Below are 56,603 nucleotides of genomic sequence, written 5' to 3'. Positions count from 1 at the left end.
AAATTCGTTGATTGGAATATTCCAAAAATCCTTAAAACTATATATTACGTGAGATTTACTTTTATATTAGTAATTAATATAATATAATAGAAATATAACCAATAATTTAAATTATTTTTCTTTAACTAGTTATGAAAAGTAAATACATTTATATATAATTATATAGGTAATTACTTCCATTTATTCAACGTGAGAAATGTTTAGTTTTAAGCTTCCATTGATTTTAGTATGGTAGAAATATATAGAATATGTAGTCAGGTAAGTATTATAATTATATTTATACCTAGTAGGTAATACTTCTTATGAAAGTCAACTTCCAGTATTTCGTACAGTATTGATCGTGTGTTTAGTAGACAATAAGTTTTAATGTAAAGGAAATGTCGTCAGGAGCCTCTTGTCCTAAAATATCGATTTCTTAATTGAAAATATGTTTTCTTTAAAGATCAATTAATCAAAAATTTTAAGCTCTATCTCTTGACAAATAATTATTAGCAACACAATGAAGGTTATAGGAAAGAAATTTATATCTTTAGTTAAAAATTTACTAAATAAATTAAAAACAATTATTTTCTGCTATGATATACACTTTTCTAACAGGTCATGAGGTTTAACTGTTCTAAGGAGAGATCCGCGAAAGTGAGCTGTTTTAAACTGAAGTTGGTTCGCGGTTGGTGAGTTTTTTTCTAATAAGATTTTATTTTATTCTTATTGTACTAATGTAGTAGTTAGATCCAAAATTGTTACCAGACATTTTTGGATCAGTTAAATTATTTTAAGTAGTTGTAAAATATTCACATACAGTCAAAAACAATTATGTAAAATTGCAAAATAAAAAATACGCGGAAAATTGCTAACCTCGCGAATTTTATATTTTTAAAGTAAAACTTCTTAACACACGCTTGACTAGGGCAGTAAGCTGATAAATGCGTGACGAGAGCATTACAAAAAGTGTGATCAAAAATGATATACTTCCATATAAACGTTCAACACCTATTTTACTCCATTAAGAGTCTAGCGCCTAAAGCGCTGAAACAAAACGCTGTAACTAACAAGCTATTTATTTTTTATCTATAGTTTAAACAAAGTTTTTCGTTTTTAACTTAAAAAATGGGGGAATTTTGTATACATTTTTAAACTCTATACAAACCATATACACACCTTTAGACGTATGAAGTATGTAAGTAATATATTATAGAATACCCCAAAATTCTTTCTTAGTAACAGTAAGTGTCTACCTCAGTGTCTACTAACTATAAACTACCTTCCTGCTAAACTTCGTCTGTATACGTCAAGTGGATTTCGATATTTCGCGATGAGTGATGCCGCGTTGGCGTAACGGTCACAGCACTGGTTTGTGGGTGTTGCGCTGGCGGTTGCGATTTCGATCCCCGCACAGGATAAACATTTGTATTGGCCATACAGATGTTTGCCGTGGTCTGGGTGTTTGTGAAGTCCTTGTGGGTCTTCCCATCGTGCCTCGGAGAGCACGTAAGGCCGTCGATCCCAATTGTTATCATGTATACCTGATAGCGAATGTTATTCATATTAGAGAATATATCCGCCCACCAGCATTGGAACAGCGTGGTGGATTAGGCTCTGATCCTTCTCTTACATGAGGAAAGAGGCCTAGAGAGTGTTCTTTCGCTTTCATTTGCAATCCTTATCATTATTCCTCTTGCGTACACAATAATGATAGGCTGGTTAAGGTGGAATAAATAATAGTAATTTTAACTGCCTTAGTTATCCACTGCGTCGAAGGGTCCTAGCTCCAATCGGAAGTTCCACATACCCGCTACTAGCGGCTTTATAGCGGGGTGTATAAATGCGATTCCCATAGTTAACAAAAAAATAAATAAACAAAAGAATCTAACCCAACATACTAATTATCTTTTTACACAAAACTAAATCACAAGAAACAAATACGTTTGTTTCTAATTATTGATTCTCCCATTGAAATAAAAATCGTACAGAAATAAATCAGATTTTAATGTCCGGGTCGATTTGATTATTTCTATAGTTGTTATCATACGCAGTGGCGTAGCGTGGTTGTCGGCCGCCCGGGGCGGAAGAAAATTTTGCCGCCTTCTTATTTAGATATTTTATTAGATTTTTTACTCACCGGAGAGATATAAAAAACCTCCAGATCTTTTTCTCTATGGTTTTGCGATAAAAAATTCTTGTTGTCTGATACTTAGAATAATGACCCGATTTTGTTTTCTTTGACAATATGACATAAATACATCCATTTAATTCGAAAGAATTAATTAAATAATGAATTAACTATTTACAGCATCAATTCTAATTTAAAACAATAAAAGTCTAAACAAATATTAAAATAAATTAACCTAACTGCGATACTCGAATTATGTAGAAATAATGACAATTAACCTAAAACTAAAAACCTTAATACATATATATAATAACTAAAATATATTATCAAAAGGAGTCCCTCTAGGCAAGGTTCCGAAGATACTGGCAGCGTTCCCTCTTTGAATAGCTAGACTAATTCTTTGTCCGAGGTAGCTGCTAGCTCTTCGGTCTTTTGTGATGTAGAATAATCTTTTTGCTATTTACTTACAAAGCCTTATAGCGCTAGGACCCCACGGACCAAGGGTTTCGACACCGAATGGGAAAAAATAAAGGGATTCCGCGACATCACACAAAATAACTAATTAAAAATTCCGTGCTTCTTTCAATCGGTTCGAATTTTAAGTTGCAATAAAAATAATATAATATGGTTCAAATATTACAAAATATTTTTATTATTTAAATATTGTTAAATTTTGCCCCCTCTATAAAGTGCCGCCCGGGGCGGGCCGTCCCCACTACGCTACGCCATTGATCATACGGCCCCCTTACAATGGACATTTTTTCAATTAATCGATTCATAGCATTTGGTATATATGTCGGAAACGGAAGTACCTAAGTGGGCAACGTCTTATAGCGCTAATAATGAAACGTGCAGTGGATGTCATTGCCGCCATCTTGCGGCCGAACCAGTTACCCGTCTATATAAGCAGCGGTCGCTTTGGCTCGACACGTCTTAGAAAAAAGACAACTTTGCACAAAATCTGCGTTCCTCCTGTTATGACCTATGCGAGTCCCGTCTTTGTCCACTGTCCCCCGCTTAAACCTACCTCCAGCAAACATTGCAGAATTACAACATATTTTTTATGATTTGTAAACCAAAATATGGCTAGTAAAATAAGTGTTTTCTTTTTTTCTTTACGTATGAAACTCAGACCTCCATAAAGATTTCAGATTCGATTCAGTCACCAAGCATCTCATAAACACTTTCTACAAAGTTTTTCGAGAAAATCTCTCTGCAGCCATACCTGAACCCTCTTGTAGCAGAGGCCTGCATCTACGTACCTATGAAGAGGAAATATACAGACAAGACTTAGACGTCCTATGCACTTCTTGACAGACCCCGGCGATAGGATCGACAAATCTATCATCGACAACGCCCCCTAAGTAGAGAACACAATACACATACACACGGTCCGGACGGCCTAAACACGTCTAGGCGTGTCTTCCGTCAGTAACTCGTCGCAGCGCTCCGTAAAGAGCCTCCTCCGTTCTAATGACGTTCTAAGCCGAAGTACGATCTCGCTAGGAGACACTCTTAGGACAAACGTCCTCTCTGAATCCTCTCAGGGCTCCCCTTTTTCCATCGCAGCCGGAGTCTAGCACTGGGCCCCTCTCACTGGTAACGCTGTATAGTTCAATAGGTCCAACATTCAAATACATTTCAAAAAAAAAAAAATGTTGCTCGGCACGCATTATAGTCGGTTGTCTTGGTGAACAGATTACTGTCCCAGTGAACCAGCACCGCTAGCCGTACTAGCCACCTTGGCCAGATAGTTCAATTACTATACTGAAGTTAACTTACGATTGTAATTAATTTTGATTGTTTTCATTTGTAATAAAATTTACTTAATTAATTATTAATAGTGTCGAAATTATTCGTGTTTATTCTCCGATGTCGGAGCCTAACCCATCATATACTTCCATATGCTTACGTAGGTTGTATATCATGCCAAAAAGTAACAATTGTAAAACACACAAAAATATATAAACTTTAAAGATTTACAGGAGATAACAGCTAAATAACTCTCAAGTAGTAAGTAGCAAGAAGGTAAGAAAACTTTTCGTTAATATTTTCCACGACGCATTGGCGCAGCGGTCACAAGCACTGGCTGTTGCGGGTTCGATCTCGCTCACGACAGACATTTGTATTGGCCATATAGATATGTTTGTCGAGATGTAGAGATGTTTGTCGTGGTCTGAGCCTTTGTTTTGCTTGTGTATTGTGTGTGTTTCCGGACCCTCGACACAGGAGAAAATCCTACTGAGGGTCGTTGAGTGCAAAACGTTTATTTATTATTATTTATTTATTAATTTCATTTGGACTACGATTGAGCTTAAATGCGCAACATTTTAAGTTGTCACAACATGCACAAAAAGAGATGTAACACTATTATTGTTATTATATATTATACAGTTATATTTTATTTTATACAACGGCGGTTTTATACAAGCGGTTACCGTGGCCTATTGACGCCTGCAACACCAGAAGCTTTACCAATCCTACCACTGACCACCCCTAGGAGCTCTGGTCACCTTACTGACTACAGAAACACGACACGACTTGAAGCAGTGTTATTTAGCTGGGATATTCTGTAACGTTTAAGTACTTCCGCAGATATGCTGCTCCAGATTTTGTGCAGGATATTTCGTGCTGGTCCCTTCGTCAATGATTTTTAAGTCTGTCAATTGTTTTTCACTACAATCCTTTGTCTCTTGAACGTCGATCAAAATATACATACCATTAACATTATCAAGCAGCCTTTAATTTTTTAAATATTTAAAAATCCTTACATTTTATTTGATTGCACTTTATTTGATTGCACAAATTACGATAAAATTTAATGTTTGCATCACACCACCATTCTAGATTATGAAAAAAGTTTCGTATGAAATTGTCACTAATTTAATTTTACACTAATTTAATATTAGACAATAGTTCTGAAAAAAAGGGAATCCTCTTCACTCAATACTGGTGTGGGAAATAGGCAAAATTTATTAAGACTTTCTTTGGATGAAAATAATATACAACGTTTTATTACAATAGCGTACTTCTTTAGGGCATATAGCAATGTATGTAGGAACACAAACACGCACACATTAGCCTATCGCAGTCCACTGCTGGACATAGGCCTCCACAAATTCAGGACACACAAGCCAGCATTTGGATAGTTATACCGCCATCGGTCAGTTTTTTAAGTTCCAAGGTGGTAGTGGAACAGTATTATCCCTTAGTCGCCTCTTACGACACCTATGGTAAGAGTGGGGGTAGCTATATTCGTTGCTGCCGTAATCACACAGCAGCAGTCGGCGGCAGCAGCGTCTTCGGTGCGACAATGCCAATCCTGCGGTCACAAAACCGCCTGCCCAGCGTGGTGACTATGGGCAACACACATGAGTTCACGCCATTTTTGGCGTTTTTTTGGGTTGTCGTTTGGTTATCCGTTCGTGACAAAAACAAAGCTCAAGGGCAGACGCTGCGTGTTGCGGGCGTGGACCTCAGCGTCAACTGTTTCTTTCGAGCTCGAGCACGGTCAGCTCTATGTTGCTTTCTCCCATGTAAGTCAGTCAACCAACCTATTTGTCCATGTTCCGAATCAGTTTACGTTGAATGTCGTCTATAAAGAAGCATTAGAAGGTATTGCGATCTATAAGAGTTTGATTGAAGGAATAATAAATACCACACGGATGAGGTCGCGGGCATTAGCTAGTATTCATAATATAAATCCCTAATGCATTTTACCAAGTGTCAATTGCGAAGATTTGTCATGAAAATCTTTCTCTGGCTCCCGGGCCATTAGGCATGTCTTGTAGCAGCCGTGTTTTTAATTCAGCGAGTACAAACATTTTTTAATTTTATAAATAATAATTAGTTAGTTTATATTTATTTTTATCAAGGCTTTATGACAACGCTTCAGCCTGTAATATCCCACTACTGGGCATAGGCCTCTTTCCCCATGTAGGAGAAGGATTAGAGCTTAATCCACCACGCTGCTCCAATGCGGGTTGGCGGATATATTCCCTACTATGAGTAACGATCGCTATCAGGTGTACATGATAACAACCGGGACCGACGGCTCTCCGAGGCACGGTGGGGAGACCCCACAAGGACTGCACAAACACCCAGACCACGGCAAACACCTGTATGGCCAATACAAATGTTTGTCATGTGCGGGGATCGAACCCGCAACTGCCAGCGCAACAGGTACAATCCATGTTGTTTATGACAAGTAAGTTGCATATTTATGTTTTAATATCGATTCTAATATCACAGTCAAAAGGAAGGACGTTACTTTGAAAACTATATGTATGTAAAGGTAATTAGTAGTATTTTATCAGAATGGAGAACATTTATAGTAAAATATTACCATATTTTAGGTATAATAAACGCATTGGTTCAATGACGCAATTATTTTATTTGAAATAAAACATCCGTATAATATTACAAATGACTATAATTTTGTCACAATTTTTCCATACAATGTTAATAACTTTTTACCTTACACCTATTTTTATAATACATTACTTATTATTAATGTTGTATTTTATTATTTAAAATTTCCTGTTTACTCTCTAATTACATTCTACGGAGTCAGTTTTCATTGAGACAATATTATATTTTAAATAAAACCTCACGAGTGAACGTACGATCTTAAATGAAATTTTGAAAAACCTCGAGTACTTCATTATATTACACTAAAATGTAATTCGATTAGATCTTACGATATACTAAAATAATTCTTGCTTAGTTAACTACGAGAAGTTCGTTAAAAACTGTACAAACATATCAACCGCGTTACCGCTAGCGTTAACATCATACAAACGGACACGCGAACCGACCTCGATCAGACGAGAACATGCGACATCGCTCAACAGTGACAACAGTGTAGCTAGTGTATAATTAATTAATTAATAATAGAGATAAAGTATATCGATAAATTGTACTTTATAACGCGCGCTACGGGACGCGGCGGGCGGACGAGCGGCGAGTAATTGACTGACGCGACCGGACGCGACCAGACGCGACCAGACGCGACCGATCGCGACCGACACGCGACCGATGCGCGACCGCGCCCGAGCCGAACAAACAAGCACCGTGGGAAACTGCGAGTCATCGAGTAGGCTAACTCCACTAATTAACTATGAATAACGAGCGAGTCGAGTTACAATAATAAATTACAATAATTAAGTATCAATAAAATTGAGCTAGATTCGATCTCCGTCACCTGTCGGAACCTGTCGGTACCTGTCGGTCACCACTAAACGTTATCGTCACGCATCCCGGACCCGAAGCGAACATCGCGAGCTACGCGAGCGTCGGACCGTTCACCGGACCGAACCGTCGATTCGACCCAGATTTATTGCTTTTCATTAGTCGTAAAACTATTGCTCCGGAGCCCACGAGGAGCGACACGCGACACTACTCACAACCAAGCGGACGAGACGGCGCGCGGCTCGGGACTCGTGTCTGCGACTCGACAATTGTACTAAGTATCAATATTAGAGATTAATTTTAAAATTTTATAATATTGCCACGAGTTGAATGAATTTTACAAAAATATACACACTGTACAGGTCGGGCACTAACGCCGCTCACTAACGCTAACTCGTTGATAAGACTTACCTAGCGACGGCCGCCGCGCACCACCGGTCGGTGTGACGTGACGCGGGGCTAGGCGTTCGCTAAACTATTTACCAAATCTAATGTGATCAAAGTGGTGTCCGCCGACCGATGAGATACGTTTAAATCGAACACGACGTCTTAAAGAAAACTGGCGGATTGTAAATTTATTGTACAAAAGCAAAAATACAGTAGTATCGCATTATAAATAATAATATAGTAATATCAAAAAGCGTAATAAAGCACTCATTATGTACAAAGGCGTGAAACGTTTGTTGATGCGAACCTTTCCGCTATTTCGTGTCGCGTTCGCGGAACCACGTTTGTAGACATTGTGATGGTGGTCGCAGTACGTGACAGCGCAAAGGCAAGGACCAACGGACTCCATCTTAACATTCACCATCTCTCTATTGCACTTCTCGTTAGTTTTTAAAATATGTTTAGATATTCAATAATAACATGAGCGACTTTATAAAATAATAAAAACAAAACGAAGTGTCGACGCGTGAGTGTTAAGGCGAAGCTAACAGGTCTAGTCAATAAACAATTCAGTACAGTTAAGTTACGCTAACACAAAACGCGAGCGAGAAAACGCGCACAAAAAATAAAATAAATATAAAATAAATATAAAATAATATTTCTTAAGCGATCAAATACCCTGTTGATTTCATTTATAAAATTATCAATTTCCTTTTCTGAATGACAAATAATATTAAACAAGAAAATAACGCATTGAAATAGTGCAACGATAAGATATAAATGCTATAATAATTTGATGGTAGCCGCGGACCCAAATAACATACAAGATTTATTATATATATTTATTTACACATACAATGAAAAAAAAAAACATTGATGCAACTAAAATGATTTAAATTCATATAATTATTAGCTATCTAAGTCGACCTAGTCTGTGTGAACTTGTTGAAGTCATCGCTGCACTATTGGAAGGCGCGCTTGAGCGAGCGACGGCGGACCGTCCAAGACCACAGCTCTCACATCACTATAGTATATATAAATTCTTTCGAGTAAACCTATCATTAACGTATATGTCTTTCTTACGTATGTTATTTCGTTTTCACCTTACATTAGTTTTTTTTTTCGTTTGTGCAAAAAAACAAATTGATAAAGAATTTTGTAAAAAATTTAAGCACCCAGGCGCGGCGTCATATATCGCACTGAACACACGGAAACCGCCTAAGCGCCGGTGGCGGGGTACTCGTAAGAATGAACTTGTGATACCGTACATACCCCACCCGAAATTCTCGACGACTACACCCGTCATCTAATACGCCAACAGAATAAAAATAAAAACTTCAACAACATACAAAAGACTTAAAACAAAACTAACCGTAAAGCGACACCCGAGTCGTACGTAACCAGTACGAACTCGTCTCGAATGGCAAACGATGTAACAATCGACCCCTCAGCACCCGACGTATTATGCATTAAAAACTTTAAATTAAAACTACAGGGCGTACCGGCCACTCGTACGACGAGGAGCCCTAATATAAGATGGCGCACGATTAATAAAAATAGATTATGATATAATGTAAAATTATGCTAGTCACTAGCGATCCGAAGCTATGTAACTGATTCGGTAACATTTATTTTAATCAAAATGCGAGCGTCGTGTCAGATAAGTACATATTTAAGTTCATTATGTGTAAAAATGCTTAAATCGATTCGTAAATAGCGTAACCGACTCCACGTAACGTGTAACTAAACCTAAATAAAAGTATACATTACATACTTTATAGGCCGCTCTTGTGACTTAGATAAAATATTTTATCGCGCGGCTCGCTCGCGCGGGACCGGGGAGGGCGCTCTACAATTTTTTTTCCTTACAATTTGACTAGCCGACACGAATTAGTAACTGACTAGAACGCGAAACGTTTCATTGGCAAGACTTTTTCACCGAGGCTCGACCTTTCGAAAATATAAAATTTGCATCGAAAACGTACAAGTTTCGCCGGCCCCGACCGGTTTCCGACCGGCCGACGGCGCATCACAGACATCACGTTCGCGCCCCCCGAGCGCGAGCCGGACGCGAGCCGAACTAGGAAAACGTCGCCGACGCGGAACGGAACGACCGCGACGTCCGGCGACCGGCCGAGTGTGATGGTCAGAAATAAATACATACAATATTTACAAATAAATCCTAAAAATTAAGCTCATCAGTTTGAAAAAGATTAAATTACATCACTAACGATCGCTCCACGACACGTCGACGACCGACTCGCCGAGATTCATCCGGGCGACGGACTAACAGAAGCCCCCGAAGCCGACGGACGGCACGGACGGCACGGGCGCCACGGGCGGCACGCCGGCCGCGTGCTCGCCGCCCTTGTGCAGCTCCAGCAGCGGCGGCGCCGACAGGTAGTGCGCCTGCAACAGAGCGGCGGTGAGAGCGGTCCGGCGGGGCGGGCGGCGCTAGGGCGGCGCGCGCACCTGCTGGTGGTGCGCCGGCGGCGGGCCCGCGTAGCCGTTGTAGTAGGGCGCGTTGTAGGGCGCGTAGGCGGGCGGCACGCCGGGCGCGTAGCCGTACTGCCAGTCGGGCAGGTAGCCGGGCGCCGGCCGCATGAGCTGCGTGCCCCAGCCGCCGCCGTAGCCCACGAACCCGCCGTACCTGCAACGAGCGTTGTGTCAGCTGGCGGCGACCGGGTCGCTCGGCGGAGCGGCGGCACTGGAGGCCGGATGCTTAATTAGATTTACTCGGGCGTAGTGGGAACACATTGGATTGTGAGGATTTGATGCTAAAAAACAATAAAAAATTCCTCCATAGAATTGTCAGATTTGGGATCAGTACGACGCGAGTTTTTCTAACAATCGATTTTTATACAAATCAAACGATTGCCATAGACGTTCGACACTATATAAAGGCTTAAATATGGTTGAAGTACTTCACAAGATACAAGGCTACCCCCATTATTTTATTCCATTTTTATTTATTTGTATTTGACAAACAAACAACATAACACAAAAAATAAGAGACAACGACAAGGTATCGCGTAAGCCAGTCAAGTTTCCACCAATAACTAATGCAAACAGGCAGCAGAAAATAAAAAGTGAGATATTAATTGCGCCGACGCGGCGCAACGGTCACAGCCATGGATTGTACCTGTTGCGCTGGCGGTTGCGGGTTCGATCCCCGCACATGACAAACATTTGTATTGGCCATACAGGTGTTTGTCGTAGTCTGGGTGTTTCTACAGTCGTGGTGGGTCTCCCCACCGTGCCTCGGAGAGCACGTTAAGCCGTCGGTCCCAGATGTTATCATGTACACCTGACAGCGATCGTTACTAATAGTAGGGAATATATCCGCCAACCCGCATTAGAGCAGCGTGGTGGATTAAACTCTGATCCATCTCTTATGCCTATGCCCCGTAGTGGGATATTACAGGCTGAAGCGAAGCGACCGAATTGACATAAAAATTTACAACAATTAAATAATAAATTAAAACCCAAGCAATTAAATATTTAAAAATTAACAACAAAAAAAAGCAAGTAGTTTTTGACGCGCTCGAATCGCTCCCAAAATGTCCGGGAGTGCAGTCGGTCGGGCTCACCCGTTGTTCCCGTAGGCGGACGCGCCGTAGGCCGGGTAGGGCGGGTAGAGCGCGGGCGCGTAGTCGGGCAGCGCGGGCACGGGCGGCGCGCCGGGCTCGGGCGCGCTGGGCCCGTCCGCGATGGACGGGATCTGGTCCACCAGCGACTCCAGCCCCGACAGCGACTTGGACGCCACGTCCTGCGCCTTGCTCTTGGGCGTGCCGGGGCCCGACTCGCCGCCGCCGCTGTACTCGCTCGGCGACCCTGCGCACGCGCCCGACGGCGAATTACTTCACGTTCTCACTTTTACACATTGGAAATAAATATATTTACATCTTATATCATACTGTTATAGTTACTTTTTTTTTTGGATAAATGTACATAAAAATAAATACAAAAATTACATCCAGACGCAGGCGGGAATCGAACCCGCAACCCGCGGAGCGGATAGCAAGGCCACTACAAACTGCGCCAACGGGCTAGTCAAATACGATGTTGTCTGATGTGTTGATAATATTGGAAAAAAATGTCTTATTCAAACACCGGTAGACTTATAAGATATTTTCGTAACAAAGTCCAAAGGACCTTTACCCGTTTTCATATATGTATGAAACATTATAAACTGAGCTTAATTTGCCTTCCTCGGTAAATGGGCTATTCAAAACAAAAACAATTTTAGAATTCGGTCCAGTACTTCCTGAGATTAGCGCGTTTAAATAAGTAAACAAACAAACTTAGCTTTCTAATATTATTAGTAAAGATTAGAATCGGAAAACACGACAGAATACAATATTCTGTCGACTGTCTCTGTCGAATTCAAATTGAAATATATGACCGGGGAATGGAATGAGAATTCATAATGTTAGATAGTTAGTATGTCTTTAGAAGAATATTTGTTATACCGTTAGTTGAATAAAATTGTTTTTTCTCTCTGAGCGATAAATAATTCGTAGTGAGGCTTAATTTAGAAATAACAAAAAAATAATGAAAGCGTAGTGCGACGTATATAGCAGTAGAGGATGTGGCGTGTTTGGTGAGGTGGAGTGGTAGAGGTGGAGTGGTAGAGGTGGAGTGGTAGAGGTGGAGTGGTAGAGGTGGAGTGGTAGAGGTGGAGTGGTAGAGGTGGAGTGGTAGAGGTGGAGTGGTAGCGGTGGAGTGGTAGCGGTGGAGTGGTAGCGGTGGAGTGGTAGCGGTGGAGTGGTAGCGGTGGAGTGGTAACGGTGAAGTAGTGGTGGTGGAGTGGCGCTGTGTACCGGCGGGCGGCGGCTGGTGGTCGCTGCGGAAGGGCGTGCGCGCGAAGCCCGCGTCGCTGTCGCCCGTCGGCGTGGACCTGCGGGCACGACACTGTATGGGTCTACTCGGTCGGTGGTGTACTTATGTAATTATAACAAGTTGTGATGCATTCTTCGGGTAACAGCCGGGCCCGAACACTACTTACAGTCAAACTTGTTTAATATACTAGTTGCATTTTTTTAATCTTCAAGATTGGTGCTATGGTTAATGCCTTATCATTTTTTAAAGTTTTCTTCCGAAGAACAGTGATGATGAAATTAAAATATTTCAAGTATATTTATCGTTTCATTCATAACAGAAAATTTTGTTATTACACATACATATTACACACTTATTATTATCAATGATTCTGTAATTTACCTTAATATTTTACAAAAGTACGTACCGGTTAAAATTGCTAGGATACATGGAGGGATGCTGATGTAGCTGGTCTAACCGGGGACTGTCTCCTACACCATTTCCTGAAATATTAATATCGTTAAATTAATTATTATTGTTTACTTCAGAAGGTGAGTGCTAATTTTAGCCAAGTTCTGCACTTAAAACAAGGTTCACCTCACCTTTGTTTTCCCTATAGCCATTTTGGATAATAAAAAAAATAACATAGGTACTACTACAGTGAAATATTATCTGAAAAATTAAAAAATATGAATATACAGCTTGTATACTTAGCGGAATTCATACAAGTATATTTTTTGTTCTTAAAAATATCAATTTTTTTTTTTATACAAGTGCGTTATATCCTAACAATAAAAAAATAATTATCCAACTTGATGAAGTCGCTCTTAAGTTACGCGCGTACATTCTGCGTATTTACTTTTATTTATATAGGTTTTTTTTTTATTATGATGAAATATTTCCGAACAAAGCAATACCACAAGCACACGTATAGAAATGTCGCGTAATAACCTTGTTCTTGAGAATAGTAGTCGGACTGTAACCGCGCTTCTCCGTCGTACATTGCTCCGCCAAAGGGGCTGGCGTTCACGCCCACGCCCACTCCCCCCCCAGACGCTACACCCACGCCTGGGGAGAGCTCGGCGCCTCCGGGGTTGCTTTGCTGCTGATGAACGAGTGCGTCACGGTTTAAACAAATCTGAAGATTTTCACAAAACAAATGAATAAAAAACGTGGTTTTTTGTTTAGTCGTTGGCGGTAATTTTATAATTAGCTCGATAAATAATAGCGTACGTATGTTTGAACATACAACAATGAAAGTATTTTTCTTTTTATACAAATAATAAATAAACGCTTCACACTCAACGGCCCCCAGTAGGATTTTCTCCTGTATCGGTGGCCTGGGAACACACACAATACACAAGCACAAACGCTGAGACCACGACAAACATATGGCCAATTTTGCCATGTTTGTCATGTTCGGGGATCGAACCCGCGACCGCTGGCGTTGTCAATTTATTAACTAACTGTTTTACACTAATGTGTAAATACTTTTTAAATACAATAGTATCGCTATCAGTCGTCTGTTGGTAAATACACAGGGAAAAATTATAAAAAAAAAGAGTAATAATTCGTACTTATCATTGAATACGATCATTATTAATTAATAATAATTGTTCCCAAAGAAGAAAAACGACTTTCGAACGATCTGTATACTCGGTGAAAAATTATGTGATAACACATACCTCTTCCTTTTTTTGAAGTTGGTTAAAAGAAGAGTATTATATTAATTAACAGTCGATTAATTTCGTTTTCGCGCGTGTTTAACTCTACGAATAGGTTAGATAACAATAACAGAAGATCAAGCCGTCGGTCGTACCTTATTATAGTCGGAGAGCGATGAGTTACTATTGCTGCCGGGGTGCATGTCGGTGCTGCCCATGGGGCTGTTGTCGTCGCGGGGCGGCTCGAAGTCCAGCGCCGCCATGCCGGGCGACACAGGGCCCGGCGACGAGATCGCGGCCCCGATGTCACTGGAGAGCTCCGCCCCGTACGCGCCGCCCCCGGCCCCGCCCCCGCTCGACCCGCTCGCGTTGCCCTGTGTACACGCTCTTGTTAATCAGACTGGATTACGTCACCCGTGCTGGGTTTACCGGAAGCAGGTTATCTTATATACGTTTTATACGAAAGTATTCTTTTTTAGATTTAGGACTGAAGATTTCAGGTTCGATCCTCGTACACGGCATAAATTTATAGTGATCAGTTTAAGACGTTTATTATATGAGTTAATTCGTGTGTTTGTAGTAACTTAAAAAGTAATTTATTAAATAGCATCTTTAACCTCAGTCCAACAGTTTTTTGGTAATTATAATTACAAGAATTAAATATAACATTATGATGTTAACTGTTCGTTATAAACAAGTTTGTTTCAAAATATTTAGCAGTTTATTTTAAATAATATATGTAGATAGCAAAAGCGTTACGTGAATGAATGTAATTGTTTATTTAATATCAAAATAGTTACTATTAAGGAAATTTTTATACAAAGTTCGTATTTTACTAGAGACTCTACGTAGCTTTGTTATTTCAAAACAGAGCCCGTAACTTTTGTACATAGTAAACAGTTTTAGCAAAAACGTTCAATCAATATGACAATATATCTCACTTGCGTGCCGAAGTGATGCGAATCCGTGTAGGCGGGCGTGAGCGGCGCCGGCGCCGGCGACGAGTGGTGGCTGTAGGGCGTGTGCGCGGGCGACGGCGTGTACGAGTGCAGCGCCGCGCCCGCCGGCGACGCGGCCGGGAAGGGCGTGCTGGCCCCGCCCACCGCGCCGCCCACCGCGTTCACGCCGCCCACCGCGCCCGCCGGCGCCGGCGAGCGCGCGAACCCGCCCAGGGGCAGCGGCTCGTGGGCGGGCTGCTGCCGGTACGCGGCCGGGCTGCTCGCGTACAGCGGCGAGCGCGCCGCGAACCCGCGCGACGCGCCCACGTTCACGTTCACGCCCGGGGAGCCGTAGCCGGCGCGCGGCGGCGACGGCGCCGAGAACGCGGCCGGGCTCGACGGGTACTGCGCCTGCAAGCAGCATTCACCCTTCGTTCTCAGACAACCACATAGAGCTCGTCTCGGCGGGGTCGGGCGGAGGCTGACCTGCGGCTGCGGCGTGGCGGCCAGGCGCGCGCCGGGCGAGTAGGGCTGCGAGCGCGGCGACGCGTAGTGGCGCGGCGACGCGTAGGCGCCGGGCGAGCCGTAGCCGCGCGCCAGCGCCAGCGCGCCCGCCTCCGCCTCGCCCTCGAACGGCCGCTCCAGGCCGCCGCCCACTGCGGCACGGTAGGCAGTCAACAAAATATATCAACAGCCACACTGCAATTTTACCCTATTTTATTTCAATTTTGTTGGGAATAAAGGCTTTTAAATAATTTCCAGAACAGACAAGTAAATTGAACACGTAAAGTGCATTTATACTAATAATGCAGGCATACAAATACACGTACGGCGACCAACTAATACCTATCAAACAAATCAGTTACTGGATAGACATAGTGACCTCATAAGGCTGGCACTTTGATAATTTCGTTTGTGTCAAACATAGGAAATCATTGATAAGACTGTATGTTTAATGAAAATGCGAAATTGTATACTTAATGAAAGTACTTGTTTATTTATTAATAAATGAAAAATTATAACGTCATTGTTATTTATGTGTTAAATCGATATGCCTCAACAATTTTTATTTTGTCCGTAAAATCGAACACCTGTCTCCGATACATATTTCACAAGTAAACTAATTCATCACGTAACGATCATGTTTTATATATAATTTTTAGTATCATGCCAAGGTAGGCAGTGCATTTCTGCCTATGAAATGCACGCTACGGCACGGGGCACGTCACTACCTCGCACGGCCCAGTGCCTATAGCCGAGCCGCGATCGACGGGAGTAGCGGGCAGTTACCGGCGCCGCTGGGCTGGTAGTAGGGCGAGCCGTCGTGCGCGTGGTGCGCGTGCTGCGCCACGTACGAGTGCAGGCCGGCGCCCAGCGGGGAGGCCAGCTGCGGGAAGTCGCCGTGCTGCTATAGGGAGTAGCGGGCAGTTACCGGCGCCGCTGGGCTGGTAGTAGGGCGAGCCGTCGTGCGCGTGGTGCGCGTGCTGCGCCACGTACGAGTGCAGGCCGGCGCCCAGCGGGGAGGCCAGCTGCGGGAAGTCGCCGTGCTGCGATAGGGAGTAGCGGGCAGTTACCGGCGCCGCTGGGCTGGTAGTAGGGCGAGCCGTCGTGCGCGTGGTGCGCGTGCTGCGCCACGTACGAGTGCAGGCCGGCGCCCAGCGGGGAGGCCAGCTGCGGGAAGTCGCCGTGCTGCGATAGGGAGTAGCGGGCAGTTACCGGCGCCGCTGGGCTGGTAGTAGGGCGAGCCGTCGTGCGCGTGGTGCGCGTGCTGCGCCACGTACGAGTGCAGGCCGGCGCCCAGCGGGGAGGCCAGCTGCGGGAAGTCGCCGTGCTGCGATAGGGAGTAGCGGGCAGTTACCGGCGCCGCTGGGCTGGTAGTAGGGCGAGCCGTCGTGCGCGTGGTGCGCGTGCTGCGCCACGTACGAGTGCAGGCCGGCGCCCAGCGGGGAGGCCAGCTGCGGGAAGTCGCCGTGCTGCGATAGGGAGTAGCGGGCAGTTACCGGCGCCGCTGGGCTGGTAGTAGGGCGAGCCGTCGTGCGCGTGGTGCGCGTGCTGCGCCACGTACGAGTGCAGGCCGGCGCCCAGCGGGGAGGCCAGCTGCGGGAAGTCGCCGTGCTGCGATAGGGAGTAGCGGGCAGTTACCGGCGCCGCTGGGCTGGTAGTAGGGCGAGCCGTCGTGCGCGTGGTGCGCGTGCTGCGCCACGTACGAGTGCAGGCCGGCGCCCAGCGGGGAGGCCAGCTGCGGGAAGTCGCCGTGCTGCGATAGGGAGTAGCGGGCAGTTACCGGCGCCGCTGGGCTGGTAGTAGGGCGAGCCGTCGTGCGCGTGGTGCGCGTGCTGCGCCACGTACGAGTGCAGGCCGGCGCCCAGCGGGGAGGCCAGCTGCGGGAAGTCGCCGTGCTGCGATAGGGAGTAGCGGGCAGTTACCGGCGCCGCTGGGCTGGTAGTAGGGCGAGCCGTCGTGCGCGTGGTGCGCGTGCTGCGCCACGTACGAGTGCAGGCCGGCGCCCAGCGGGGAGGCCAGCTGCGGGAAGTCGCCGTGCTGCGATAGGGAGTAGCGGGCAGTTACCGGCGCCGCTGGGCTGGTAGTAGGGCGAGCCGTCGTGCGCGTGGTGCGCGTGCTGCGCCACGTACGAGTGCAGGCCGGCGCCCAGCGGGGAGGCCAGCTGCGGGAAGTCGCCGTGCTGCGATAGGGAGTAGCGGGCAGTTACCGGCGCCGCTGGGCTGGTAGTAGGGCGAGCCGTCGTGCGCGTGGTGCGCGTGCTGCGCCACGTACGAGTGCAGGCCGGCGCCCAGCGGGGAGGCCAGCTGCGGGAAGTCGCCGTGCTGCGATAGGGAGTAGCGGGCAGTTACCGGCGCCGCTGGGCTGGTAGTAGGGCGAGCCGTCGTGCGCGTGGTGCGCGTGCTGCGCCACGTACGAGTGCAGGCCGGCGCCCAGCGGGGAGGCCAGCTGCGGGAAGTCGCCGTGCTGCGATAGGGAGTAGCGGGCAGTTACCGGCGCCGCTGGGCTGGTAGTAGGGCGAGCCGTCGTGCGCGTGGTGCGCGTGCTGCGCCACGTACGAGTGCAGGCCGGCGCCCAGCGGGGAGGCCAGCTGCGGGAAGTCGCCGTGCTGCGATAGGGAGTAGCGGGCAGTTACCGGCGCCGCTGGGCTGGTAGTAGGGCGAGCTGTCGTGCGCGTGGTGCGCGTGCTGCGCCACGTACGAGTGCAGGCCGGCGCCCAGCGGGGAGGCCAGCTGCGGGAAGTCGCCGTGCTGCGATAGGGAGTAGCGGGCAGTTACCGGCGCCGCTGGGCTGGTAGTAGGGCGAGCCGTCGTGCGCGTGGTGCGCGTGCTGCGCCACGTACGAGTGCAGGCCGGCGCCCAGCGGGGAGGCCAGCTGCGGGAAGTCGCCGTGCTGCGATAGGGAGTAGCGGGCAGTTACCGGCGCCGCTGGGCTGGTAGTAGGGCGAGCCGTCGTGCGCGTGGTGCGCGTGCTGCGCCACGTACGAGTGCAGGCCGGCGCCCAGCGGGGAGGCCAGCTGCGGGAAGTCGCCGTGCTGCGCCAGGTACTGCTCGTGCGGCAGCGCCAGCTGCGACATCGGCGGCGCCGGCTGCAGCAGCGCGCTCGCCTGCGGGCACGGGCTCAATCAATACACCGACGTTCTGTTAGGATGCCGACCCTGTTTGTCTTTTTAAAAAAAAACTACTTTACACCGCTAACTGCTTTATTCAAAAGATTGGACACAATGTTGGACAATTGACTTCCGAACTTTAATTGATGTCCGATCTACTCGGGGCTCTGAGTCTAACTGACCGTTTTAAAATAAAATAATATTAACGAAGAAACAATACAATTCAATTGCTGAGTAATGATAAAACTAAAGGAAAAATACTGTGTATTATATAAATGCTTATGAAGCTTTTACTACGTTGTAAAATGGGATATAACAGTTCGTTACTTGTTTTTGACTTTAGTCTGAAAGAACTCTTTCAAAGCATTCAGCCCCCCTTATGAACGCGCCGTACACACATATAGTAAAACAATTTTTATTTTAACTTTTTTATGATTCTCCAATTGATGTTTTTTGTGAATATACCTCATAGAATTTTCAACTATACCATAATAATAGTCGCACGATGTGACGGTCAAATATAGTACTCTTTATGTTTACCTGCTGTTGCTGTTGCTGCTGTTGTTGTTGCTGTTGTTGTTGTTGCTGCTGTTGTTGTTGCTGCTGTAGAAGGAACTGTTGCTCCTCGGGTCGTATTTTCTTGGGGCGACCGCGCTTCTTCTTGGGTGGGTTGTCACCGGGCGCGTCGAGGGTGGGCGGCGGCCGGGGCGGGCGGGGCGCGCGGGGCGTGGGCGGAGCGATTTCTCCGTTTTCCAGTTTCACTTTCTTAGGGCGACCGCGTTTTTTCTTGAGCGGGACTTCGGTGCCGTCCTCGAGTATAATTGTGTCGCCCGGCTCGGGCTCCATCGTCAGTCTGAAAGTGGACTCGCTTTGGTGCAATATTTTTAATCTGTCGTTTACGATATTAATTTATACTTCATTTTGGAAATATGACACGAGGTTTTGCGATACTTTAGGTTTGTGATATTTAAATATAAGTACAGTTAAAATATTATTATATAATATATGTTTATAAATTCGTTATGACTTTCAAGAATTGCACTACAGCAAAAACAAAAACATGACGGATACGAAAACGATTTCGATACGTACGATTTTATTTTTGTGTTACCCACACATTAGGAATTCTAAACATTTTTGAATATTATATCAAAAATTTCGATCTAGCCGGTACATCGTTCCAGAGCTTAATTGGCTAGAGCGCCGATACGGTCAGTCGGGGACGCAGGTTCGATCCCCGCTGGAACGGTTAATTTTTGATATGATATTCAAAAAATGTTTAGAATCTCTAATTTGTGGGTAACACAAAAATAAAAATTGTAAATGATGATTTTTTATTTATCAGTTTAAGCGAATCGTGGTGCCGTCTATAGTGAATTCTTTATAGAAACCCGTAACTATTCAAAGTTTCATATTACAATGAAAATCTTTGACAGGAGATGACACCATGCTATTTTTAATATGTACGATTTTATTTTTGTGTTATCGACACATTAGGAGTTGTAAACATTTTTGAATATCATATCAAAAATTGAACGCTCCAGCGGGGATCGATCCTGCGTCTCCGACTGACCGTGTGTTTAAACCAAAAAAATAAAATCATCATATCAAAAATTTCGATCTAGCGGGTACATCGTTCCATAGCTTAATTGGCTAGAGCGCCGACACGGTCAGTCGGAGACGCGGGTTCGCTCCCCGCTGGAACGGTCAATTTTTGATATGATATTCAAAAAAGATTTCGATACGTGTCCGTCACTAGCGCATTAAAAATGAGTGGGTAGGGAACGTCGCGGATGCCTGCTGTCAAGGGAGAGCAGGCGGCGGCGTACCTGCGGATCTCCATCTCCTCGTGCGGGCGCCGCGACGTGTTGTCGGGGAACACGAGCTCGGCCTCGTCCACGTGCGCCACCAGCCCGTTGAGGTAGTCGCGGAACTTCTTGAGCGCCGCGTAGAACGGCACCTTGTCGGCCGCGCGCGGCAGCTGCGCGCAGCGCGCCGACGACGACGGCATCACCCACATGTACTGCGGACGGGGGCGGCACAGCTATATAGGCCACTGCTGGACACCCACGGCCTCCACGCGTTTACGCCAAAAATAACGTGAACTCATGTGTATTGCCCACAGTCACCACGCTGGGCAGCGCTTTGGTGACCGCAGGACTGGCTTTGTCGCGCCAGCGGCTCGCTGGCGTCCAGTGGTTCGGGGGGTGGGGGGGGGGGTACACCGAAAATAATGTGAACTCGTGTGTGCCGCCTATAGTCACCACGCTGGGCAACGCTTTGGTGACCGCAGGAATGGCTTTGTCGCATTTAAGACGCTGCTGCCCATCTTCGGCCTGTATATTTCAAAGCCAGCAGTTCGATGGTTATCCCGCCACCGGTCGGCTTTTTAAGTTCCAAGACGGTAGCGGAACTGTATTGTTTCCGCTTTGGGGGATTGCAATTCCTAATCACTTTCACTAAAACATCAAATGCGTACTTTACCACATTCAATGAGTTTCATGTTCAAAATGATCCATCCCCAAGAACTAAAATTTCGTTACGCCAGTAATAAATAAAGAATGATTTTATAATAAAGGCGCATATTAACGTTTATATTCTAATTAATAGGTTATACTGCGACCTAAAAGTTCCAAAAATGAGTTGACATAATAATTACAATACAATGCAGGTACGATAAAAATCTAACATAAAAATTAAATCTCCTTTTCAACATAGTCTCCCAACAATCAAATAATTTTATTTTTTATTTTTATAAGCCTTATTTAACACGAAATCATAAGTTTCATATATGCAAGGAAATTACTTAATACCCCTTCAAGTACAATTATCCAATTTCATTAAATGCGCTTACTTTACACCGTGTTCTAATGTCTTTAGCTTTAGTGAATAGAACCACACTCATAAAATAGTGAATTCTTTTTTAGGATCGATACTTCGATAGACGAAAGCTCGCTAGAGAAAATTAAAGAGTTAAATTCATATAATTAATACTTAATGAAAATTCTCAGTCCGTATTCTCATAGACCTCTTAAAATAAAGAAATAAGCAAGAAAAACTATTAAAGTATACAAATACCCAATTATCGTTATTTTTCGAACACCACTCGTAAACACAATTTTTAAACAGAAAAACGCTATTTCCATAAATAAAATGGATTTAGATATTTCCAACGAAACGGAACACAATCCTTACCGTGTTCGTCCCTGCTATAGTATCGGGCTGCTTGCCGAAGCAGAAGTCTTTCTTCCCCGAGAAGACCTCGTAGATGAGCTTTCCATTAAAGACCGCCACTTTGGGCCGGAAGGTCTGCAGTTTCTCCAGCAGGATGGCCGAGCCCTCCTTGATCTCGCGCCGCGTGAGGTCGGCCGAGCCCTTCGTCGGCCGGGCGACCATATTCGTAAACCCTATGCCGAAGTTCAGCAACTGGAACGTTCAAAACATATATATTATATTCTGCTCGAAAGCTGGAGCATCCTCAGTGGAGAAGTGCTTTGACCTTACATAAGATCAGAGCTAAATAATACTGCTTTGAAGCAGTATTGTATTCCTGTGGTAAATAAGGTGAGTAGAGCTCCTCGGGGGGCGGCCGGCCGCTTGGTTACTGACCTACTCTCGTTTAAAAAATATGTCTATTTGAGTACGCCTTTAAAAGCACTTTTGAACATTTTGAATACAAAATACCAGCATTTAACTGTGAGGTTGTATCGATTCGGAACGCAGATCCTCTAACAACAAAACGACCATTGAATTTTTTGCTCGTTATTCTCAACGGAATAACAAAAAATTAATTATTTCCAAAATTACTAATTAGTCGACCGACTTTTTTCGGATTTTTTTTTTGTCAAATTATACAATTTTGTTTTACGATAACTATAATAGTGACATTAGAATTAAATTATAAGATTTAAATATGATATGACGAATTACACCTAATCAACGAATACTTTTTGAAACATAAAAATTCCTATGGTTCTGTTAAAATAATAATTCCAACCGTACCTGGGCACAGAAATGCATTTACAAACTAAACAATCAATTACGATCAAAACCAAGTAAATTTATGCAAATCTTTAGGTCCAAAATTCGATTTTCATTCACGTCAAATATTTGTATTAGTCATAAAGGAGTCAGTTGACAGCGGGTGTATTGACCTAGCCGAGGTTTTTACTCATCCACTTTTGGAAAACACAAATTTACAGCTTCGCTTATCATTACCGCCATTTAATTAATAACCTTTCGAATACGGCAAAAAGTGTTTTATTACGCAGATAACAAGTCGAACGTATTATCCGGAAATACAACCTGCCATTAAATATGCAACGGCCAAAGAGGCAAAAACCTAACAAGATGGAATTATATATCTTAAAATGAGAAAGACCGTTTGTATAAATTAGCAGCGCTGACATTAAACAAGATGCCGTACTTCGTATTACTTTTAGAACAAAATTTAATTCGCTTGTATCATTGCAGCGACCGTCTTAAAAAGTATATCGTATCACAAATAAAGTATTAGAATGAACTTTTCTTAACGATAAAATTACGTTGTACTAAATTTACATTTTACATACGGGTCAAACAATTTTCTTACTTTTATATTTGCTCTTTTCAAATTTTTATCTCAAACGTTTTTGTCATCGAAAAGCTTTGAAATGCACTTTCAGAATATTTCAGCAAAACGTTCGTCTGACGCCGGAGATAAATTACTTATCGACGGATAATTTCCATTAGACTGCTTAGCCGCTAGTGCGATATATCAGTCAGGTCGGTCTAAACAACGCGTCAAAAATATCGCACCAACTAAAATTATGGGTGAATCCGACTACATTTGATATTACGAGTTATCGAAAAATCTTTTTGTTAAAATTAAATGATGCCGATTCACACTACGTGTCAGAAAAATTGTATTTTTGTGCAAAATTTTGATGTAAATCGATGACGAAATCATGAAACGAAAATATATTTCAAGTAATTAATACTTTTGGTGATCTTTCCACCTTTCTTTCAATTAAATCGATCACGTAAATCGTATCAAAACGTTACAAGTTTTATGAAGTGAAAGGGAAGTGAAAGAAATCACTTATCCATACATTCGATATGTCTGCCAATTAAAATTAAAAATAATAACACCATTTTAATACCTACGTTGTCCACATTAAGATTTTGGTCTCTTTTATAATATTTTTCCAAATCGTAATCCCGCAAAATTTTCTATGAATAGCGAATCTTTGTCGTTTATTAGTTATAGAAAATCGATAATTTTATAAATGAAGGACAGGTTTTGCTGGACTATGAAATAGCTTCAATTAATCATTGTGCGCTAAACTTAAATTCTATTCTCTATTCTTATTATTTATAAGAGTCAATGGTGATATAACACCGCTTTAATCCCAAAAAGGGATTTCTTATATAACAAGTCTCACTACTGAGCGAATATATGTTTTGAACTTTTGAACAACCCTCAATAACTCGACGGCACGTTTCTAAATCATAAATACTATTCTAATCATTTGGCCATCTTGACTTTCGCAGAATAATTGTAAGGGAACAACATGTAAATATTCCACTGTTGTATAAAAACCTTTTTTTCTATGATGATGTGAAGGTTCATTATCAATGTTTTTGTTTGCCGCTTGTCAAAAATTGCAAATATAAAATAAACGTCAAATCTGCACTAGATGTTTATGTCTATCACTTGTTTACAGACACCTCTGAATGTGTATGTGACAAGTACAATTAAGTACATTCGTTTTAAAATAAAAAACATATTTAATCTATATGCCATTTATTGTTTACCCGAAATAAAAATATCAGAAAATCTTTGTCTCAAAATATAGTAAACGACTATCAAACGAGCATGTGTATACCTTGCATGGCGACTATCGCTTCTTAGTCACTCATAACTCTCCACACACTCATACACACATCGCCCTCCACCAATATGTTGAACTACCCGCAGAACAGTCTCGAGTCTCAGTTACGAACACAGCGCCGGTTACCTTGTAGTCCTCGTCGGCGCTCATCTGCTCCCTGGTGAGGCCGGACAGGTAGAGGCACTTCCAGAAGTGGTTCCCGGGGCCCGCGTAGTGGTGCCCCTTGTACGCCGCGAACAGGCCCGGGTTGATGCCGATCTGAAGCGGGACATTTTTACATTATTATAGTGGATTCTGCGTTAGTTACACGAAAATATTGATTTCATTACGTATGTGTTGATGTATGTGTGATACGTCATTCGATATGTAGTAGTTCTTATTATACGTATAAGATGTATCGTTCTGTATTGACGTATTTAACGTGACGTACATAAATCGAAGTGAATTTAACATAAAGAAGATCCACATATGAATCGAATCGCGATCAAAAACTTGTAAACGTTTAAATTAAAGTAGCCGAAAACATACAAAAATATACATAGAGAACTTCACCTATTTGAAATTGAGTCAGTTGTTATTTCGCTTTTACCCACGATTTTGTCCACGTTTATTTAAGAATCGTGGTATATAAGAGATCACAACCAAATAATTTCGTATCATAATAAAGTTACCTTACGCATAGCAGTTAAGTGTTAAGAAGTTTCCGTAAGTATGAAAAAATTTCAGCTATTTCCGCTCAAACGTTACAGACTGATTCAATCTAAACGTATAAACTTTTTCATTTACAATAATTTATAACCAAGCACTTTGTGAATGTTCTTGCGTAGGTTTATAATCTATACGTCCTTCAACTAACGGCCTATCAGTTCCTAAAACTTCAATTTAGACCGTTGTTATTCCTAAAATATCTCGAATGTGATTTGTTTAAACAAACTCGTTAGGTAACATTTTGCCATCAATATATTATAAAATACAGTAGGTACATCAAATATTATTTTAATTTTAAAACAACCCTATATTCACGATTGAAAAGTATACGTTACTAATATGAATAATAATAATAATAATAATTATAATAATCATTGCATAGTTTCTAACCAGTAGACAGTAGTAGGTATGCTGTACCTGGCTTTGTAAAAATTTAAATTATTTAAATAAAAATTATAAGACATTTCAGTGTCTAACTTGGTTATAGCGACTTTTAAGCTTAAATCTCCTTAACGGTTATAAAACAACAGCAGACAAGCTACTGTCCTGAATATCTCAGAAGTTCAGTTTGAAATATCTTTTTCAAAAAACGCTCGAGTCTACCACACTAAGGCTAGCTATAGCAATTAGTCCACAAGGAAAGATCGCACTCGCTATGATAACGCCAAGGTTCCCCGCGAGGTCACACGCGCCATACTGTTGCATAGATTTATTGACATACTAAAATTGCACGCGTCTCTGCTCGCAGTAATTTCGAATCATCAAATTATTATACATTTATACTATCTTGTACACGGAGAAAGAGGCCTATAGTCCTAGGCCCAGCAGTGAGATAGGCTGGATCAATCAATCAATTATGGTTACTTAATCTCTACAAAATCGTTGCGTTGTGTTTTAAAGATGTAGGACATTTCAAGAAATAGTATGATATATCTTATAATTATCATTTAAATTTCTTCTTTTTTTGCTAACAGTTAACTAAAAAATATTCTTTTAAGACAAAAATTTACTGAACAATTTTTGTGTGTTGCAATATTAAGATATAAAATATATATAAATTTTAATAATCGTACGTTCGTCGTGACGTCACCTGTTACGATATTATGCATTATAATAGTACAATATATTTTTAATTAATCACAGGCTCGTGCGCCTGCAGTGGCTGCAATACTGAGGAGTAATTGTTGTAAGCGTTACCACTAACTAGCAGTTGTGTCGTCTTTAGTACTCAAATAAACTTGAACGGTTTAAATATTCAATTTTGAAGAATTTTGATGTTTTCATCAACTATTTATATTAAAAAACATCATCAAAATAACACAATAATACTTTATTAATCTACTAATATTACGAGTACCTTAAAAAAATGAAGTCTATAATTTAACGCACTAGTCTCAGGAGTACTCGTTTGAATTGAAACATTATTTTAGAGTGGATAGCACATGTATTAAGTTAGACTAAAGGCTAATTAAGTTAAAGGCTATATGATAGCTACGACTAATGTAAGCGGAGCAATGTGAAATTTGTCTAAAACTTTGAAAAGTAATAATAATTTATATGAAACGTGTCAATTGAAAAAAAAAATCAGCTATCAAACAAGCTTATCGCTTAAACCAACTCTGACACTGATTTTTTTTGTATGATTGAAAAACCTAAGTAATGTAGACAGCTGTAATAAAATAGCGGTAATAGTTCAAAATCTGTGTAGAAACTAATTAAATACAATTGATATTTCGAATTAGTGGCTATTAAAATAAGAATAAATTATGTTATCTAGTATATGGGTATTTTCCATGAAATCCCGAAATTATTTATCAATAAATCAATGAAAAATATTGGAATTATAATTTGTACTATTTATGTTGCTAAAGCGACACCCACGGGAAGAAAGAGGGTGGCTATATTCTTTAATGCTGTAGCCACACAGCAAAAACGTTTGGTCAATAAGTATTTATTTTTCTAAATTTTTGCATTGAAATTTCGAAATCATTTTTCTATTGTTTTCAAACAACAAAGCTGTAGGGACACGTGTCGCTCGGAAGGCGATTGCCACGTCCCAGCCGCATAGTTACGAGCTGACGCGCACAGCTTCGCGAACACACAACTACCCCTCACAGAGCGGCTGAGCCTAAGACGACGGTATATGTAGGTTACAAGTGGTGTGTGTAGTGTGGAGTGTGGAGGTGCGGGTAGGACGCGATCGTACTCACAATGATGATGTCGAGGTTGTCGGCGAGGTGGTCGGGCAGCGTGCGGCGCGAGACCTCCTCCTCGCTCATGCCGTTGAACCGGTCGTGCTTCTTGCGCTCCTTCACCGGCCGCACCTCCATCACGCCCTCCACCTTGATTTCCATGCTGGAAAATACACCGCCCGCGTCACTCTCGCAGCACTAGTATCGCTCGCTACTGGGCCCCAAGCGATAGGACTTCCCTCAAGGTCATTCAATTCACATATTGCCACATGAATTGAATTACAATAAATAAATAAATATCTACACAATACACACACGGTCGTCTATTCCTAAAGTAAACAACTTAACGCTTGTTATAGGTAATAGCCGACTGGTATAGCTACATATATTTTTTATTTTCGATAAACATACTTATAAATAATACATATATAAATAAATATTTATATTACACCCAGTCTCGGGATGGGAATCGAACCCACAACCCTCGGAGCAGAAAGCAGGGTCACTACAAACCGCGCCAACGGGCTAGTCGAAGTTAAACCATATAAAGTTAAAGCAGTTTCTTCTTGATATTCAGTCTTTTTACCTCTCAGTACAAATAGGATTATGTATTGAGAGTTATGCATAAAGCCTTTTAGCAGGATAAATATAGGGAACTCGGTTTTCATAGTAGAAACTTTCTTGAGCAAATTACTCTTATCATCAGTACGCACAGGATAACATGTAAAACACTATATTTAGTCATTTAGAGAGGACCGACTTAGTTTCAATATATTAATGTTTAATAATTATTTATACTTAGTTTATTATTTATATTACTAGGTCGGCAAACAAGCGTACGGCTCACCTGATGGTAAGCGATTACCGTAGCTTATAGACGTCTGGAGCACCAGAAGAATCGTAAGCGCGTTGCCTACCCTACCCCCAATTCCCCTCAGTAGCTCTGGTCACCTTACTCACCAACATAAATACAACACTGCTTGAAAACAGTATTATTTAGCTGTGATCTTCTGTAAGGTCGAGGTACTTCCCCAGTCGGGCTGCTCCATATTTTTTTAGCACAAAATTTCCAGCTATGCCCTATTTCAGTTATTTTAGTTATTCTTATTAAATAAATGCCAAAACCGTATTATAGCAGTGAGAGCACGCACTCTTTTGAAGGAGACAGTCTGATGCATAGGGATGTAGAATAGTAGATAGTACTAAAGAGTTTACATTAGCGCTAAATTTAGCTTGATTTAACCTCAGAAAGTTGTATTTCGTATGTTATATCAAAACGTTTATCTTACATAACGTGCTAAAAATAGACGATACGTATACAGAACAGTCGGAAGACAGTTTTCTCCCGATTCCCTTCACGGGACAGTTTCGTAAGTACAAACGAATGGATTTAGAAAAGTTAGTGGATCGTTACCTTAATCCGTTTATCACTTCATTAAGGTAAGTACAAGCTCTACTAACCAATAAACATTATGAAAGATTATCTGAATCCGTCTTATCTTCTAAGCCTAAGGACGATTGTTTTCTTCTGGCTGTTATGATTAATTCATTCGCCGCTGATATCAATTTTTTTTGCTTTCTTACTAACTAACATAGACAAAAAAGTATTGAACTTGAGTTTTTTTTAAAGTTTTCAAACAATGTTTACAATTCATCTTGTCTAAGATAAAATGAATGGATAGGGAATCTGTGCATCGGGAGAAAATCCAGGTTACATTGGCGAGCTCGTATCATATGGCATTAGCAACCGATTGAAATGAACCGCATTCTAGATAGAAATAAAAGTGTTCGCCGAGCTGCGAAAATTCACAAACCGTTCGTTAGCGTTTCAATAAATTAACATAATTAATATTTGTTTAAAAATTATAATAATTCTCTTGATTGTGGCCGAAATACTCACATGAATTCTACACTCGTATACTTAGAAATCCGCGAGGAAGAACGTTTTGATATAACAATGAAATAATTACGGCATTAGATATCGTAATCTTTTTCAAAGGCTTGCGAAATTCTTAACAATATTTAAAATTTAATAAAGACATCGCACGTCTCGGGCCGTACTCCGGGCTCGTCACATTGTGGACCGAAGACGCGTACAATTTGAGTTTAGATTACGATCCAGACTCTGTTTGTCATCTCTTCTCAATTTGATTACCTCACGCTAAAACGTTCTTCGAGACCGGAACGAAAGTTATATCCAAAAATGTGTCCGACTGCACCTCGCTGAACAGCGACCATAATTCTATTAAGTCTCGAATCCCTCACAATGGTCTTGGGTTCAAAACGACTGTCGAAAGATTCGACGACATCGGAGCAGTCTCGAGTATCTCACTACCCACGAAATGAAACTTCCTAATTTCGTTTAATTTTTTTTTTTCTACCTCTGCGATGAGTGTTTCTTCTAATCTCACCGTCTACCTCGTATCTTGCCCGCCCATTAAGTTTTCGCCAATTAATTAAATCCAAAATTCACGTGAAATCGTTTAGTCACATTATACTTTTAAAATTATTTAGAAACTAATTATTTACTCGCGATATGCGTTAGTAAAGAGATCATGGGAACTACTTTACGAAGCGACGTAAAATTTTCTTATCCGATACGGTAGTGAATCCGGCGATAAAAGTTGAACAAAACAATTATACTGCTCTTATAATATGAGTAAGCCTTTAAAGATCGCAATATTCCTATCATCGCAAGTAGCTATAAACGTGTGTATTTTACTGTCCAATTTTATATCTATCGTAATAGTTTTACAAGTTTTTTTCAAAGACATAAAAATAACATTGTGTGAATGTATTTATTTTTATTTCATATAAAGATCGTTTTTTCAACACAGACAAATAGTCATCAAGTGCAGCTTTAAAAATATAGAGTTCAATTTCGAAACGTCTGTTGTTTTAGTACGGCGTACGTTCCGCGGCGGTGCGAAGCCGCCATAAATTAGTCTACCTCGGTGCTATGCGTTGTTTCGACAAGCTATTACATTTTTGACGTACTTAAAATTCATAACATAACGAGCCGAATTTAATACGTTATTAGCGTCGATCTGAATGAAGCGACGGATTATTGTAATAAAAATCATCCTTCAACAATATCAATATTTACATATCCGCGGGCGATGCGACTCCGAGAGCACAATGTAACGAGATTATTATATTGAATGTGGTAGGTATTAAGGAATTCTGTCAGATTCCAAAACACGATAATTTTTTGTTTCGAGACCTCGAATTTATGTTTGTGTCGGTGGCTCGGGAGCCATTTGCATGCTAATTGTTGGCCAAGTATATTTAAGCTACTTTAAAATATCGGTAGCAAAAAACCTAATTACCTCGATATGAAAAAAAAACTGAACGCGCGGTGCGCAGACAAAAATCAGAAAGTTTAATCACACGAGGCTTCCGATCCGAAGTTATAAATTGTGTCGGCGACGCGTTACGTTCGGATAATATTAATTGAAGCAGGTTTCGAACCAATTACATAAAATACACACGTTAATACGACGTCGGAGATAAATAATTTCAACGTAGGACGAGCGACAGGCGAGCGAAGCCGCGGCTGCGGAGGCGCAGTCGCTGGCGGTTTTCATGTATTTTATTGTAAATCTTTAGGTATTTTTTTCGAGGTGGCATAGCGGAACACTGAACATAATTGAGGCTAAAACGACTATAACGTAGAAAGCATTATAAACGTTCGGTTTGGACGATCCCACCTTGATCTGATTATTTCGCTCGGATTTTTGGCTAGCGATAGCGCGGGCTTCGGTTCCGGTACCGAAATACTTGCGACGTAAACACTGAGCGGGCTGCGCGCGCATCCTACTGCCATTGTTCACGCATTTGCGCCCGCCGGACCAGTGGAGAGCGGCGACGTCCTACGTCGCGACGCGGAGTCTCGTTCGCGAGGGCGATCACAGATGCATTTATCAAATCTAATCCCCGCGCTCCAGAGAGATCGTGACGCTGTCTGATAGTTAAGATCATTCTTCCTTTCGCAAGCAAGGCGTGCAGACGGCTCGATTTTATTTAAAATTTCGTATTGTCATTGATAGACGCTAACGACGTAATAAATTGCAATCACCAGTGCCACGAGATGACGTCGGAAACGAGGTTGCGACGGATGAGTATAAAAGAGCCGAATCGAAGTTTCGAACCAACATCATGGGTCGGCGACACGACGCGGGCCATTCTCGTGCGGGGAAATATACTGTAGTCGATTCGAGTTTAATTGGAGCGGTGGCTACTGTATCAAATCCTCAGTCCGCGACTCGTTCGCCGGGTCAGTCGAGAGTGGCCTTCCTTTTAAGCACGCTCGGTCGACTCCTTTCACTACCCTTAATTTCAATCATTGTGTCAGCTTTATCGAAACTTACACGTTAGCAATTAAGGCGCGCTGGAAATTGGAAACGACCTTCGAATCGTTCCAACCAGTCGCGGAAATCGGTCGCGTCCCATTCGTTTTACCTTCCTTCAGCGGATGAGGTCATCAAAGCTCGTAACGAGAGGCTGCATTTACATTTATGCGCAGATCGGATACGGCAAATGTACCTATGTTCATGTAATATGCCGTTATTTAGCGCTCATTAAAGTGGACGTAGTTTCTACTTTCAGAATATTTAGCGACGATAACGCTTAAAACCTCATTTTACAAACAGTGTTATTAGACACCGAGGAAGTTATCCCGAATCCTCTCCGCTCCTCTTGTCGGAGACCAGAGTTTTGTTTTTAGTTTTTCGAGTAGGAACGTCGAAGTTATCGTCCGGAATTTCGATGGTATTCGACGAGCAATTTCAAAGTTTCAAGGATATACGAAGCGAAGTCTCGATTAGGTGCACAGTAGTGGTTTTGAAAGGCGGTTCAAAGACATGAAATCGATTCTCAACGGCTCGCACGCCGCGCCGCGGTCACGTCGCGGGCACGGCTGCCTCGGCGTCACCACGAGGCGTGCGAGTACTGCCGTCTCTGCACGTCGGCATTGTCTTGAGCGATGCTCCTCGACGACTAAATCTAGCCGATAACTAATCGCCTCGCGTTACCTATCGTTCGTGTTCGCTGTGTTCACTAATTAAATCGTTAAGTTTTTGCCCGACTACAATTAAAACGATTTTATTTCACCCGCACTAGCTATGAAGTCCGCAATATAAATTTTTCTGATAGTTCATTTGATACATTCATACTAAACTGAACACGTCTCAAAACTATGGTACTTCGTAATACCCATAGAAGTACGTAAAACAAGAATAAATTATATTCGGCGTGTCTCCACTGTTTGTTTCTTCTTATATACATACATATACGTACAATCTTAATTACTGGAAATTGTTGTCGATTACCTTCCATCTTTTTCGGATATCTAATACATGGAACGTTTTTAAGTCACTGAGTATTAGCAATAATCGATTTATTAGTAGGAACTAGGAATATCTATGGATCTATTTCGCACTAAACAAACATTGCAATTCATTGTCACGCATCCTTAACGTAAGGATAAGACAATTTACATAAGTTATATAATTTTAGAATCGATGTTCATAGGAAGCCGAGATTCATGGGACGGACCATATATCACAGTTGAGTGACGCGGAGCGATCGCCCTGCAGTTTATCTTACGGCTCGCCTTGGCTCTATAAGTGTCAACGGTGGGCAGTCAAGGATCTCGACGCGTGAGTCACGGCACGAACCCGCGCGAGCAAACAGAACCGTTACCGATTCATCAAACTTTAGCTGAATTCGACTCGTATACCGCCGGTCTAACGAATTCGAAACGAACGCGGATGGCAATTAAAAGTTATCAAATTATACACAGCTCCTGGACGCGCATATAGATGACACAATTGACTGGTTTCGCATTCGGCTACACTGCCGCAAACGAGTTTTTGGAGACTATTTTAAGACTATCTCCGTGTAGCTACACATCCTGTCGCGTGTGAAGCGCGCGCGAGGGGGACGATTGTTTTTATAGATTTAGGGAACGCGTCGTCGTTAGGGGTTAGTCGTCGCGTGGTCAGCAGTGGTGGATGTGGGTCGCGGGGCTAATTCTGGCGCGGGGTCAGCGGCCGCGCGCCGCCCACGTAGCACGATCACGCGCGAGCGCTCCCGATCCACGGTGTCGCTTCATTACGACTTTTAAGGAACTATCGCCACACGAACGAAACAATCTTCGAGACTAAGTACTGAGGTACTTATTGAGGTAGAGCAGAGTTGGAAGTGTCCTGTTTAAAATCTAGAGCAGTCCGACTAAGGAAGTACCTCGACCTTACAGAAGATCACAGCTAACTAATACTGCTTTCAAGCAGTGTTGTGTTCCTATGGTAAGATGACCAGAACTCCTGGAAATAGGGGTAGCAACGCGCGCTTGCGATGCTTCTGGTGTAGCTGGCATCTGGTAATCGCTTACCATTAGGTGAGGTGTACGCTTGCTTGCCAACCTAGTTGTATTAAAGTAAAACACACACTGAATACGACTTACCCATTTTCGTCTTTAATTTTTTTCTTTCGACCCCTCTTCTTAGGCTGGTTGAGCATCATTTGCTGCGGGTGCATCTGCATGTGCGCGTGTTGGTGTTGCTCGTGGTGTTGTAGGTGCGACGCGTGGTGCTGGCCCAGCATGGCGCACATGGCCTCCTCCTCGACGAAGGAGTAGGGGTCGTCGCACTCGCGCTTGACACCGTTGTAGAGATCATCGTCGCGCTTGGGCGGCGCGTACTGGTTGTGGTGCTGCGGGTGCTGCTGGTGTTGAGGGTGTTGGGCGTGGGGGGCCAGCAGCTGGTGGTGGTGCTGGCTCATGTCGTAGGGCGCGTCCGGCTCGCGCTTGAACGCGTACGGGTCCTGCGGGTACTTGGGGAAGGGGAAGTGCTGGTAGGGCTCGGGCTCGGGTGCGGGCGGGGGCGGGGCGGGCGGCTCGAAGTGGCGGTACGGGGAGGGGAAGGCGCGCTGCAGCAGCGGCTCGTAGGCGGGCTCGGCGGGCGGCGAGCGCGCGGGCGCGGGCGAGCCCTCCGCGCTGGAGGGCTTGCGGCGCGCCGCCTCGCCGCTGTTGCTCGTCTCGTAGCCGTCGTCCTGGCTCTCCGCCGCCTTCGGCTTCTCCTCGCCCTCCTCCCTGCGCACGGGGGAGAGGTTACAGTGACGACGGTGATGCGCGATTATCTGTCGCATGTTAATGAGCCGGTTGGAAAGTCGCGCTCGTTATCTGCGAGCGACTCGATCGAATGTTTTATTTACGGTGACGTCAGCGTGCAGGTGCGTTCGACTTCGAACTTCAAATTATCGCTCGCCACGTTCGAGAATACATAATTTAAAGCCCGTTCACACTTAGTGTTTACGCTGTGTAAATACGGGTCTAATTTAAAAACCTAGATCTCGGTAAATTTTCGACAGTCGACGTCGAACAACAAACGATGCGTCGGACGGACGTCATCACGGCGGTGTGAAAGGTCGCAGGCGGTGTGAACGGGCGCCGTCTTTGAAAACGTTTAGATTTTCTTTTAACGATAACGAGGGCGACAGCACGTGAGTCTGAATGTGGTGATTAGTCACCTGCTCTCCGCAGCCTCGGCGGCCGGAACGAAACGAGCGCTGCGGATAGGAGCTCTGGCGACCTTTAGACAAAAGGCTTAGACAATGCGAAGCGCTTGCCATTTGAGGAGCGCGTATGTACAGCCAGCTCTCGAATGTGACCTTTATCGTGGATTATGTGACAACACATCCCCGCAACATATACACACATAGCACGACACAACACAACGACTACCCATGTTCTCAAAGAAGGCTCACAATTAACGTTTTTCACGTGCACTTCTGTAGCTATACACCAGTGTACCATTTCTCTTTTAGGTTTTACTCGTATGTACGTTAAAAAGTTGTTTGTAAACGAGTAGCGTGATAAACAAATGAAACATTTATTAATTAATATACAAAGTGGTGTGAAAAACGTTAACAGTAATTGATACATATGATTTTAATCGCTAATTTACAAATAAAAATATAAAAGCGCCGTATAGTTTGAGTGTAACGTTAAGATGAGAAACGATAGATAAGGGTCACGGACGCACGACAGTGTCTGCTTTTATGGAACGACTCTAATAAAGCTCAATTAAAGAAATAATTGATTAACTAATAATTTGACGCGCCGGTAAAAACATTCAAATGTATTATCTTTTGATCTGCAGCTCTGACCACACACATTTTTTTTCCTCATTCAAGTACATAGTTTCCGGATTATAAGCAAAAAATTTTCGAAAAAAAATGCCTTTTTGAGTTTTATTTAAATTGTAGGATACATCACTTACACTCACATATGTAGGTACTCAGTTTCCACATAATTAGGTAATTATACTGATAAGCAAAGTAATAATTAAAATATAATTGCCAGTGCGATGCCGCTCAATTGTATACCGCAACAAATGCAACCCTCTGTTTATTTTTGAAGCATATTACATTTTACAGAATCCATAAAATGTACGTGTAAGTACATGAGAAAAGAAAAAATATAAAATAGAATGAAAACAAGAAAATGAGTTTTAGGCTAAATGTTTGTTTTAATTATTGATTATTTTTTTTTAAATTGCCACACTACACGCTTTTTATTTGCACGAGTTATTAGCGTCGCTCTACGAAACATTATTTATTGTTATTAAACACGGCACACCGAGCCGTTTACGTGTTAGAAAAATATTCACGCTTACTTATGTTAGACGAGTAATCTGTCTGTAACGATACCATTACACGGTACAGAGACTTGGACTCTTGAGAGGATAGAGCCCACGCAGACGAAGTCGTAGAAGAACACGATTAGCAAAATATTACATAAACGACATAACGCGGCACACCTATTTATAATAATCTTCTAACCGTCTAACGCATCGATCTTAAATTCTTGTCCATAGACGTCACGGAATAGTAACTGTCTCTGCAGAGGCGGGACACGTCACACGAAGAAAAATCGCTCTGAAATCGCTCGAGCTAACTTACCAAAACGAGTTTTTAACCCATTTGTACGCCTTCGAACCGACTCCGCCGTCTCTATCGGGTGCAATTGTTGCACTTAAGCGGAACGCCGGTGATAAGAAACCTACTTGAAAAATGCAAGCCCACGATCAAACATCCACTTCTCTCTGACACGCCGCGAATAAATTACAGTTCAATATGTATTCGAACGCGAAAACTTGTTTTTTTTTTCTACATATTGTCTAGCCACTTTAGGTATCCATCTCCTATTCAAATACGGCGTGTATCCTAAACCGGTGGATCTAGAAACATTAAATTTTCCATAGGTGTTCCTAATTAGCGCCAAATGAATAACTTGACAGTTTCATCTTTATGTGTGACAGAGAGGAAACGGCATTACGCGCACGACCAGATTATTATATATTGAAACTTTTAACGCCTAACAAACGCCATCTATCGATCTACCGTGTTCGAAAGCCTGTTATCAATTAAGGCCTTACAACATCACGATAGATTTTTCAAGAGCACTACAGTATACCCACTTAATTACATATGAAACCACGCAGATCGTCAAAACAAATGGGCGGGAACTGAACACACGCTACCAAATAAACATTCCAATTTGTACTTCAAAGCATTAATTTATATAAAACTACAACAATTATAAACTGTGAATTTGTGATAGCGCCATTTGCGTGTTGTTTTTTTATTAAAATATAACGAAATACAAAAATCGTGAGGGCGATTCCGTCGTGAAGTCATAATGTAGTCTAGCTGTGCTGCAAAAGGTTATTACGGAGCTTACCGAGGCTCTAGTATAGAATAATTCTAGCAAACTATTTTGTTTAGTAGCTACCGAATATCTTTTTTTCTCAGTGAGCCGCACACAACTATAGACTTGATATGTATGACGCATGGACAACCACATGTATTTTTAAGTTCAAAATATCCTTATTCTGTTTCCCTGTGTTCATAAAAAGCTGCTGTTTGTGTTTGTGTGTGTTTATAGAAAAGCGGAAAGTATTAAAATATTTGTATGGCATTAATTATATTAAGAATATATATATATATATATATATATATATATATATATATATATATATATATATATATATATATATATATATATATATATATATATATATATCTATAATATATATAAAAGCGAAAGGTCACTCACTCATCACGAAATCTCCGAAACTATAACACCTACAAACTTGAAATTTGGCAGGTAGGCTCCTTATAGGATGTAGACATCCGCTAAGAACGGATTTTACGAAACTCAACCCCTAAGGGGGTAAAATAGGGGTTGGAAGTTTTTATGAGAGTCCCATGTTTTTGAAGTAAGAGATTTGAAATTTAAAATGTATGCTCTATAGATGGTGAGGAGGCGTTCAAATAATGTATCGTTAGAAATCAACCCCCTTTTGGGGTTAAAACGGGGCATGGTAGGTTGACTTACTCATCACGAAATCTCCGAAACTATAACACCTACAAACTTAAAATTTGGCAGGTAGGTTCCTTATAGGACGTAGACATCCGCTAAGAACGGATGTTACGAAATTCGACCCCTAAGGGGGTAAAACGGGGGTTGGTATTTTGTATGAAAGTCCTATGTTTTTGAAGTAAGATACTTGAAATTTAAAATGTATGCTCTACAGATGGTGAGAAGGTGTCAAAATAATGTATCTTTAGAAATCAACTCCCTTTTGGGGTTAAAACGGGGGATGGTAGGTTGACTCACTCATCACAAAATCTCCGAAACTATAACAGCTATAAACTTGAAATTTGGCAGGTAGGTTCCTTATAGTGCTTTGACATTCGCTAAGAACGGATTTTACGAAACTCGACCCCTAAGGGGATAAAACGGGGGTTGGAAGTTTGTATGAAAGTCCTATATTTTCGAAGTAAGAGACTTGAAATTTACAATGTATGCTCTATAGATGGTGAGGAGTTGTCCAAATAATGCATCGTGATCTATATATATAAAAGAGAAAGGTCGCTGACTCACTCATCACGAGATCTCAAAAACCGCTGGATGGTCCCATCCACCCAGGATGGACAAAGATGAAATTTGTGCAGGGGGGGGTAGATTATAGTTAGTAGACTTCCGCTACGCTGCGCAGGCGCAGACGCCGCGTTGGCGCAACGGTCACAGCTATGTATTGTGCCGGTTGCGCTGGCGGTTGCGGGTTCGATCCCCGCACATGACATACATTTGTATTAGCCATACAGGTGTTTGCCATGGTCTGGGTGTTTGTGCAGTCCTTGTGGGTCTCCCCACCGTGCCTCGGGGAGCACGTTAAGCCGTCGGTCCCGGTTGTTATCATGTACACCTGATAGCGATCGTTACTCATAGTAGGGAATATATCCGCCAACCCGCATTGGAGCAGCGTGGTGGATTAAGCTCTGATCCTTCTCCTACACGGGGAAAGAGGCCTATGCCCAACAGTGGGATATTACAGGCTGAAGCGAGACTTCCGCTAAGAACGGATTTTGTGATATTCCACCGCTAAGGGGGTTTAATTGGGGATGATAGTGAAACGTATACAGCAGCTATAAGTTCGCCTGATAGGTTATTTAAAAAAATGATTTGCGTTAAAAATCTTAATAGTACATATCTTCATAACTATGCGAACGTAGTCGCGGGTAACAGTAGTAGTAACAGGTATTATAAAACAAAGTCCCCAAAAGTGTATGTGATCGATTCCCTCAAAATCTACTGAACGGATTTTTATGCGGTTTCGCCAATGGAGAGAGGGCTTCAAGAGGAAGGTTTACGGAACGGCTAAGCCGATTTTGATGATAGTTTCACTGGAGGTTTACCGGAAAAACTTTGTGACACACTGATTTCAACGCGAGCGAAGCCGCGGGCACAGCTAGTATACAATAATTGTGTTTGCTGGCCAACGAAAAAAAAAACCTAATCGACAAGTAATACAACGTAGGTAGACGAAAAAATAGTCAAGTAAATACGAATTATAAAAGATTACTCCAAAAGTTGTAATCAAATCTCGATGAAATTTAAATGTGACCACATTGATAAACATCGGCTTTCCATTAAATTAAAATTCATCAAAATCGGTACACCAAGTAAAAAGTTATGCGGAGTTTCGAGGGTTTCCCTCGATTTCTCTGGGATCCCATCATCAGATCCTGGTTTCCTTATCATGGTACTAAACTTGGGATATCTCCTTTCCAACAAAAAAAGAATTATCAAAATCGGTTCATAAACGATGAAGTTATTCCCGAACATACATTAAATATATATATACCGTATTTCGACCGTATATAATATAAGGTAGAATTGAGTAATCTCCTCCTTTTTTGAAGTAGGTTAAAAATGTTCAGCAAATCAATAAATTAAATCATGCTGTGATATTGTATCAAACGACATTTTGTGGCCTGCGGCAGCTCAACAGCAAGCCTTCGATTTGTAAACAACAATAAAAAATGGCCAAGAACATATTAGCCAATATTCCGTAATTAGTCAGTTAACAGAAGTAACTTTAAGAATATAGTTTAGGTTGTTTGATTTTACAACTGAAACCACTTTTAAATTAATTTGTAAATCATTAAAGATAATTAAGTATGACACGATAATAATTATCGTGTCATACTTAATTTTCGACAATTATTGTCGATCAATATTCGCTACCAAAACTACCGCTTGCTAACCGAGTACATAGCTGTTATGACTCACTAAATTACACACTTATTTTATATTCACAAAAGTACGCATTATTTTTTACCTTTTAAATGATTAGTATGTCGTTGGTCTCTTTAGATAATAGTAAAAGTGTTAATTATGTGACTTAATTGACAATTTTTGATGACGCAACTATTGAACTCATTGACAGTTCCTCTCCGCTAAATCTATGTACATCTCTATTCGGTAGTAACTTAACACTGAATAGTAAAATGACGATTCACAAGGCTTTTATGTCAACTTGAATAAAGTACGATTTGAATTTATTTGAAAACTAGCTGACCCGGCAATCGTTGTCTTGCCGCTAAACGCTATTAAAAATAGGGGTTGATGGTAGAGGGTTGAAAATTTAGGGTTGTATGTATTTTTTAATGTTGTATCATAAAAAAATTGAAATTAAAAATTTTGTCTAAAAAATAAAAAATAAAAATTTAGGGGTGGACTATCCCTAACATTTAGGGGGATGAAAAATAGATGTTGGCCGATTCTCATAGATACCGGATAAGCACAAAAAATTTCATCAAAATCGGTCAAGCCGTTTCGGAGGAGTATGGCAACGAAAACTGTGACACGAGAATTTTATATATTAGATATATTTACATTTGGAGCGACGGATTCTCGCTCGAGTCATCTTGCGACGACGGACGCAACTCTGTCCACTACTTCATACCCACTATTAATATATGCGTAAAATACATAAAGGTTGATTTAATGGTTTAATATATACATATATAACATACCTATTACACGTGCGGTTGTATGACGACATTGAACCGAGCTGCGATGACGATAACGCCTATATATTAGTTAGGTATGTATGTGTGATAATTTAGAAATAGCATCACTATGGCGTTATTATCATGCTCGCGCATAAGGACAAGTTTACATTAATCCAGTCACCGGCGACCGTTTCTACGCCTACTGTGAATATCATCAGTATTTAATAATAATCGGAATAAGTATAATTCAGGATTCATGAGGACTCGGCTCCGGCACATCTATATGAAGAAAGCTAGCATTGTGTAGCAGGGGGATGTTATAGGATGAATTAATTAATGATTAATTCAGTAATAAATAAAATGTTTTCATCAATAATCAACACACCCGTGCCAGTAGGAGTCACTCTTCCTTAACACACTCAAAAACACTAAACTTTAAAAAAAAAAAAAAAAAAAAATACAAATTAAGATAACATTTTTTTTTAATAGCAACGTGTGTGTGTGTGTGTGTGTGTGTGTGCGCGTGTGCGTGTGTATGTGTGTGTGTGGTTTTCCTGTGTAAAGACTAAGTATTTAGATTTCCCGTCCAATTTACAAAATATTTCACAATAATAGAAATTATTGTAGTTCCTTGGCAATGTGGTGCTGTTAGGAAACACTCGTGGTTCTGTGCTAAAAAGGGTTGCAGCTCTCTTACACTACTCTACTTTTCAAATCCCGAGGGAGGCTGAACTAAATAAGTTTCGAATTCATTATAATACGACAAATAATTTGATATTGCTTAAAATATAAATAAAAATACAGAATAATATTTACTCACACATGACCAAACTTTACAAATTTTCCAATGCAAAGCTCAAGGATAATTTTGTTGTGTCCATGTCCGTAACGCTGTCGCGAACGCCAGCATTTCCCCATTCAATATACATTCCTTCTCTGAGCGGAAAATTAACTAGAGGCAACAGCGCAAGGTAACATCATTTAGTAATTTTAATTAATTTTCAAACTCTTTCTCGTTATACAAACAAGTCAAAATTTCATGTTACAAGATCTAGTCGTACCGGTTCGGCTTGCACGTTATCTGTCACCGAGTGTTTTTATCAAGTACCTACAAGTTACGGAGATAATCAATCAACCAACCGCTTCTGTAGCCAACGGTTAAGTCGAAACATGACCTTTTGAAGTACAACTTCTTTACGCGCGCTTGACTTGGGCAGTAAACTGGTAAAAGCGTGACGAGAGCGTTACGAAAAGTGTGATCGGGCGAGGCGAACGGAAGTTGAAAGGGAGATATAAGTTAGTGAAGATAGAAAGAGAGAGAATTACGTTTCATAAGTTTTATTTCATTTTCATTTATTTATTTATTATTATATTATTTATAAACTTGCAAACCAATACTTTGTGTATTTTAAAGTTTTAAAAGCAAAGCTTCAAGTACCCACTGCGCTCATTTTTAAACAACTCTTAAAGTTTTGTTATATCAGTACAGACGTCACGGTATATGTAGATCTAGCAAACATTTTAAAATACGGATCAATATACAAAATAACCTCTCCGCTCCACGTGATACGATATCACTATTTAAGCGGGATTTCCAGGAAACTACTAGGCCGATTGTGACGCAATCTCCGTGGTTTAATACATAATTACTTAACCGAATGCTCTTTAAATAATACAAACACGTAATAAGTACGAAATTTTAAGGATAACTAGCGACTCGCCCTGGCTTCGCACGGGTGCAATGCTGATACTAAATATACTACAGAATGTCTTTATTTATAGTGTGAAGCTAGCTTATGGCATGGTTATTAAAATAATAACAACATTCAAATATGCGTCGTTACAGAATGCGTTGAAGAAATAAAGGTTCACTGCTCGTTCCCCGTAGGTGATGGCGTGATATTATGTAGCCTATATGTTGACCCGACTTCTTAATAATATTCGTGCCAAATTTGAAGTAAATCCATGCAGTACTTTTTGAGTTTATCCCGGACATACATACAGACAAACAGACAAAAATTCTAAAAACGATATTTTTGGCTTCGGTAGCGATTGTAGATCACACCCCAAGTATTCTTTTAAAAAAATATTCAATGTACAGTTTTGACTTTCCTACCATTTTATTATATGTATAGATGTTGTACATCCCGAGTCACCTGTTCTCTTCGTGCGAACTCTCTCCTAGCTTTACAAAAGTGATAAACATTGTAATTTTATATTAAATCTGTATAAGCAACTGTATTGCCAAGAAATAAGCTATCATACATTGTTTGAATAGCTTAAAACCGCGGCTTCGTCTGTGACTTCTAAAACCTTTATTATCTATAATATGAGAAATGTGTTCTCCTCATTTTTTTTTATGTCACTAGGTCGACAAACAAGCGCACGGCTCACCTGATGGTAAGCGATTACCGTAGCTTATAGACGTCTGGAACACCAGAAGCATCGCAAGCGCGTTGCCGACCCTACCCCCAATCCCCCCAGGAGCTAGGAATTATTATTATTAGAATTTTATAGTGCGATAAAATACGCAAAAGCATAGGTAATATCTTTTGTATAGGTATCGCGTCACGAATGTTCAACGCTCAGCGACAGTGGGGTTCGCTTTGCGCATCGTACTAGGGTCGCAACAGAAAATATTTATGTGTAGAACAAAAATAAATAAATAAAAAATGAACTATTAGGTACTCATTTAATATCTATATCAAGAAAATGTTCAAGTTGAAGGTCAGCGCTCAATATGAGTGCCAATAACTGAACCATTATTTTGATGTAAGCTCAGACGTATCCAAATTTCGTTACTGTAGTAGGTATATTGTCGGCGTTATAAATATTAAATGCTAATATTCTATTAAGTTTTGACAAAGCGCTAACTTTTTTAATGTCAACAATGATTTACATCACAGCTATGAGACAAAAAAATTAAATATATATTCAAGCCTTCATTTAATACGTAATAAATAAAATATTAGACTGCCGTTGTACGCGTATTAGTTGAGACATCTTCATTTACATAACGTTATTAAAGTTTTAAGAAAAAACGACTTTTTAATTTTAAGCATTTATTTTCAGAGTTTTTGTCTCATAGTTTTTTCTGCATATATAAAAATTGTAAATGTAGCAACGCGCATAACTTCCTAACGATTGCACCAAACTACTTAACTAACTTTAACATACTATCCTTTTTTTAAAGAACTGCGTATTTTCTTGTCGATTCTTCTCTGCAGAATGTACATTCCGAATCGGTAGTTAGCTCTCAACCTTAATAATTTAATTTGTAAAATGAGTTATTTTTAATTTTGATTTTAATTTAATAAATAAGTTTCGAACGGACTTATAGCAAAACGAAACGTGAACAATATAAATAAGGACGCTACGAGCGTTAGATCACGCTGATTGTGAGACAAATGGCGCCGAGAACTGTGATTCGCTAATTACGCAACATCAGTACAGAAACTCGATCTCGCAAGGTCGACTTAAAAACTTGAGGTGCAAATCCAGCGCCGAGGTCGAGGGTGAATAGTGATGTGCAAACTTTAGTATCGATAGTGTTGGACAAGCGGCCGAACGCGACTCGGTCCGTTCTTCTTACACTTCCTACATACTTACATGCATAATAATATGTAGAAGTTATTACAGTAAGGGCCTGTTTAACAGGCTGTTGTATTCAAAGGATAAAGTTTATGATATATTATTCCTTTTCACCATCAATATTAATAGCATATTTTAATTTGCATTTGTCAATATAAGAATTGTAGTTTCTTAATTGAGGAGAAGTAGTGCTAATGACCTATTTTACCTCCTGCTGTGCAAGTCTATTCGTAACTTATTTACTAGTTTTGTAAGTTACTTATTACAGGATAAACATTAGTCACAATCTGTAAAACAGGCCGCTAGTCATTTTATCCCTCTCGAAACCAATGTTTGTATTGGTCATTAAGATTTTCATTGATATTCGTCGTGTCCCGACCAAGGATTTCATTCTGCTCGAGGCCATTTTTCGCAGTATATTTATATACTTCCGACGACGCGTTGGCGCAACGGTCACAGCACCGGCTGTTGAGCTGGCGGTCGCGGTTTCGATACCTTATCACGACAGACATTTGTGTTGACCATATAGAAGTTTGTCGTGGTCTGGGCGTTTATGTTTGAGTATTGTGTGTGTTTCCGGATCTCTGACACAGGAGATAATCCTACTGGGGGCCTTTGGGTGTGAAGCGTTCATTTTACACTTCATATACCCGTTCCATATAAACCATGTCCTTGCGCAAACTTCAAGCTATACACGAATGACCCAGATGTCTTTCCTAGAATGAACGACAAACAAATAGACAGACGGACAGCAAGATAAACATACAGAGTTATTTTCGACACCTCCAAGGAGTACTACGCAAACTCGATTTACCGTAGGTATACAGAGCAGGTTCTAAAGAAAAAATCTTAAATAAGGCTATTTTACTAAAGAAATACTCATAAAATTTACTTGTTTTAATATCCAAAAGTTATACGAACGTAATATCAAGACTTTTCTTTAAAAACAGAAATAACCTAAAACCACTTGCCGTAGTATTTCTTGAAGGTGACGTTTTAGATTTGCAGTCATCAGATGATGGATATCTTGAGACGGTCACTAAATTAATATAATGTAGTCAATACCTTGTTTAATACAGATAATCTTCTTCTTCGTTCATTTTTAGTTTAGTTATTCTTTAAACAACATATTTTCATGTAATTCTATATTATAACGGCATATAAAATGGTATTGTTTTAAATAAGGCTTAATACCTGCTAAAAGATCGGACATGTTACGAAACTAATATTTATAGCTTTGTTAAAACTCCAATTAGTGAATAGTATCCAAACACGCTTCACACTCAGCAGATGTCCTCTAGAGCGTATATAACTATTAGAATGCGAATCGTGTAGAGGGTAGAAACACACAACAGGCAATACACACACATACACACACATACAAACACCCAGACCACAAAAATCAACTTTATGGCCAATGAAGATATTTTTTTATTATATTTCACAACACCACGGGTTCTTATTTGCCCATGCCATTTGTACTACATAAAATATTTGCTTTATTATAGGAGTGTGTTATTTTACAATAGTTTTACTTCAGACCAGAATATATGAAATATTGTCACAATACACACGTATGACAAGGGTCACAGCTATGGATTGTGCCTGTTGCGCTAGCGGTTGCGGGTTCGATCCCCGCACATGACAAACATTCGTATTGGCCATTCAGGTGTTTGCCGTGGTCTGGGTGTCTGTGCAGTCCTTGTTGGTCTTCCCACCGTTACTCATAGTAGGGAATATATCCGCCAATCCGCATTGGAGCAGCGTGGTGGCGCTCAGAGGAGAGGAGAGTGTAAGCTCTGATCCTTCTCCTACATGGGGAAAGAGGCCTATGCCCAATAGCGGGATATACAGGCTGAAGCGATACATATATGAAAATATTTGTCACATCCAATTCAATAGGATCAAACATATGACCTACCACAGCAGCGAGCTGGGACCACTGTGTCAATTTGACGTCCGTAATATATTATATATCGTTATTGTTATTAAAGAGGTCATCGACCAAATTATTTTATTGTTATACTTAATGCATATTAAAAACAATTTGGAAACTCAGTGAGTTTTGGGATAATAATTGTGTTTGCAGGCAAACGAAAAAAACCGACTTCAGTTATATCGACAAGTAATACAACGTAGGTAGATGAAAAAATAGTAAAGTAAATACGCATTATCAAAGATTACTGCAAAAGTTATAATTCGATTTCGATGATATTTAAATGTGAACATTAAATATCGGCTTTCGATTAAATTAAAAAATTATTAAAATCGGCACACTCAGTAAAAAGTTATGCGGATTTTCGAGTTTCCCTCGATCTCTCTGGGATTCCATCATCAGATCCTGGTTTCCTTATCATGGTACTACACCAGGGATATTTCTTTTTAAACAAAAAAAGAATTATCAAAATCGGTTCATAAACGACGAAGTTATCGGGGATATTACACACATAAAAAAAATATATATACGGTCGAATTGAGCAACATCCTCCTTTTTTTGAAGTCGGTTAAAAAGTAGCCTTAATTTAGCCTCTTGTTATTCTGAATCTTCAATACCTACGTACCAGTTTCATCAAACTGTCAGAGTGATGAACATGCATCCATACACACGTCCACACAACTTTCACATACTGGATAGAAAGAGCAAGTAAGAATAGATAAATTAAGTCTAGCTTCTATCGAATAAATCGAGCCAGCAGTGGGATTTTAAAATTGAATCAATCAACTCATACAAAAAAAAATGTATGTCTGTTTGTTCCTGTTACCTCTCAAACAATTAGACTGATTAAGACATTGTCTATAGCAGAAAGCTGAAGGGGTAATACAGGTAGCTTATAAAAATCCCACGAAATTCTACGCCGAAAAAAAAAGCCTCACGAAACGATTTTTGACAGGGCTTGGTAACAATAACAGCATCCATTCAGACAAGTAAAATATACAATACAGGTTAAGCCGCGCGGGACATCTAGCTAGCTTCGATAAGATCGATTCATACAATAGGTGCGAGCCGACTGGGCGAACTTCGTACCACCACATTATCTATAATTTTCGTTAAAATTCTCTTTTATACAAACATTGTCCTGAGAATATCGAACACATAAAAAAGTATTATCCAATTAGATGCAATCGTACGGAAGTTGCAGAAGCGCGTAAATGTATTTCATCAATTCATTTTCTTATCTGCATTAAATATTATGATAAATCTTGAAAGCAAACAAAAAATATGAATTATTTAACAAATCAAATTTCTTTTACGAGCCTCAACTAAATCCCTATCCATAACACTACGCAATTATTTTTAAACTTCTTGAAGTTGCAATCAAAATTTCTGGTTTGTTGGAAAAAATATTAAAAATAGATACACTTGCAAAAAAAAAAAAAACGAGTGTGCTTTAGACCACACGACTGAAGTAAAACTTATGAAACGTAACTCTCTCTCTATCTTCACTAACTTATATCTCCCTCTAGACTTCCGTTCGCCTCGCTCGATCACGATTTTCGTTGCTCTCGTCACGCATTCACCAGCTTACTCCCCAAGTCAAGCGCGCGTAAAGAAGTTGTACTTCAATAAGTGTGTTGCTTAGCGTAAAACTCGAATACCTACGACTGGACTAATATGGCTATTAGGTTTTTAACAGTGAAAAATAAAAAAAATGCTCAGAAAATCGGAAAAACTCAGACGTAACGATCATTTAAATTATGCAGTTTTTATTTTTGATAATTCGCAACGGTCATAGCACAGGTTTGTGGCTGTTGCGCTGTCGGTTGCGGGTTCGATCCCCGCACATGACAAACATTTGTATTGGCCATACAGATGTTTGCTGTGATCTGTTCTCTGTTTGGTGTTTGTGCAGTCCTTATGGGTCTGCCCAGCGTACCTCGGAGAACACGTTAAGCCATCGGTCTCGATTGTTATCATGTACACCAGATAGCGATCGTTACTCATAGTAGGAAACATATCCGCCAACCCGCATTGGGGCAACGAGGTGGATTTAAGCTCTGATCCTACTCCTACATGGGTAGAGGCCTATACCCAGCAGTGGGATATTAGAGTATGAAGCGAAGACAGGACAAAATCTCCCGGATCAGCTTGTTAATAATAATAATAAACGACTTACACTCAAGTTACTAGTAGGTAAAACATCTGTATCGGGGGTCCGGAAACACATCCCATACCTTCAAACCACGACACACATCTGTACGGTCTATGTTATTGACCCATTGTCACGAGCAGGGGACCGACCGCGAACACTGCGCCGCATCCATTGTAATATCAACAAATAATATAAATTATGAGATTTACAGAAAGCAGTGTTTGACTAGCCGTTGGCGCAGTTTGTAGTGACCCTGCTTTCTACTCCAAGGGTTGTGGGTTCGATTCCCGCCCCGATTCAGGGTGTAATAAATATATTTATTTATATAATATGTATTATCGGTCGTCAGTCGGCTTTATGTGTGTCTGGCTTACTTTACGATCGTATAACAGAACTTGAGAGAAAATATTTGCTACATATTACATACTTTGTTAATTGATGAAACTCTCCATCTACTGAAATGATCGGAGTAATTACTTCTCTTTCAGATACCTAGACCCGAGACCTTATACCTACATAATATAAATAACAACCTATAAAACATAAGTTTTATATGGCACACCTTGTATGTCTATAAAACTTTTGTTTATACTTGATGTATATTTAATACTAGCTGACCCCGCAAACGTTTCTTTGCCATATATGTTATTAACCCGCTTAATCCCCCCCCCCCTTATAACTTAGGGGTATGAAAAATAGATGTTGGCCGATTCTCGAACCTACCCGATATGCCCACAAAATTTTATTAAAATCGGTCGACCCGTTTCGGAGGAGTTCAATGTTTAACACGAGAATTTTATATATTAGAGAAGATGTAAGCACTATATACATATTTACGAGTTAATAGTTTAGTTTTGTACAGCAAACAAATTTAATGAATGTCCTAAAATTAAATTTCCATTAGAGCTTAGATTATTTCGTCTCAAAACTCTGTAGTAAAGTATGAGTGTGCTAAGAGTGACTCCTGGCACGGGAGGTTATTGCACTCAAAAGTTAGGAGTCAACCTTTGTCAAATTGTTGTTATATGTTGGTTATTGATCAAATATTTTTTTTTTTTTTAAATTGACTAGTGTACAATGCTTTCAGCTTAAAACACTTTGTGTAATATTTCAGTATATTATGTAATCGATGAACAGAGCAGCATTAATAATCCGAGAGTAGCTGAGAGAGACACTTAGGCTGTCATACAAACTTAAATATAAAATTTATAAAATACTCCAAGCAAGAAACTTTTCTAATTCAACACATGTTTTGAAACACATAGGTATTCCGTTGGCTTCGTACACGTGAATAATTTCAAATCATTTCTCATTACTCTCAATTTGTTCGATTTTATTTTTGTGTTACCCACACATTAGGAATTCTAAACATTTTTTAATATCATATCAAAAATCGACCGTTCCAGCGGGGATCGAACCTGCATCTCCGACTTACCGTGTCGGTGCTCTAGCTAATTTAGCTATGGAACGATGTACCCGCTAGATCGAAATTTTTGATATGATGATTTTTTATATTCGGTTAAAGCGAACCGTGGCGCCGTCTATAGTGAGTACTCTACAGAAACCCGTAACTATTCAAAGTTTCATATTACAATGAAAATCTTTGACAGGAGGCGACACCATGCTATTTTTAATTTGGACGATTTTATTTTTGTGTTACCCACACATTAGGATTAGGATTTTTGATATGATATTAAAAAATGTCTCATTACTCTTGTTACGCTTGTATGTGTACTATAAGTATTGTACTTCCGTGTACATACGTTAGTTACAAGTTTCATACCGCAAGGTACAAATAAAAAATTCAAAGTTTGCGTCAAGATAGCATTAACGCAAGAGCTGATCTAAAACTGTAACAGATTCGACACTAGCTTAATCCCATTTTGAGATTATTTTTTTGGAAATTTTCAGTCAAAATGTATATCTAGTTGTAATTCATTATAGTCTGGTCTAGTTTTCACTAATTATTTTTTTTAAGATCTTTTAAAGACTGTGCCGTTGATAATTCAAATGTCAATTTTTTTAAACATAGCTCTTAGTGTAGTAACCTACATAATTTGAAACTCGAAATGTACAGAAATCTTTGACCGTCGAACTCATTTAAAACTGGCGTTTATACTTTATCTTACAAGCTTAATGAAAGGGTTGTTAAGCGAAAAGATTCGCAGATGTGTGGCTAGTTTTTGTTATAAAATCAAATAAAAATTATTCTGAAACAAAAACCACAATACAACCATTTACTTAAAACGTTTAGTTTATCTGCTTTTTTTTGCTTAAAAGTGTATTTTATATCTATGGTTATATAGTCAAATACGTATCAAATAATTATGCTAAAATGATTATAACAAAAATGAAGAGATGTTTGTTTTTATCGCTTTGTCCACAGGACTATTGCTTTAAACTTTTGGTTTACTAAAAAATATTACAGGTCATAAAAATGCACGCTACAAATTATTATATGAGTGATCACAAATGCAGTTTCATTCAATCTTTATTATATGCTATTTAAATTACATCCAAAGATAATAAATATATTTTTAAAACATTATATACGAAATGAAAATATAAACACGAAAAATAACTACATTTTATTTTATAACTGTTGAAAGACAAATAATAAAAAAAAAAAACCGTTTTCGTTCAAATATTTAATTTTAAAATCTCTCATATTTAGAACAAACCTACATTTCATACAGTATCGTTCTTGGTACCGTCGCAGTAATAGGTTTACATATTATATTAAATTAACCGAAATAAAACCTCTCTTATATAAAAAAATCTCGCAATTGTGTTTGTTTCCGAACTCCTTCGAGACGGTCAACATGATTTTTAGGAAATTTTTGTGTATATTTGATAGGTCTGGAAATAGGTAGTAGGCAACTTTTTTACACCCTTAGGCGATTATGATGTCCCTATACTATTGCCGGGTCGGCTAGTATTTTTATCCACCGCTTGTCCAAGTAATCACTCCTCCGAATTAGCACACAGTTTCCCTACTAGCAGTATTGATCGTTATCAGAGTGTGATATCAACCGGAGATAATGTCTACATGCTTTGCAAAGCACGGGTTTCTCCACTGCTGGCAAAAAAATATTATCTCCTCCGAGTTGATTTATAACTTATCTACAAGGAGTACGCGTACTGTGTGGCTACGGTACTAAAGAATATGGCCACCCCCTCTCTTCCCGTGGGTGTCGTAAGAGGCGACTGAGGGATAACACGGTTCCGCTACAACCTTGAAACTTAAAAAGCCGACCGGTGGCGGGATAACCATCCAACTGCTGGCTTTGAAATACACAGGCCGAAGACGGGCAGCAGCGTCTTAGGTGCGACAAAGCCAGCCCTGCGGTCACCAACCCGCCTGCCCAGCGTGGTGACTATGGGCAACACACATGAGTTCACGCATTTTTGGCGTGAACTTGTGGAGGCCTATGTCCAGCAGTGGACTGGGTAATTATGTACAATCCTGGCGAGAAATTTATGGGGTTGGGGGGAAAGAGGGGGGTTGGGTGGGGGGGAGGAGGGTGGGTTGGGGGGGAGGAGGGTGGGTTTTCACCCCTCCGGCAGACTATTTTCGTGTAAACCCCGTTGTTACAAAGACATCGTGGTTAATGTTTTAAGGTTAAATTATGGGGTTAAGGGAGAAAAGGGGGGTTGGGAGGGGTAGGAAGGGTGGGTTTCTACCCCCCCTAACCCTCCCTGGCAACTATTATCGTGTAAACCCCATAGTTACGAAAATATTGTGGTTAAAGTTTTGAGGTTACAATACCTTAGATTTGATTATTACAATACCTTAGAGCTCCGTGTCTGACTCTAGCTTAATTCCAGTGCTGCGGGAAATGCACTCATGCTCCATTCCACGACTTTCACACGTTATTTTCAAAAAAAATGTACGTAAAAACGATCTCTATTGCAAAATCAAAATACGATACGAACTGATCTTTAACGACTGACAAATAGAAACTTTTAAACAAAATAACGCGTCACTTAGCATTACTTTTAGAAAAAATTTAAACACAAAATCATTATTCTTATCTAAATAACTGTACATAAAATAAAAACAGTAACAATTATTAAAAATACGATACGAACTGACGTTTAACGACATAGACAACATAAACAGTTCTAAAACAGACTATTAAACAAAATGATTGTAGTGTATTTTATTTTAATTTCATGTCATACTTTTTACTGAAATATATTTTTATTTTTATTTTAATTTTTGTCATTGCAAAAAAAAACAACCATAACGTATCTAATTTAAAATTATCATATACATATAATTAATATTGTATATAAAATTAATTGCTATACTTTATATATTATATATAAAATTAATTAAACATTTATCGACAGTTTCGTTTAACAAAAAAAAAAAAAAAAAATAACCCTAACCTATTTAACTTAAGAAGTACGTTTAACGACAGTTTCGTTTAACAAAAAAAAAAAAAAAAAAATAACCCTAACCTATCTAACTTAAGAAGTACAACGTTTAACGACGTGGGGGGAAGGGGGGAGAGGATGGGGAACGCTACCCCTGGTACCACTGTCACACCTCAGAACCCCATAGTTATGGAGATATCCATGGTTAAAGTTTTCAGGCTAGAAGAAGAATTTCGAAAGTTAGAGGAACGCTTGGCTCCGGCGCTGCGGGAAGTGCAGCCCTTCCGCCCTTGCGTGCGAAAGCACGCTCACTCATGCTCCGTTCCGCAGCGGAGGCTGGTCGCCTGCGGCGACCAGCCTCAGCCGCTCCTCTACGCATTCGTTCGCGCGCTTTCGCACGGCGGGCGAGGGCTGCCCTCCCTCCGCGCCTCCGCGGCACAAAAAAAACACTCTAGGGGTAGGACAGACCAAGACCACGTGGACAGTGGGGTGCTCCGATTCGGTTTTGGGTATTTTTCGAATTTCTAAACCTATATTCTAGCACGCAATGTTAAACTATCTCAAAGTATTTTTAATCTATTTCTATCTCTGACTTATTTATGGATACAAATTTAAAAGTACTTTAAGAAAAGAAAATTACAATTATTTGAGATATTAATAATAAATAAAAATAGCTTAGATTATTAAATCTTAAAAATGATTTTTATATAATTTATATTATGCATTTAATAATCTGTCCCAGAACTCAGTTTATGTTGTCTATGTCGTTAAACGTCAGTTCGTATCGTATTTTTAATAATTGTTATTGTGTTTTAAATTATCATTTTATTTCACCATTAGTTCGAAAAATAACGTGTGAAAGTCCCAAAACGGAGCATGAGTGGACGTCCCGCAGCACAACTACGCGTTATTTTGTTTAAAAGTGGCGTTATTTTGTTTAAAAGTGTCTATTCGTCAGTCGTTAAAGGTCAGTTCGTATCGTATTTTCATCTTACAGTAAAAATCGTTTTTACGTAAATTTCTTGGAAAATAACGCGTGATAGTCGCAGAACGGAGCATGAGTAAACTTACCGCAGCACCAGAATTAAGGTGGAGTCAAAAATAACAAAAATTTAACCTTAACCTTATCTCTGTAACAACGGGGTTTACACGAAAATAGGCTGCCGGAGGGGTGAAAACCCACCCTCCTCCCCCCCACCCAACCCCCCTCTTTCCCCCCAACCCCATAAATTAGTTTCCAGGGTTGTACATAATAGTCGTGGACTGTATAGGCTGTAATGATGACAAGGAGTAAAGATCTTTATCAGGTTGTAATATCAAACGGATAACGGTTTCATCATTATCATCATTACAGCCTATACAGTCCACTGCTGGACATAGGCCTCTACAAGTTTACGCCAAAAATAACGTGAACTCATGTGTGTTGCCCATAGTCACGACGCTGGGCAGGCGGGTTGGTGACCTGAATAACGGTTTACAATTCTGAAAATCACAGGGCAAACTGAGGATAAGAACAAACACTAAGAGTAGAAGTAAATATTTCTACAAATACAAATATGAACTCCGAGATGGAATCGAATTTTTTCCTAATGTTTTTCTTCGTAAATACTCAAAAGTATATGCTAGATACATACATACACATTTTTTAGTGAGTACAACACAACGCTTCTTTTGATGAATACAAATTTTCGTATTATAAAACGTTTCGTCTCCGACTGTACACTGTGGATTGTTCTCTAAAAGTTTGTGCCTCAATTTTATTAACTCAACTTTTGCCGCTTTTGATCGCGCGAATGTTATTTTAATATTTCCGCGTTTTGTTCCGCCGTCGAGATTAATTTGTCACTTTGAAAACAACAGTTCTGTTTACACTTTTGATATCGGTCCCGAATTGCGATTTTACTACGTGATCTATAACTACAACGTGCTGGAAATTTATAAATATCACGTAGGAAAACGTTTATTACTTTTGTGTTGCTCGTTTGTAGATTTAAACAAAGATATGATAGAATACTTTCATTCTTTTAAAACATAACCTTTGTTATAATCTCAATAGCGAGCTTGGAAATGTTTTAGCGTTTGGCCAATTAATTTGTCAATAATTCAGTACATTTAATAGCGTAATTAAAGTGTAAAATAACCAAAGGTTGCTGAGGAAACATTATCAAAGTAATGCTTAGAATCTCTTTTATTTAGAACTTTTTGAAGTCACCAGAGCAACCTTACTACATAGATATTTTAAAATTTTCAAAGTACATGGTCTCACGACAATCAATATAACCACAAATAATAAAAATTATATAAAATAAAAGATGAAAGGGTCTTTCCGTAACAGAAGTCATTCATTTTTTCGACGTTTTCAGTTCCATCTTATAAATACATGTTGTTATACAATGCAGTGTTACGTTACCCTTTCGTGCTAAGGGGCTGATGCTATTACCCTTTCGTGGTAATCTCACGTTTTTCACGTTTACATTTTGACGTTTTTACACAACCAAACCTTCTTTGTGGCTTTATTTTACGTTACATTGGCTAAGTAATCTGTAATAACAATGAGAAATGTATACAGATTTTACCATACAAAAATACGTTTAAAAAAAATCATAAAATTAATAATCACTTTCACCATTCGTGAGCAAGTGACCTACTTAATAACGAATATATAACACAATTGACAAGCCATGGACAATCTACAAACGTGATTCTTCGAACATGATACCTTACAGAGGTCAGAGACAGAGCGAAAATAATTTTTAAGGATATTAAATACAAGGTTTATATGGATGTTATTTTGTTGCTATGATATGAGTTCCGTCGACGTGAGCTTGGTTAAGCAACTAAAATATTTATACTTATAACAAAACTTTAACATACCTATCTGAAATTTTACACTAAAGAAAAAATTAATATAATGAGGGTAGTCTAAAATTGATACCGCCTTTCTGGCACAACTGAAATCCCTCAAACCAAATAATTTTATTTAATTGAATAAAAAAAAGAAGTTTATATAACAAAACCGAAAAGATTCTTCGAATATGTTCATATCAGGAAAAAATTGTTAAATCGAAGAAAAAGTTTTAAAGCCTGTTTATTGGGAAAGATAGTAGGCTATAAAACAGCACATTACGACTCAGACGAGCAGAGTAGTAACCGTAAATGTCAACGCAGGTGCAACCGCAAGGGCTCGGTTAGTTGTATATAATTTTAATGACTTCATAATTAGAAACGAATAAGTCTTTAAAACGACATAACTTTATTTTATAAACGTAATTAATTTAATAATGGTTTGTTATGATCGTAAAAAAGGATTAATTATTATTTAATTGCTTTGTTAAGCACCAAACGGTTATTATAATAATTAAAAAAAAAATCCTCGTACAAAAAAAAAGCAACAAACCTTGGGTCGACGTTTTAAGATATTCGTATGAAAGCAAATGTTACTCGATATATACAAAGGTTCCGTTAAATATGTCTCCTCCGTTGTCTTTAGTTGTTTATTAGCGCACTTCACGTTGGTAAAAATTAGCGTTATTCATTAGGGAACACGATATTAATTGGTAGCATCATTTTGTGTTGACGTTTAAAACCTTTTTAACAACTACTAACACCTTTTTATTTCTTTGACTTTTTACTACGCGAAAACTTTGATCTTGTTTATTGTTAATATCAATACACTT

The 56,603-nt window shown here is 40.3% G+C and overlaps 1 protein-coding gene across 1 annotated transcript; it reads right to left on the bottom strand.

Moving 5' to 3' along the window:
• Nucleotides 1–8,766: 8,766 nt before the first annotated feature.
• Nucleotides 8,767–34,361, bottom strand: LOC123666380 (AT-rich interactive domain-containing protein 1B-like). The gene is made up of 31 exons (XM_045600475.1): nt 33,960–34,361; nt 27,512–27,656; nt 24,720–24,851; nt 21,916–22,146; nt 20,550–20,743; nt 19,261–19,573; nt 18,535–18,717; nt 18,393–18,485; nt 18,251–18,343; nt 18,109–18,201; nt 17,967–18,059; nt 17,825–17,917; nt 17,683–17,775; nt 17,541–17,633; nt 17,399–17,491; nt 17,257–17,349; nt 17,115–17,207; nt 16,973–17,065; nt 16,831–16,923; nt 16,689–16,781; nt 16,547–16,639; nt 16,401–16,497; nt 15,597–15,766; nt 15,114–15,521; nt 14,328–14,546; nt 13,460–13,610; nt 12,936–13,011; nt 12,511–12,587; nt 11,278–11,521; nt 10,160–10,337; nt 8,767–10,096 (listed from the first exon to the last, which is right to left on the bottom strand). Exons 1-31 carry the CDS (start codon nt 34,274–34,276, stop codon nt 9,974–9,976), a joined length of 4,560 nt encoding a protein of 1,519 aa, XP_045456431.1. The 5' UTR covers nt 34,277–34,361; the 3' UTR covers nt 8,767–9,973.
• Between the last annotated feature and the right edge of the window lie 22,242 nt (nt 34,362–56,603).

This window comes from Melitaea cinxia, chromosome 26, assembly GCF_905220565.1.
Source record: "Melitaea cinxia chromosome 26, ilMelCinx1.1, whole genome shotgun sequence".
Taxonomy (NCBI): Eukaryota; Metazoa; Arthropoda; class Insecta; order Lepidoptera; family Nymphalidae; genus Melitaea; species Melitaea cinxia.
This window is presented reverse-complemented; position numbering and strand designations above follow the sequence as displayed.

Coding starts and splice junctions, on each gene's coding strand:
- LOC123666380 (XM_045600475.1), bottom strand. CDS start 34,276: ATGAGCCAGCACCACCACCAGCTGCTGGCCCCCCACGCCCAACACCCT. Junction 24,852..27,511: donor ACAACCTCGACATCATCATT/GTGAGTACGATC, acceptor GTCCCGCTTCAG/ATCGGCATCAACCCGGGCCT. Junction 17,918..17,966: donor CCTACTACCAGCCCAGCGGC/GCCGGTAACTGC, acceptor GACTTCCCGCAG/CTGGCCTCCCCGCTGGGCGC.